Consider the following 70,881-nt stretch of genomic DNA (forward strand, 5'->3'; position numbering starts at 1 on the left):
CACTGAACACCTGTTTATGTACTGCGGCCCTTGGGAGGGCCAGAAACCATTGTGATTGCCAAAACGTTTCGTCTCCCAAGAACCAAGTTTTGTCTCCTTGGGGATGACCATGACCCGAATGAGAGTGTCTGCTGTAGAGCAGCGGTCGCCAACCTTTTGGACCTCATGGACCACCAGTGGTCCGCGAACCACCGGTTGGCAACCGCTGCTGTAGAGGACTCTCTGAAAGTTTGGACCCAATGTGGTCCTTCATTCAAACAGATCAAGTAGCTGAACGGCTAAGAATGAAACTGGGCACAAAAACGGAAATTCTTCTCTTGCCTTCCCCTCAAGCTCAAATGAGAAGTGGGGTGGTGTGCTGGATCTCTCCTCTTCTTCCCCTGCTCTCTGTCTTGGTGGCCTGACAATTACAGACCTCACATCCAGCTCCCTCGGGCTTCAAGATAGGTTTGCCCCAAACTCAGAAGGAGTCAAATGCCAAAGGACACAGCCAGGCAGGGTGACCTCACAAGGAGGGAGCCAGAAGACATGTACTCTCACTGCCCTCTCCCCCCACCCCCGACCCCCATCGCCTGTGGAGCTCTTCATAGTGGGCAGATGAAGTGCTTTTTCCACCTAAGGGGGCAGCCTGGAGTCGCAGAGAGGTGAACAGGGGAAATAAAAAAGTCCTGCACGACAGACCTCAAAGGGATCCTTTAATAAAGGTCAGGCTCGCTGGCCAGTGTTGCTCAGTGGTTGAGCATTGACCCATGCACCAAGAGGTCACTGGTTTAATTCTCGGTTAGGACATATGCCCAGCTTGCGGGCTCATTCCTTAGTATGGGACCTGCAGGAGGCAACTGATCAATGCTTCTGTCTCTCTCTCTCTTTCCCTTCCTCTCTAAAAAAACAAAAACAAAAGCAGGATGAAGAAAACATATTTGAAAAAAAAGGTCAGGCTCTCAGGACACCCTCACCCTTATAGGATGATGCTGGAGAGGGAGACCGATCTCCTTTAATTGCCCTTTGGGCTTCCTGTCAAAGGCAGGCTGTGAGTCCAAATCCTTCCCAAGGGAAGGGGCAGGCTTGAGTGGGTCATTGGTCTTTTGGGCCTAGGGGGACACTGTGCTACTGTGTGAGACAGTGGATAGAGTGGAAGGAACACAGGCTTTCAGAGGCAATCGCCTCAGCTTGAATCCTGGCTCCTCACCTCTCTGGGCTCTCACCCCTCTCCCCCTGCTGCCATGAGGATTAAACGAGAAAGTGTGGCATCCCCGCCCCTCTTCCTAGCAGCCTGAGTAGTCTCATGCTCTGAGTCTACCACGCCTCTTCCTGGTTCTGCCCCTGGGAGCAGGGAGAGACCCAGCCTTACATGCTCTGCTCCGGACTCAGAAGCCATAAAGTGAAAGCAAGAAGCCATTGTCATGGCTGGGGGGTGGGTGAGCACATTATCCTGAGGCCTCCTAATCCCATTTTCTGCTTTCATGTTAATCCTCTTCCCACTTCTGTCTGCCTTGCACTCCACTCCCAGGGCACTGACCCGGAGAGCTGGACTCCACCTCCTCCAGGCGGTGGCAGTGTTCCCTGCTGGGCCGGTGAGAGGTGGGGTCTGGGGTCGGTCTGGCTGTGCTTCGGTTCTCCTCAGCCAGCCTGGGTCCTCTTCCAGGCCAGGCAGTGGATGGGTGTTAAGGGCTCAGCTCACTCATAACAAGAACAAGGACAGTGCCAGCCAGTATTTCCTAAGCACTCACTGTTTGTGGACACTGGCTGAGACCTTTGCATCATGATTTCATTCAATTACTGGAACACTCCTGTGAAACAGATACTATTAATCTCAAGTTTGCAGACGAGGACATGGGGGCTCGGGGATTTGCTACAGCCCAGACCACACAGTGAGCAAAAAGCAGGACTGGCCAGAATTCCTCCAGAGTCTCGTGGGGGACCAGTAGCAACGTGGCCTCTCGTGTGCAGCCCAGGCAAGGACCCACCTGCGGCTTCCCTCCCCTGGCACCATCACCTGAGGCTTCAGCTGGGTGAATATATTACTTCCATGCACTACACCTGGGTATGGCTGTGCAGTGGCGTGGAAAGGACCTGGACTTTGGGGACAGGGGGATGGTTCTGGCTCCCACAGGAAGGGGACAAGGTACCCAGGAATTGGACAGGTGGTTTCATGTCTATGGCCATCTTGTGGGGTGGGTAATTTTTTAGCCTCAGGCTTTCACTCACTATCCCCTTCATTCCCAGCTGCAAATGCTCTTCTCTCCGTTCTGCAGGACTGACCCCGGCCAATTCTGCCCTTGGTTCTGAGGCAAGACTCTCCTGGAGGAAGGAGCTATGCACCATCCCTTCAGCCTCCTGTGGGTGCATCTTTCTAAAAAGGTGTTTTGTGCTTTGCACCTCCATTTTTACTTTTTTCAATACTCACCTGAGGATATTTTTTCCATTGATTTCCAGAGAGGAGGGTGGGTGGGAGGGAGGGTGGAGTGGGAGAGAGAGAAACATTCACGCACTGACTGCCTCCCGCAGGAACCCCTACCTCTACCGGGCTGAGGAACCTGAACGGGAACTGAACTGGTGACCCTTTGGTCTGCAGGCCGACGCTCTAACCACTGCTCGAGCAGGCCAGGGCCCTCCATTTTAGTTTGTCACACACTCAAAGTAATTAGTGGCTCCTAACTCTAACTTAGGTTCCTCGTGCCACAATCCCCCCTCAGGGACAGGCTTGGAAGTTAGGGCTGGATTTCAGTGCTCAGCTGTGACCTGGGCTTCAGTTTTCAGGAATGTAAAATTAGAAGGATAACCATTCCTCATGGAGGCCAGAGACTGCCAGTGAACCCACTGTCTGGAAACTTCTAGAATCTCAGAAGGCAGTGCTGGGTTCATCTTCAGCTTTCTCTTTTCTCACCGGGTCCCACAGTCCCTGAGCCCTGTGACCCTCTCTGCTGTGACCAGGTTCTCGTTCCCCTTAGCATGCTCAGACCCCATAGCCCTTCCTACCCCTTCCCCGTGGCATCGCCTTAGGCCCAGTGTGGCGCCATGTTTTCTCCTGCTCTTAGAGGCCCAATGACTGACTGGCAGTTGGAGTAAAACAGAGGGCCCGGGGCAGGCTACACGTGTTGTGCATGAACTCAGCTGAGGAAAGAGGTCTGGGGGCTGAGGAAAGCCGAGGCCTCCTTGGAGAGGTGGCGACTGAAGGTGGCGAGCATGGGCAGGATCTGACTTGGCTGAGTCATGGTGTGAGGGTCTGTGGAGGCTCTGACTTCCCCGCCCCCAACCACAATCACCAAGCCCAAGTAGCCAGAGGCAAGATGTGGGTGGTGTGGGTCAGGCATAGTGGTGGTGAGGTACAGCTTGAGGGTCCAAGTGACGTCCATGATGAGGACTCCAGAGCTAACAGCGGCTCCTCCATCACTTAGGACTACAAGGACATTTTTTAAAAAATTGATTTCAGAGAGGTGGGGAGAGAGAGAGAGAGAAACATCAATGATGAGAATCATTGATTGGCTGTCTCCTGCACGCCCCCTACTGAGGATTGAGCCCGAAGCCCGAGCATGTGCCCTTGACTGGAATTGAACCCAGGACCTTCCAGTCCGCAGTCCAATGCTCTATCCACTGAGCCAAACCAGCCAGGGCTACAAGGACATTTTGCATTTGAGAAATTACACCAACCACATCTGCTGAGAAGAAATTGAGTTGAATTAAAGTTTGGTTATTCTTTCTAAAACTCTCAAAGGTTTGTGCACTTTAAGAATGTTCTAGAGGCAGAAGAGGTAGGATTTCCGGTTAGAAGACTTGCATCCATGTTGGGGCTCTCTTTGGTCGCAGTGTGATCTTGAACCCTTAGTCATCTTTTTGCTCTGGGCTTCCATACACCTGGACTTCCCCCTGCTACACTGTCCCTCCTAAAACCCAGAAGATGGGGCTGGTCTTTTCCTAGGCCTTCCTTTCTCTTTACTTTCCATATATTTCTTGCTCAGAGAAAAACTCTCTCTGAAAAGTGTCCATTACCTTGTGGAAGGCAGTGGTGGTGATGGCCAGGCCCAACCCTGTACGCAGGCAAGGCTGACCTGACCGGAGGCTGCTTGGGGTTCCCCGAGGACATCCAGTGAGAAGACGGGGAGTTCCCCATTGGGATGGTTGACATCCCACCATTTGGACATCACTCCTTTGGGGCAGGCTCTGCATATGAGGAGCTGGTGTGTGTTAAAATGCGAACCTCCTTAGGGGAAGGAGTCTCTCATGTCCGGATATGGATGCGGATGGCCAGGTAGGGAGGTGGGCACCATAAGAGGAGGGCCTGAAAACACATTTTGCCCACTTCAGGGTTTTCCATGGGGATTTCACTCCCTCAAAGGTCATCCCTCATGACACGTGACTCCTCCCTGCAAACACACCTGTAAGTCAGCCCAAGAAACTGCAACTTGGGGAGAGGCCTTACCGTGTGAAATGTCATTTTATTAATTGATTGATTTTTTTTTTTTACAAAAATAAACATTTTAATGAACAAGAAGTACAAAAGCTTCTGGATATACAAACTCCAGGAGGAGGGAGAGGCTGTTTTTGGCTGTTTTTCGGCTTTCACTGAAAGCAAATGAGGCAGAAAGGCCCTGGCCCCACCCCCACTCCAGGTCCTGGCTCAAACCGCAACCTGCTCCTCGACCCCACGTCTTGGCTCATACCATGTGTGCTCCTCTGCCCCTGTCCCTGGGCTGGCCCAGGAGAAACCCCAGTCGGGTGGCCAGAGGTGGCCTCCCCAGTACAGGATCACTGACTTCCTGGAGCATCCCGTCAAGTCTCCTGTCTGGAGCTCAGCGGAGAGAACACTCTGTGACCGATTGTCCCCACGCAGCCCCCGCTAGGCCATGGCACCTGTAGCAACAGCAGCAGCAGCAGCAGCCGGGGCTTTGGCTACATTCTCACACTACGAACACAGTGATGGGGCTGCCCACGGAATTGTCCCAGTGAGGGGCAGAGCCCCCAAGGGGAGACCAGCCTGAGCCTTGTTGGCAGCCCAGAGGGTTGCAGAGGCCGCCAGCCCCCCAGGATTTCTAGCCCTGGAGCCAGCAGTCCCACACCTAGACTGGTAAACTCACATTTTAACATTTGGCATTATTGCACATTGTCCTGGTCACCTCCGTCTGTCTGGGATGTCAGCCTTGTCTGTAGCGGTTCCGGGTGACACGCAATGCTGCCAGTGCAAGTCACTCCCTTCGCAGGCAAGCCCAGCGGGCGGGGATGGTCAGCTGAGCCCTCAGACAGGTCAGCCAGACGCCTTCACATATGTGGTCTTGTTGCGATCAGGGACTACATGGCTCCATCCTGTCTTGAAAAAGACCAGCTGCCGACCTGGGGGCAGAGGTGAGAGGTAAACTGGTCTGGATGTTTCTCTCTCTGGAGGCAGGGCCACTCTCCCTAATGTGACTGGCCTTGAGGACACATATACTTGTCTCTTATCATCCCAGTCTTCTTATCATCTCTGGCTGCTGATGGGGGAAACATTACCTATCAACCTCTTCTGGGAAGTCCAGTCACATCCCTCATAATGTCCTTTCCCACTGGCTCACCTGTCCAGGTGGTCTGGTTGGTGACCACAAAGGCCCGGCACTGGGCATGGCTCTCACAGACGTCCACAGCCTCAGCCAGGTTGAACACGGAGAGGAGGCAGCTTCCGTGGTGGTAGGATGGCCAGCAGCGGTAGTCCTCCTGGGGGATGGTGCTGTCTGGCAGGCGCTGGTACTCTGTGGGTTGGGGATGGAGCGCAAATGAGAACTTTGTGTGCCCCCGGGTGAGAGCTTGGTCGCTTTCTGAAAAGGACAGGAAGATTCACTTCCTAGGAGAAGGCTGAAATCCAGCCCAGTCCCCGTAGCATGGAGATGAATGTAGCCAGCACGCTGAAACGGGGCTGACTCCTCTGTAAAGGCAAGGCTCAGATTTAGTTTTGGGGAGACACACGTCCCCCAAATCCAAGAACAGGCAGCTGGCTCAGGTAGCACACGGTGACGGGCACATGTGTAAGATAAATGCACACCCAGAGTCACTGGCTGTCCAGGCTGGTTGCTGAAGTCACAACCTTTTGGACATTGATTGAGAGCGGGCTTCTCAAACGTCCCTGTGCATATCAATTTCAGGGAATCTGGTTAAGGTGCAGATTCTGATGCACAAGGCCTAGGGTGGCCTTCCTCCTGGTCTTGGGGAGAGAGGTTAGGCAAGCCCCTCAGGTAAGGGGGCAGTCAGGGATTTTTGAAGCTAAGAGGCATGCAAATGAATGTAAAAGACAAAAATTACCATGTGGGAATCCACAACTGGAGTGTTTGGGGAGAAGGCTGGAGGAAGAATCTGAGATCTCCCCATTACACAGAAAGAGCTTCTGAAATCTGCTCAGTCGGGAAGCAGGCTTGCTTCGGCGGCAGACCTCCGGGTCACCGTCTCTCCCACTGCCTGGGGAGCCCAGCTCTGGACTGATAATGCAGAAGCCCTGGGCCTCTGGTCACCCCGCCCTCCTGCCTCCTTCTACCAGGGACCAGACCAAAGTCCAGGCGGCTGTGATTTACAGCCCCATAAACGGCGTCCTCAGGGACAGAGCCAGGCATTGTTCACCTCGTTAAACTTTATTTACAGGGCTAACGAGGGCTCCCCAACCCCTAAGACTGGCCGGAGCTCCTTGAATACGAAGGCTGCCCACCCCTCGCTCCCCTGCCAACCACACTAAACCCCAGGGCCTCAGCGGAGGGACCGCTGCCCTAAGCAGTGACTAAATCCTTCCCCTGCTCCAGGGCTTCTTGACTGGTTTCAGTGTGGGTCCCCCCCACCCCCGCCCCCGCCCCCCTCCAGCCGCCCTCCTAGCCCCAGAAGTGTAGAGGAAGGAAAGAGAAGCAAACATATGCCGTCTTCCAGCTGTGGAATAGGAACTGGGTTAATTGCTTTCACACACTTCACCTGGTATTTACGCCCGTAAGAATTTTGTGAGGCAGGTAATACTGAACCCAATTCATAGATGAGGAAAGTGAAGCTCAAGTGTAACTTGCCCACAGTCACACAGACAGTACACAGTGCAGTTTGGAGCCACCCAGAGAAGCGGTGTCAGTGCCAACCCCCCCTGGTTTAAGGTCAAGTTATAGTTCTAGTTCAGCCAGAGATGAGACCTCCAAGTGAAGGCTACATAGCCAGCAGCCTGTATATCACATCAAGTAAGCCTTAGAGGCGGCAGGAGCTACTTAGTCTAATTAGGGAGACGGGTCCCCCTCCCACCTGTTTCCCACCTCCCCTGCCCCTGGATCCCTGCCGGGGCTACTCACCAGCTCTGCTGTCTGCGGTGGAGTTCTGCAGATACTGCCCGCTCCGGTACAGGTGCAGCACCTTCTCCAGCTGGGCCAGCGTCTCGTCCACCCCCCACGTGAGTTCTCCTGCAGGGCGTAGGGTGGCTATGAGAGGGGGCGTGGGCTCCTGCTTCTCCCAAGGCAGGCAGGCAGCTGCCTTTCCCTCTCTCCCTCTGGAGCCTGGGCCCAGAGGACTGGTGGGCTGGGGAGGAGGTTCGCCACAGAATGCCACTTTGGGAGATGATGGTTTCTGGACCGGGGGCTGCCCTGGGTCATTCTTGTCCCCACACCTGCTGGGGGAGGGGCAGGGCGACGGGAAGCAGATGGGCCCTGGAGAGCTCACCTGTGGCATTGACAATACTGTCCAGCAGAGGCCGTAGTGAGGGTGGGGCACTGTGGGGAAGGAGGTATGTGAAGAAAAACCTGGAGCAGAGAGAAACCAGGGCCTCAGTGGTCCAGCCTTCGGCGACACAGCCTTCCTCTACGCCAGCTTGGGACAGAATCCCGATGATCTCTATGGAGCCTGCCTCCCCGGGCCACCAATGAGGCACCTCCCCAGACTGTCCATGGAGTCTACTCAGACTCAGGGTTGGGGTCTGGGCACAGGCTAAGGCCACAACAGACCTAGCAAACAAGTCTGGAGTCAGTCTTCCCCACCCCTCAGCCCCACATTACCCTGACTGACCAGTGTCAAAGCAGCTCCCTGGTTGCGGCCGAGGGAGGAGCTTCCAGAGGTGAAGGGTGGGGGTGGGAGGGGGGGCAGTGTCAGTGTCATGGCCCTAAGCTCTGAGTCGGACACTATTTTAAGAAGCCTCCAGCTGCCACCTCCAGCCCAGAATCTCCTTGGAGCTGGCTATTTTTAGCGTCACCCTCAGGAGCCTGAATGTTCCCTTCTTGACTGGGTGGAAGCCTTTCCCTTCCTGCTATTCCACTGGTCAAGGCTGAGCCTCCCACTCCCACTCTGGCTGGCCTCCTGTTGGCTCTCTCCGAGCCATGCCCTCCCGGCCCACGCTCCCTCGCTGGCCTCCCAAGTGAGTAGGGGGTGGAGGTCACCTGTAGGCATTGTAGAGGTTGCGCTTCTCGTTCATGCCCTCACACCAGCCCTGGGCTGAGCAGGGCAGGGTGAAGTTCCTGGCTGGAAACTCGAGTACACAGTTGGCGCTGCTGGCACACGGTGTCTCCTCTACGCGTGCATCATCCAGATCCGTCACCTTCAGCTCCCCATCCACCAGCACAAACTGTCGGGGGCGGAAGTCCAGCAGAGTGACAGAGCCCAGCGGGGAGTGGGCCAGGTGGTGAAGGAGGCGGCCCAGACTCAGGCAGATCTGAGGGGCAGACACAAGGCTGCTCACTGCTTTTCTCCTGGGGCTCCGGGGCTCCCTCCTTTGCAACTCCGGACTTAGCTCAGGGGGGCTGACCTTTACTTTAAAGGCCTCATGCTCACTAAGGGCTGAGGCCAGGGGCCTCATAGAGCAAGCCAGTGATTTTCTATTAACCCCTGGCTGACCTGACCCTGAAGGTAACACGGAGTAAGTGGGAAGTGGGCCGCAGGGATGTCTGGGGATAATGGATCTCCTCCCTGAAGTTGCATCTTGCGTGTGGTTTTAGCCCAGTGTGTGGCAAGAGAAGGAGGACACTGACCTTTCTGCAACCAGGCTGAGAGTGTATGTGGGGGAAGAGTGTGTGTAGCTGGAGCCCAAAAAAGGTCTGGGTCCTCTATGTCTGGCTTCTTTCTTTAACCCTTTGGCTGATGGCCGAGTCTGCTTTGCCCCCCCCCCCGCCCCCCCCCCCTCCCCCGGCCCCAGTGCTGAGGAGGGTGGAAGCTGCTCTGGTGGGCTGGCCTTCTAAGGGAGAACCATCCCAGCCAAGAGCCCAGGGCCGGCCCTCCTCCCTGCTCACTCGGAATCGATCCTCCCAGGACGTCTGTAGCAGCTGGATCATCTCCACAGGGGCGCCCAGCTCCGTGATGGTGGTCAGGGTGTCCGGGATGTCCTCGCTGTCCTGGTAGCAGTAGCCATAGAGCTGGGGGAGGCCCAGGGCGGGTCATTAGGTCCCAGGGTGGGAATGAGGACAGAGAAGGGATGGCTATTATACCCTCTTCCTCTGCTACCAGCCCCCCTCCTTGGCCTTCCCTAGGCCTTTGCTTCAGCTGGAGCCAGAAGAGAATAGCAGCGTTGCCTGGGAAGCCTGCCCTCTGTCCCTGTAGCCAGTTCCTCCTGACTACATCAGCCCCTTACCTCTCGCCGCTCAGGCACATGGGCTGGTCTGGCCACCATGTGTTAACTGTGAGCCAGGCATTGTGCTAAATGTTTTACAGGCACAACGCAAGTCTTATAATAACCTCAAATAGTATAGTAGGGACTATTATTATCTCTAGTTTACAGGTAAGGAAATCAACTCAGAGAGTTTAAGTTACTTACACGAAGTCACACAGGCTAATGAATTCAGGAGCTAGAATTCACATTTATGACACTGATTCTACAGCCTGATTCTTTCCAAGAATACTGTCTGCTAATCGACAAGCCAGCAAATGGTTACTATACCTCCTTCCCTGCTCCAATCCCTGTTTATTTCTCATTACTTCCACTTTTTGGCAGTTTCATTTTCCCCTTTCTGCTCAGGTCTTGTGGGAGGAGAAGCAAGCTCCCTCAGCATCGGTAACAAGCATTAAGAACAAAGACTCGAAGGGGCACGTCCTTGGGTGTTCTCTGCATATGTTGGTGGGCGGGGGCCACACACATCAGTGGGGGTGGTAGTCAGAGATGGCTCCTGGGAAAGGTCAGTCCTTTGGGGGCATGATCACAAAGGCCTGCCCACTCCAGATGATCTGGGGAGGAGCTTGGTATAGCTCAGCTGGTCAGGGGCTTCTGGGAAGCCCAGCCTGACTTTGTCACTAACACCTAAACCAGCATCCACAGAGAACTCTGCTTCTCCTGGCCTCTCCCACCACACTGCACATCAGCTGGGGTCAGACTGTGCTCAAAACAATCAGTACCCCGTGGAGTAGGAAGGCCGAGTTGTCCGGGCCAGAGTAGGGAGAAGAGAGAGAGCAGCACAATGGGGGGAGTGCGGGGAGGGGTGGCAGGGGGAGCCAAGTCCACAAGCTAGATGTCCCTGCATATTGTCACCCTTCATGCCATGATTCACACCCCTCCCAGTTCCACTCCAGGCCCTCGCAGACTCCCTTCCATCCCAAGGGTGCCCTTCAGCTCCCTGACCCCAGAGCCAGCTGTCCCAGTCCTGCTGGCATGAGGGAAGGCACCGCTCAGTATCAGATCACTAGGGCTGCGCGCAACTTGGGGGATCTGGGGCCAGTCCCAGGCACCCTCTTCTTCCCTCTCTCTCCACCCCACCCCCTCCCCAATCAGCTCAGGGAGGCCCCAGACCCTGGTGGGGCGGGGGAAGGTAAGGGGAGCAGCCCTGGGGCCTGGTTCTCATTTTCTTGCCCAGAGTCTGAGCCTTTGTGGGAAACTTCTGAAGGTTATTAAACACCCGGAGGTCATTAAATGCGCTGTTAACGAGGTATTAATCAACACCCCTCAGGAAAAAATAAAAAGACACCATTAACCCCCCCAGGAAGCGTGAGGCTGAGCATTTCAGCCGTATCTTTTGTTCGGTTGGGAGAAGAAGTATACTCTAGCAGGGCCAGAATCTGGGCTCAGGCAGGCCTGGGGCCTCCCGGGACAACGGAGGGGGGTTGGAGGGAAGACCCTTGTGCCCTTTGACCCTGGGCTACAGAGGCATCTATCACGTGAGGGAGTGTGTGTGTGTGTGTGTGTGTGTGTGTATCAGGGTTGGTTGGGGAGGGGGATCACAGAAGGTGGATAGAGAATTCTCGCTCAAGCAGTCCCTGGAGACCAGAGCGAGGCACTGGAAGGTGCCCTGTGGAACATGCTATCCTGGGCATTTTCTTTTCTTTCTTTTTAAAAAAAAAAGTATTTTATTGATTTTTTACAGAGAGGAAGGGAGAGGGATAGAGAGTTAGAAACATCGATGAGAGAGAAACATCGATCAACTGCTTCCTGCACACTCCCTAATGGGGATGTGCCCTCAACCAAGGTACATGCCCCTGACCAGAATCGAACCTGGGACCTTTCAGTCCGCAGGTCGCAGGTCGATGCTCAATCCACTGAGCCAAACTGGTTAGGGCTATCCTAGGCATTTTCTATTAGAATTTTTATTTTTTCCTGAGGGGTGTTGATTAATACCTCGTTAACAGCGCATTTAATGACCTGGCTGGGTGGTTCAGTTGGTTGGAGCTTTGTCTGGATGCACCAGTATTTTGGGTTCGATCCCTGGTCTGGGCACATACAAGAATCAATCAGTGAATGGGTGGAACAACAAGTCAATGGCTGGCTGTCTCTCCCTCTCTCTATATTAAAAAAAGCAACCAATCAAAGTTTTTTAAAAAAGAACACACTGCACCAACTTGGGGGCTGCCACAGAGGGGGAGGGGGCCTCTGGAGGTCTGGGGGAGGGGGCCTCTGGAGGTCTGGGGGAGGGGAAAATCTAAGAAACCTTCTCTGGCTCCTCCCCAGTTCAGCAAACAGTCAAATGGTTTTGAGATTTTAAATGATTAAGAGGTATTACAACAACATTATTTCTAGTTCCCTGCACACCCTCACTGAAGCCTCCTGAACAAGAAGACCCCACGCAGGCTCCCTGGAAGCAGAGATGGCATTGCTGAAGAAGCCAGAGGGACACTGGCCAGGGCTTGGGGGATAAAGCGGGAAATCCGCTCCCAAAGCAGCCCCTCGGCTCACACGACCGGCCCCTGGCCTCCTTCAGCAGTTTTTCATGCATTAACAGAAAGGACCTGGGACCTTACTCACCTGACAACACGTGCCCTAGGGCAACTAACCCCAGTTTTGACCCCAAGAGAGTCGAATAGCCAACCCCAGACAACCAATCTTGGTCTCCTGAGGGAATGGGTGAAAACTATTCAGTTGTAATTTTTTCCTTTGGTGTTTTTGGGCTGGGGACCTGACATTACAGTGGAGATCCATTCTGTGATATATGTGTGGTGGGGGGCGGGGGGGGGGGCAGGGGTTGTCAGTTGGATGCTTGTCTGGAAGTTTGCGGGGGTAAGTGAGAAGTTCCCTAAGACACAGGAAAGCACATAAAACTTATAACCTGTCCAAAGGTGTGTGGTATTGTTGTGTCTTGAGCAATTAACACTAATGTCCTACTAAGTCACTAAAGACCTCCACTGACTCATAATCTGGCTGACACCCCAGGGTTTCCAAAAAATAGGGGCTTTCCAAGAGCCCCTTAGAAGCAAAGACAACAAGATCCTCTCAGTTAGAATGGCCACGTAACCAGCCGCTCACTCTCTTAAGCTCCAGACACAGTGTCAGCCATGCAACCAGGCACAACCACCCACAATTGTTGGCTCTGCCCGACCTCCAGCAACCAGTTCAGAGCTCAGAACTCGGTCACAAGTGTCCGACAAGGGCCGGGGAAGCCTGGGAGACTGCGAGGCAGCAGGACTATACACAGCTGAGAGCCTGGCTACCCTATTCTGCAATGCCCATCTAGGCCGGGGGTCCATCTCACTCCTGAGAAAAGGAGGAAGGAATCCTGGGTTTCTGATCAGTTCTGCCGGGTGCAGAAAGGTTAGATTGAACGGGCTAGGCCGCTAGGAGGTGGAAGGTGTGGGCAAGGTTCCTCCACTGCCGAGTTTGTACACACCCTAGTTCAGTGGGCCAAGAGCAGTCAGGGATTCCCCTCTCAGGCTGCTCAGACATGTGCAAAGGGAACAGTTAGTCTAATCCTAGGGCCGACTCAAGGACAGAGACCTGGGGGAGAGGAGGAAGTGGCTGTGTTAGGGCAGTGCTGGGACTGCGAGAGGCCCACTCTCTTACTCTATCCTGGAGGGAACAAGAGGAGGGGGGTTCTCATCTCACCCCCCGCCCCAGTGAACAGGAGACAGAGTCCCATTTAATAGAAACCTGGGCATCTAGCCTTTTCCATCTTTCAGCCTCTTAGCCATGTTTGCTCAGATAATGTGACCCTCAGACCTTCTGGCCCTCAGCCTGTCCCCTGAGCACTGAGCTAAGACCTTGAGGCTTCTCCGATGGTTCAAGGGCCCACTTTAAGGGCTGGAGAATCCCAGGGCCACTTTGGGGAAGGGCTGTGCACTTTCTGGCCTACTATCCAATCCCCTCAAGTCCCTCCAGTGGTTTCTGGATGGGGAAAACGGTGGGGATCGTCTCTGAGAATCAAGCTGGACATAAGGGCTCTTTCTAGCCCTACCCAACCCCATTGCTGTCCCACCCCATCTTCAAAGCCACTGTTTGGAACGTGAGAGAAGTGGGGTTCAGATTCCATCAAGAAAGGGGACCCTATTACCGCCGTTGGGATCCTGAGTCAGGGATGACTGCTGTCCCGTGTCCTGGCTTGGGGTCATTTTCCTGGTGCTCAACACTCTAGCTCCAGTCAGAGCCGGGCCCTAAGAGCTCCCGGACCTCCACCTCAAGTTTGGGGCCCTCCCCCCAAGCTTGGGGGCCTCTGCACTGGCCTCTGTCTTCAAGAAGTAGAGCCTGGAAGTGGAGAAACGCAGGAGTCCCTCCGCCAGGGGACCCCCACCCAGGACTGGGACCTGGGGTGTGTCCTGGGAAGCGGCCGCGGTCCAGGTTCTGCCCCTGGCTTAACGTGGGCACAGCGATCGGGGCTCCGTGTCTTTCTTCTACAAAACCAAGGGTTCCCTTCCAGCCGAGCGCCCGCGCCTGACACGTCCAGCCAGCACCGTCCCCCCCCCACCCCCGCGCGCCCGCCCTCGTACCTGCAGCACGTTGGGGTGCCGCAGCCGCTCCAGCAGCACCATCTCCTTGAGCAGCTTGTGGGCCGCCAGCCGATAGCAGCCCCTCCGCGCCCCGAACTCCCGCACGCAACTGCCCAGGTCGTGGCCGCTGAAGTCCACCGCCTTGAGCGCCACCGCGGCGCCGCCGGGCAGGCGGACCCGGTACACGGCCTTGGTGTAGCCCGAGCCCACGTACTGGGCGCCGGACACGTTGCGGAGCGCGGCGCAGCCCAGGCGCGGGCCCGGGCCGGGGGAGCCAGGGGAGCCGGGGCCGGGAGCCGGGGGCCAGCTCGGGGAGCCGTCGGGCGGAGGCCGGGCCCCCGGGGGCCGGGGACGCTGCAGGCCCGGCCCGCCCCGCGCCAGGTCCATCAAGCGCCGCCGCTCCGGCCGGCCCGCCCCGGGCGCGGGGCCCCCGCGGGAATAGCGCTGCACCTCCTCGTAGCGCGCTCGGATCTGCCGGGCCAGTTCCCCGCGGCCCCCGCGACGGCCCGGGCCGGGGGCTGGCGAGGGCCCGGGGGACTGGCCGGGCCGCGGGGGCTCCGAGCCCGGGGCGAAGAGCACGTTGAGGACGGAGCCCAGCAGGAAGGAGGCGCAGAAACCCGCGGCCACCGCCGCCCGCCGGCGCCGCATCGCTCCCCTCCCCCCGGCCGGCCGCCCCGCGCGCTCCCCGGCCCGGCCCGGGAGGCTCAGGCTCCGAGGCGGCTCCGCTGCGCGCCCCGCCGGCCCCCGGCCCAGCTCGTGCGCATGGCCCCGGCGGCCCCGACCCCGGCCCCGGCCCCTCGCGGGCGGCACATCGGCCTGACACTTGCCTCCCGCCCGCCCTGCCCCCGCCGCTTATAAGGCCCGGAGCCGCCCCCGCCTCCGCCCCTCCGCCTGCGCCTCCGCCTCCCGCTCCGGGCCGAGCGTCCTCGGCGCCGCCTCCTCCGGCCTCCCGGCCCGGCCTTCCCCGCTGACTGACAGCAGGACCTCCTCCCGCGGCCGTCCGGGCCTGGGAAGCGGCGCGGAGGCGGCCCGGCCCTGCCCAGCGCGCGGCCCCCGGACTCCGGCGGGGGAGCGGGGGAGGGGCCCGCGGCGGCCCCGCGACGCGCGAGGGCTCCCGGCCCAGCGCCAGGGCGGATAACGGGGCCGTGGCTGCGGGATAACGGGACCGGGAGGCGGATAACGGAGCCGGCGGGGCGGGGTGGGAGAGCAGGAAAGGGGCGAGGCCGCGGGTAACGGACTTCGCGGAGAGGACGAGCAGCTGGGGTCGGTGTGGAGATCCGTGTGACCCCAGAGCGCCCTTCCCGGGACCCGGGGCCGGAGGTCGGACGGGGCGCAGGAAATTCCCGGGGGTCCCGCCTCCCTCGGGTGAGGCTGGGGGTGACGGCTCCTGGCCCAAATCCCGGATTCGAGGGAGGGGTGTTGGGGGGAGGACGCAGAGAGGCTTGCACCTGCGAGCGCGCGTGGGACGGGAACTCTGAGATCAGAGGAATAATCATGTTTTCGGAGACGCACTGCTCAACCTCCTCTCACAAGTCTTTCCGATTTCTCCTTGTCCCTAACCCCTTCTCCCCTCGGGGATCCCTGCATTCAGACGCGGTCCGCAGCGGATCACGAACCAAATGCATGCTAGTGGTTTCTGCAAAGAGTGCGTTTTTACCCACGGACGTGCGTGGTCCATACCGTCTGTGGAGTGGGTGCGTTGGTGTGTCTGCAGGGGCCACTGTGTCGAAGGCAGGGAGTGTGTACTGTGTAAGTTGGTGCTGGCTCCACCAGAACCTCTGGTCCCTCCTCCTCCCTCCCTGATTGCATCATTAGTGCTAATTGAGGGGCTTTCACACGCCAGTGCATTAGCTGTTTGGAGTGAACTCCCCCCTCCTGGGAGAGATAAGCCGCTGCCCCTCCCCCTCCCGGCCCTCCACCTCCCCATCGCCCTGGAACTGTCCACCCCAGCTCCTCTCACCTTCCTGGGCACCTTCCTGCCTCCCTCTGGTCCCGGACTGATCAATCACATTCCTCCCCCGCAGTGTCAGAGATTGCCTGGAGAGGTGTCAGGGAGGGGGAGGAGGGCCCAGGGCCTCCTCCTTAAGGGGGTGTCGGGGAGGGGATATTTTCCTACAGGGGGGCCAAAGAAATCTGGTGTTCCTACAGAGCACAGAGTTACTGTCATGAGAGAGAGGACAGAGATTCTTGGACATGGAAGGGCAGAGGAGAGAACTGAGTCCTTGGTCTCCAGCCTGTGATCCCACCGAGGTTGGGGCACTCAACCCCGATTCCTGGGGTCCCAAAGACTCAGAGGGCTGGGGTCCAATCTAACTTAGCAAGCCTGGGGGAGGCAGAATGCGAGAAGCCACGATTCCCCTGAGAACCTTGGGTTTGCTCGAGTCCTGTCTGGTTCAGTTTAGCTGTTCTGCCCTGCACTGGCCCATGGCTGCTGGGTGTGTGTGTGTGTGGGGGGGGGGGCGCGGGAGGCTCTGAGCAGATGCCCTCCCCAGCCCTCACACCAGATGTCTCTGGTCTAATTAACTGTGCTGGGAAAACCAACCTGGGTTTGTAAACAGAGCTACTGGCTAAAGTCAGCAGGGAGCAGCAGCAAACAGCAAACATTCCCCTCACACTCAGCTTCAATTCAATCCAGCCCCCTGGGGAAGAGGAGAGAGCCTGGCTGATCAGGAGGCCTCCTGGCCCACAGCTGAGTCAGGGAAAGCTTATCAGCCTCTGTGACCCCAATATGGCTTTTCCTTACCAGTTCCGGAGGGTCCCCTACTGGGGAGGAAGGGGGATTCTGGGAGGAACAGAGTTGCTATCCCAAGACAGGCTCTGCCCCCCTTTGGATCCATGAGGGGGCCGTTGTGGGGGACAATATTCCTTCCAGAGCTTTCGATAGGGCCTGCGTTGCTCTTGGGTCTTGGAGAGAGAAGCCTCTGCAGTGGGTAGGACTTGGCATCGTGGGCCTGTAGCTCAGAGTTGGTGAATATAACGCGAACATTGTTAAGTTCGTTACACATCATGTAGGTATTATAATAACATGTTCCAAAATTAGATAATTATTCTTTGCCAAGCTTCAGTGTTTCTGTTATGGTTTGAAAGTTCAATGCACACAGGGGCCTGAGAAACAGGCACAAATGTACGTACAGTGCGCACACGTAAGCCCCGCAGCAGCAGCCTCGCACGCAGGAACAAAGGCATTTCAACTCTTTCCTTCTCACACTCACTCTGTCGCCCTCACCAGCTCTCAGACACACAGACATATACAATCTTTGATGGAAATAGGTTTTTGGCCTCTGAAAAAAAGGACTTAACTTTCTGAACAGATTAGAGTTTCTGAATTGGCAGTTCTTGAGTTCTTAACCAAATTTTGCTCGTTTGCTTTTTTTTTTTTTTTTTTTTTTTTTTTTTTGCCACCCAGGGAGAGGAATCATCCTTTGAAAGAATTGAAAAAGACACAAAAACCGCTGCTTCAGGCTCCAGGTCTACAATCTGTCCACCTGCTCCACCCCAAAGAACTGGCAGGTCAGTATCCTGGGCCTCCCAGACCAAAGTCCTCAGGCCAGTGTCCAGCTCAGACTGCTGAGTGCTCTCACTCAGGGCCCAGCAGCCCTCCGACAGAGGGTCTGTCTGCAATGCGAAGGCTCAGAGCTGCAGACGCATGAGCTTTCCCTGCTCCTCCCTCTGCTTACCACACCCCACCCCGCGCAAAGGCTAACTTAGATAGCAATCCTTGGGAAGGAGCAGATGGCTCCAAAATGCTAAATTTCTTTGGAAATGTCTTTTAGATAAACAATTTCTACATGTTTTGTCAGATCATCCTACGCTGCCTGGATTGTAATACCAACCTTTCAGCAGCCCTCTTTTTAATTTTTTAAAATTTTATTTTAGAGAGAGAGGAAGGGAGAGGGATAGAGAAAAAGAAACTTCCAATGAGAGATGTGGATCCGATACCTCCTGTATGCCCCCTACTGGGGATTGAACCTGAAACCTGGGTAAGTGCCCTGACCAGGGAATGGAACTGGGTACCTCTTGGTTCATGGGTCGACGCTCAAACACTGATCCACACTGGCCGGGCTCATCAGCACTCTTAATTGTCTACCTTTTACCTCCAGCCTAGGTCTCAAACACTTCTTTTGGAGAACAGTCATCCCTTGGTATTCATGGGGGGATTGGTTCTAGGAATCCGTGAATAGCAAAGTCTGAGGATGCCCAAGTCCCTTATGTAAAATGGACAGTATTTGCGTGTAATCTATGCACATTCTCCCATATACATTAAATCATCTCTAGAGTACTTATCATATCTAATATAATGTAAATGTTATATAAGTAGTTGATACACTGTATTGTTTAGGGAAGAATGAAAAAAAAGTCTGCATGTTCAATACAGACACAACTATCGCAGGCCTAACTACACAGTACACGTCAGCAACAATGTAATGTTTTCACTCCAACTATTTTCTGTCCATGATTGTTTGAATCTGCGGGTGCTGAACCCGCAGGTGTGGAGGGCAGACGGTATTACTCTCCAGCTCAGTAACCTGGAGCATGAACTGAACTGAGCCTCAGGCCTCTGTGAGTGGGCCCTGCCCTCCACCCTCTCATTTCCCTGCACAGAGCCAGACTCTCGAAGACTGGTACTTGCACTGCCTCCTGACTCACAGCCATCGTTTGCATTCCTTTTTATGTTGCCCTCCCACTTCTTCCTTCCCGAAGTGCCCTCTTCTAGCCTTTCCACACACTCTTTGCTGGTTGCTTCTTCAAGGTCCCCCAGGAAGTAGTGAGCTCCAAACAATGCCTCTCCAACTGGGGTGCCTGGCTCCCTGGGACCTGGGAGGTTTATTCTGAGTTCTGTGGATTTATTTCCTTTAAAAAGAAATGTCCAAAACTTCTCAGGTCTTGCAAAACTTGGAGTAAACTTGGAGCCAGAGAAACCTGGGTTCAGATCTTATTAGCTGAGTTATGTTGGGCAAGTAGTGTTCGTTTTCTCATTAAGAAGATGGGAGATAATAATAGTACCTACCATATAAAGCTGTTGAGTGGATGATATGCAAAGTTATATAAAGTGCCCGGCACAGGACACACCCTCAGTATGTGTAATCTATTGCTAGTATTAACAATAACATTAAATAAACACCTGTGATGACATGTTAGGCAACCCAGTTGGCTGTAATGCTGCCTGGAGGCAGAAATGACATTACTTTCCATCTTGGTTTCCACCGGGCTCTCTCTGTGCCTGGAATTTTTACGTTTTCCCAAATCAGCAAAGCAACAGTGGATCAGAAGAGGCCTCACTGCCTTCCCCACCCTGCGGTGAGCTGTGGAGGGAAGATCATGAATCAGGACCTGATTCCTGATGCCACAGTGACCCAGAGCAGGGAAGGCCTCGGCTGAGAGCTCTGGGGGCAAGAAGCTGGGGGAAGGATCGGATTCAGAAAGGAGGGGGCAGGGAAAGGGGTGGAGCCAGGCAGCCTGCTCCTCAACCCCCACTCCCCTCAGGTAGGAAGTTAAGTGGACGTTTCCAAAATATAAAAAACAGATGATGAAGGTCAGGTTTCCTACACACGGGGGAGTGGGAGCCCTGAGGCAGAGTCCCCAAGAAATGATCTGAGACAGAGATGGGATCAGAGAGAGAGAGAGAGAGAGAAAAGACAAGATAGACAAAGATGCAGAAACAGGGAGACAGATAAAACTCCCCGAATCTTGAGAAGGGTAGTCAGACAAACGCAGAGCAGAACGCCCTGGCTCAGGAGAGCTCTTTCTACCCATCTCTGGAAAAGAGCTTAGTTCCTCTTCGTAGGTCTCAAGATGGGAACATGAGCCATTGTGGTTCCATGACCCTGGCAGAGGGTGAGGCCCTCCGGGACCCCAGAAACCAAAAGGCTCTGCAGGCTCCTAGAGCTCTCACTGCCCAGGCTGGTCTCTCCGTCTGTCTGGGCCTCCAGGTCTGTGATCCAGTGTGTCCCTCTCAGTCCCCCTCCACCCTAACCTCCCCCCAGCCTGGCTTTCCCATCCTCCCTCCTCCCTCCTGCTCAGCCTCACCCAGCAGCCCAGAGAGATGCTCTATGACAGCTGCTCTGTCTCTCCCTTTCCTGGCTGTCTGAGATGTGTTTCCTGTCTCCTTCACTGTTTCCTCTGATTGGAGGAGCTGGGGGTGGGGTGGGATGGGGCTAAGGAGAGAGAAGGCTGAGAGCCACCTATTTAGATCCATCACCTGGCATTGGACTTAGCCCAGAATAGAGACTGTCCTAAAGACCCTTTTGGGAAGGGAGAACAGTGAGGGCTGCACTCCTGGGCCTCTGGTCCCCGGGGCCGATGGAGAGCCAGGTAGTTGGCGATTGGATCAAGGGGCGATGGATGGACTCTGGTGGCAGGTGGTAGCGGAGGGGAGGCTTTTGCCTTTGTCCAGAGGCCTTTGCATGGGAGAGGGAAGGGACCTGGAGCATGGGGACCAGGTGATTGGGTCTGACACATCCCATCTGACCAAGCCAAATGCACCCTGAGTCAATGGGGCAACTTTTTCTTCTAGGCCACGGCCAAATAGGAAAAGCCCGTTCTTTTTGAGCAGCCTCAGGGCTGTGGTTTGGAAAGCAGAGAGAAGAGAGGATGAAAGAGAGGCTATTGAGTTTGTGCATCTGGTTCTGGACCTTTAGATGGTTGACAATTTTCTCCTCCTTCCCCAGCTGCCCCAGGAGGCTGGCCTGGAGCCAGGTCCAGGAGGAAGACTGCTCCTTACAATTCAGGAGGCCTTGGCTTGCCTCTGCCCTCAGGAGCTTACCCAAAACCATCAGGGATGAACACAAAGGAGATTATGCAGGGTCTGGGGGTTAGGATACAGGCAGGAAAGAGCGGGCCCCTCCCTGGAACCCCGATGGAGGACCATCATGTACTGAAAGCCGGCTGTGTGCCAGGAACTGTCTAACTTTTTGATACAGAGTGTGAGGTCAGTATGATTACACCCGTTTTATAGATGAGGGAATTGAGGTTCATGAGATTAAGAAATCTGTTAAGAAATCTGTCAAATGTCACAGAAACTGTAAGTGGCAGAATAGGCCGCCATGAATGAGAAAGCAGCGACTCAGGCCCTGATTCGGCTCTTCTCTTAGCTCTTTGTTGGTCTAGGAAAAAATTCCAGTTAAAGGGAAAGACAGAGATGCGAAGAAATGCCACCAGTCGGAACCAAGATAGAAGTGTATTAAAGGTTATTTTTGCCTCTAAGCAACAAAGTTTGGTCATAAAGATTTATTATTTTATTGTTCTTAATAACACTAATGATAGAGCACGCTTATTAAATGCCTTTCATCATCATTTAATCCACTTAATACTTCTAGCAGATAAATACTGTTATTATCTCCAATTTTCAAGATGAGAAAATTGACATGGAGAGGTTAGGTAACTGTGGCAGAGCTGGATTTGGACGCAGATGCCTCTGACATCAGAGCCTGTGTTCTGCCATGGTCTGTCCTGCCGCCTGTAGTTTATGGGCTGGGCTGATCTCAGCTATAAAAACCCCAAGGTCAGTCTTTCCAAGCCCAGCACTGCAATCTGGCTTCAAAGAGGGGGGTCTGATGATGGTTGAGTCTTTGAGGACAGGCCCTGCAGGGGGCGGGGGCAGTGGGAAGAGAAGGAGGGAAGGAGGGGCAGTGGGGAGACCGCCACCACCACCATGGGAAAACCACAGACTCAGGAGCTGAGACTAAACCTGTATGAAGTGTTTTTCAGACCCCAGCAGACCCTGCAAACCATTCCTTCTTTTCCTTTCACTGTGGGGGGAGGGGGAGTGAAGGAGGAGGGAACAGATGAGGAGGGATGGTTTACAAAGGGTTAACGAGACTGGGAGTCTGCATGGAATGAAAATAATTATTTGAAAAATTCCAAAAAGTACAAAAAAGGAAGTAAAAATTACACAAAATCCCTCCATTAAAAGAGATTATATATCATAAGATGTGAAAGCCACCTTGCCTGCCCCTCCAACCCCACCTGCAGAGGTAACCACTGCGAAGGATTTACTGTGTAAAGGCTCTCTAAGATGCCCATGAATTCATCATGTCCTCCCCCCGACAAGCTTCCCTCGGTGACTGTCTCATTTCTGCACCAGCAGGCTCCAAGGCACCTCAGAGTCTCTTTGATGCTTCCAGACTCAAATTCAAGTCCTGTGCTTTTAAAAAAACTGCCTCTGGGATTTGCTTCTTTATGTTCTCACTGCCATCCTCCCCAGTCCAGGCTCTTGCTCTCACATCTGGTCTGTTGATTGGGTCCCCTCCGTGTTCTTCTCCCACCTCAAAGCATGTATGGGCACCAGATTCATCTGCCAAGAACACTGCTTCCAACACATCGTTTTCCTGTTCTAAAACCTTTGATGATTCCTCGTCATTTGGAGAATAATTTAGCTTGGCATTTCACGTCGGTCACAACCTACCCGCTCCATTCTTGTACCCACAAGTGCTTCCTGGCTCTGTTGCAGCCTGGCTGCTTCCCCAATCTTGGAGCATGCTCTGCTACTCCTTCCTTTCCTCACCCATCCAAAGCTTGCCCATCCTTCAAGGACCTTCTCCAGACTTTTTTTTTTCCCTCCAGAAAACCTTCCCTGACTGCTTTCATTCACATCCTCTGTTCCTTCCCCAAATGCCTGAAAACAAGGCTGTACTTCATGGTTAGAGAGTCCTCTGGTTGGAAGAGATGTGGGGTCTTACCACAGAATGGTAGTTCCCAGCCTGGAGCCCAAAGATGTATTAGAAAGGGGGGAGCTACGTCAACATTCCAGAAAGCCTGTAGGAAAGGATACAAATTTCACGATAAGTTTGCCCAATCAAGAAGAACATTGATGTTCTTTGCTGTGGCCAGAATTATATCATGCACTGAATCTCTTCTGTTCATAAATGACATCAGTGATTTTTTAAAAATGAAAATGGTGGTGGTGGTGGTGGTGGTGGGGAATTATGTTATATAAGTGTACCCTGGTAGGCAAACTCTTTTAAAGAATCTAGGGTTTGTGGGGCAGCAGAATGAATAAAAGAAATCCTTGATGATGAAAAAGTTATTGATCCTGTCCATTCTCCTGGCCAAAGTAGAACTCTTCTCTGCCATTCAAATAACTCACTCATCCCATCCCCCATCCTTGTGATTGGCAAACTCACTTTCTCACAGGTTGCCAAGACCTTAGTTGATTGTAGCAAATCTACACTGTTTTCCTCAAGACAGCTCTTCAAGTATCCTATATAATAAAAGCCCAGCGACCATAACAGTGTGACGACCAGAACTACTGCTCGACCAGTGGCTATGAGGTGCATTGACCACCTCTCGGTCCCTCTCCCTGGGCCGCAGGCTCCTATTGCCAAATGGTGAATGGGGAGCTGGGGTGGGTGGCAGCAGGGTGGGACTGGGGACTGGTGAGCAGGCAGAACGCTGACCTCTTGGTCCCACCCCCAGCCCGCAGGCTCCGATCAATCACCAGATGGTGAATGGGGAACCCGGATGGGTGGCGGTGGTGGAGCGGGACTGGGGACTGGCAAGGGGAACCAGGGTGGGTGGCAGCAGGGCAGTACTGGGGACTGGTGAGTGGATGGAAGACAGACCTCTTGGTCCCTCCCCCTGGCCTGCAGGCTCTGATTGATCGTCAGATGGTGAATGGGGAACCGGGGTGGGTGGCGGTGTGGGAGTGGGGACTGGCAAGCGGGTAGAAGATGGCCCTGATCGCAGGCTAGGACTAGGGACCCTACCCGTGCATGATTTTGTGCGCTGGGCCTCTAGTTTGAAAATAAAATCTTTATTGGTTTCTGGCTTCCTAAAGGCCAAAGACAAAACCTTCCATGTTCTCTGAGGCCCCATATACTATAGCCTTGTCTACCCCTTCACTGTGCTGTCTCCTTTTCTTTGCTCTAGAGCAGTGGTCAGCAAACTGCGGCCCCTTGAGTGTGGCTCTTCCACAAAATACCACATGCAGGCGCGCACGTACAATGCGATTGAAACTTTGTGGCCACACTCAAGGGTCCAAGGAGCCACATGTGGCTTGCGAGCCGCAGTTTGCAGACCACTGCTCTAGACCACTGTTCCTCATTTGCACCTTGCTCTCTTCCCCTACTTACTTTTCCCTCTGCTTGAAACTCTCTTGTCTCCCCTCTTTGCCTAGTTATTCCACTCATCCTTAGAGTTCAGTTCCTAAGAAACCTCTTCAAGGTAGTCTTTTCTGATCACTCCCGGTCTGGGTTCTTGCAGCGATATGTACCTATCCATTGCAATACTCGTTGTGGCTGTAATTTCTCTCCTTGTATCATTTGATTGAAGTTTGTCTACTCTTGACTATATACTCCATAAAAGCAAGGCCTTGTTTGATTTTTGCTCCCAATATGTCCCCACCACCTAGCACAGTGACAAGGCCTATAATCAATTAGTTAATACGGACTAATATTGTTATTTTCTATTTCACAAGAATGTTAGAAAGAATAAATGTATGCACTGGCATTTTGTCAGCTCTGAATCAGCGCCTATATAATTTTAGTTGTGATTACTATTACTGTTTCTTCAATTACAGTTTGATCTCCTAGATGTATTCAGATGTATATCCCTCATGCCTTCCTTCCACTGGGTACCCCTTCTCTTGGTAATGAATGACCTGGTATACAGATTGAGCTTTTCCCCCTCACCCACCTCTCTTTTTCTGTTTTAATTGGTTGTTGAATTAAAAAATAATCTGACTAAATGAAGTTACTTCTAAATGTTCAATCTTTCCCCTCCTCTCATTCCTTCCTTCCCTTTTCATCCTACTTTTATTGGGCACCTACTCTGTGCTAGACATCAAGCACATAACCAGGGACACAAAGATGGATGATGGAGCCTCTGTCCTGAGGTAGTTCTTGAAGTATTCTTGATGTAAGAGGGTCCCCTGGGCCTCTGCCCAGGTCATGCTCCTCTGATTATTTAGTCATTTGATAATGCTCCTCCCAAAGTGGGGACCCAGGATCTTGGCTCGCTCTCTGTGTATTTAAGTCTTAGCTCAGATGTCATCTCATCAGACAGACCTACTCTCTCCACATCACTCTGTTTGTCCTCAGAGCACTTACCATTGTCTGACATGACACTTATACTTTTACTTGTTTGCGGTTAGTCTCCCCTCATTAGAATGCAAGCGCCACAAGGGCAAGGTCTTTGTTTTGTTCACTGCTGTATATTTAGAGCTCCAAGTGGTGGCAGCATACAGTAGGTACTCAGTAAATAATTGTGGAAGAACTAAATGTGACATTCCCGAGACTTTCTGCCAACTCAAGCTGAGCACTTCCCCTCCTATGGTTTGGACACCATACCTCTAGTAATGGGCTTGTCCTCTGATATTTTTCAGGAATATCAGCTTTGTGCCAGAGGCTAAGTAACAAATGTCTCCTCATCAGCAGAAAAAAAATTCTTTTCTTCCTCTTAACCAATCCCAGCCTCTGTATCATGAGTCTGACTTCTTGCTTCCTGCAACTGTGAGCCGAACTGCTCCCCAGAACTTACCTGTCTTGTGTCTCATTCCTTCAGGGCTTTATTTTGTGACTTTAAAGGTGACAGTCAGTTAATCCAATAACAGAATTCTGCTAATGTGCTAACGAGAGAGGGTAAAAAAAAAAAAGAAAGAAACGCTCCCCGCTCCCTCCCTTCTGACTCAGGTAACATCTGTGCTTTTAACAGGGCCCTTCTGGAGACAATTAAATAAATGCTTTATTGAAACAATAAAATTAATAGGGGTCTCATGGAACTCAATGAAAGGTTTTTAAAAATTAACTTCATTGTTTTTTAAGCTTCAAATTAAGCTTTGCTAGGCAAGGGGGTGGGCAGGCCAAATTTTTATTAAAGCAGGTCCCTGCTCACAAGGCCACCCTTGTGGGGATTGAGATCCCAAGCCCGGGCTTTTCCTGCAGAAAGGCCATTGCTGCCATTCTGAGGCCTGGTTGTAAGGGGCTCCCCCCCATTAGAGGCGAGGCTTTTCTAAACCATAGGTCTGGTTCTGTTCCTGGGACTCTGTAACCTCAGAAATTTACTAACTCCGGGCTTCATGAGATTAGGATGCCCTAGGTCAGGTGTCCCATCAAAGGAAATGTCATGATGACATTTGTCATGTTGAATGAAACAATGAACAGTGGGAACACTCATTCTGCCAGGAAGTGGGGGAGAGGGCATTTGTCTGGTTCTGTTTGTCTGGATCCAGGCCCATCCGCCCCACCATATTGCCTCACAACCTCTGGCCCGGCCTTGTGACCCGTGGTCACCCATTTCTCCCTAGGAACCATTTTCAGCCTCAAGAAAGGCCTAAGAAGTCAGAGTTTGTCAAATTAGGACCTGAGGCCAGAGTTTCTGGAAAACTTATGGGTGGTTCTGCTGGTGGGGGCTGGGAGCAGCTGTGATGTGGGACCAGGGGACTTATTCAGGAAGGGTTTGTCCAGTTTAGAGGGTGATGAGACCCTGGATGGGGAAATTCTTGTGGAAGATGTGGTTCCCTGTCCGGATGGATGGAGCTGGCATAAGACTGTCTTCAGGACTCCTCATTATTCCTATCAAGGTAGCACATTGATTCAAACCATCTGTGGGCTTGTGAGGTCTGATTAGACTTGGCGTTTCCAACCCTGAGCTCCCGACTTACGCCCTATGTGAGTGTGAGGAGCAGGCTGGAGGTGCGGTTGAGGTCCGGGGTGGACCCTTCTCTCTGAGGCCCAGATTCCTTGCCCCCAGTGACTCAGGGCACATGCAGCTCCAGGCCCCTTCCTCCCCTCACCTGGACTGCCAACAGGCATTGGGAAGGGTCCTGAGCTGAAAGTCAGAAGGTTTCTGCTCCCAGCTCTACCCTTAACTAGTGGTGTGACTTGGAGAAAGTTATTAGTCTTTCCAGGCCTCAGTTTTTTCATCTGCAAAATGGGGATAATGATACCTGCTGTGGTTGTTTTGAGGATCAAATGGGGCACAGGTGTGAATCACTTTGAAGTGCATGAAAAAAAAGTAGTATGAAAGTTGTTGTTTTCATGTTGGTGTTCCCCATCTGAGGGAACAGGGCTTTCTTGCCCTGGAGTTGCCATCCTCTGAGTACTGGGTTCAAGGCATCTTTGGGCTCTGGAAGGGGAAATGAAACTTTGGGGGCGGGGCTTTGTTTATTAACTCCTCTAGAGGGCTTCTACTTTCTCCCCTGGCCCCCAACACCCTCCTACTCTTCCAGAATGGAGATCGTGGAAGTGTCTTTGTTCCCACTCTTTTATCCCCGTATATCTCTTCTGTCAACACATCTTAGTCCTTTCTTTGAAATCTATCCCTCACCTTTTCTTTCCCTGTCCCACTGCCATCACCTTAGTCTAAGCCATCATTACCTGGGTTTCCTCAGAAGCGCCCCAACTGGTCTCCCTGCCTTTGTTCTTCCTCCCTTCCATGCCTTCCTGAACAGGGCTGCCAACGGCCACTCCCCTGCTCAGGAAAGCCCAATGGTTTTCTCATTGTCTCATCAAGTCTATTTCCCCTGTGTGCTTCAAAGTCTTCCACTCCTCTATTACATCTGCTCTAGGCAGCTTGGTTCCTTGTATTCCCCCTCCCCCGCAGCCCCACTGCCCCCGCACCCTCCTTTACAACCAGACCCACTTTCCACTGTCCTCCAAAAATGTTGTGTCCATTCCCATTTCTGTGCCTTTGCAAAGGCCACTCACCTGCTTGGAGTAGAAATACTCTCTTCTTCCTCTCTGTCAATTCTCTTCAATCTGCAGCATTCAACTCAAGTTCCTAGATACACCCCCAGAATGTTCTTAAGAGGTTGTCTATGGGACTATCTCCTCACTCTAAATTCTTCTTGCTTTTATTGGTAGTATTGATTTAATATCAATTATCTTTCATTTCTTGTCCTCCTGCTCTGCTTCCCTTACCTAGATGATAAACTCCTTGAGGGTTGGGACCCTTTCTTCTATCTTTCCTGTAAAGTCTTGGTTGATTAAGGTGGACAAAGAGGCCTGGTTTGGTGGGTGGAGACTGTATAGAGATGCTCTATTCTCCATAGAGATTTTGTGTCCCCTCCACTCCTCCCCCAACTCCTGTTCTTCAAAATCCCCTCTTCCCATGTCTTCATCCATCAGTAATAAAGCAGGAACAATAGGGGTTTCTTTCTAATTAAAGGAAGCAGTTAGTGTTTCCACTTCAAAGCCCTGAGAGAGAAGACTTTTGTTCCTCAGGCCTGGGAGCTCTGGGAGCCTGGTTGGGTGGGGAGGTAGCGCTTCAGGCCCAGCCAAGCATTAAGCTCATGAACCTGAGATTCCCCCTGTTTGCAGGCTGAGAAGCTCAAATTTAAAACAACAATGTAATTTGGTAACTTCGGCTCTGATAAAACAGTTGGGGGAATTTCTTCTCTCCTAGCGTCTGAAGCCAATGTTATTACAGGTGTGTGTTTGTCTCTCCCACACCCTACCCGGCCCCTGTTGCCTCACCACACACAGCACACACACACACACACACACGCCACACCACACTCACACTTACGTTGGACTCACAAAGAGGACATGGTGCTTGCTTAGTGGGTACATCCCCTCCCCCTGTTTCCAGGGCAATTTGGCCTGCACTGTCCCACATACCCGGTTACTCACACATATCCTCTCTCCACCTTTAAATGTTCAGGAACAAGGCACTCTGGCTTGAGAACTATTCTCTATAAGTCAGCTTGGCAGAGAGGTGGTCTCTTCATTTGACATACACCAGCCACAGACTGATCCTCTACACTAGACCCAGATTGATTCCCATCCTCATTATAAACTGGCCACTACCTCTGACCACAGACTGAGACCCCAAAGTAATCATAGACTGAATGTAGCTATAGTCAAAGGCTGAAGCTCCAAAGTGGCCATAGTGTGCCTTAACAGTAGATCCAATAAAGAGCACAGAGTAGGTCTTTGTTCTAACAAATCATCTCTCAAAATTGATCCATTGATATAAAAGGTGGAAAGAGAGCTTTTGGCTTACTTTCTCTGGTGAAACTCTGTAGAGCCCACAACACCCATCCATCCACCCATCCATCCATCCATCCATCCATCCATCCATCCATCCATCCTATACGGAGCACCTATTCTTTGCCATATAGTGGTCAGCAAGGCTAAATATAGACTCTGTCCTCAAACATCTCAGTGTTGGAGTAATAGCACAGGTTTTGGCATTTTATGATCCTGTGTTCAAATTCACCCTCCTTGATGTACTAAGTGGGTCATTTTGGACAAGTTACTTAACCTCTCCAAGTCTCAACTTTCTCATGGGTAAATTGGGGATAATAATTAATAATAATAATAATAACCTCTAGGGATGTTAAAAAGATTAAATGAGGTTATCTATCAAGTGCTAACACAGCGCCTGGCACAAAGAACATGCTCAATAAATAATAACGATCATTCATTTAGTTATTATTCATTCTGGTGGACATATAGACAGACATATCTAAAATGACAAAACAGCATAAGAACTGTCCTGGTTACATGTACCAGGGGAGCCACGAGGAGACTGGGTCTGCTGGGGTTGTCAGGGAAAGCTTATGTGAAGGTGGAGGTTGGGGGTGGGGCTGGAGGCAGCCCCTTGGATAGAGGCTTGAGGGGGTAGGAGTTTGCTTGGTTAACCAGGCCTGTTGTGTCCAAGAGGAGGAAATGACATGCATGTTCCACTGGGGTCAAGAATAGCATCCCCCTGCAACCATGGATGGTATATTTTGAAGACCACAGACAGGTACTATTCTCATGCCACCAATTAATCAACTCATGCTACTAACTGATAAAGGTGAGAGTGCTCTAAGCATCCAGGAGTGTCTCCAAGGGCATTTGATGATGCTGGTGGATGGTGATGGTGACACAGTGCTGTGGTCGTGGTAAAGCGATAGTTTAAGTAATGGATGACTGAGGTCTTCTGGCTATGCACCTTGCCCCTGCTCTAACCATGCCTTCCAGATGCCACCCCCTTCTCCCCCTTCCCTTCACCTCACTGCTTGCTTTCCTCATCCCCCAAGGCCCCTGGGTTCGAGGTCTAATCTGGCTGTTTCCGCACACGCACACGTGATGCCGCCAGCGTGGGGCATGGCTGCCCTGCTGCGGCCTTGCTTGCTCCCCTGATTATTTCTTCTTAATTGAGCGTAAAGAATGTGAGGAATGTGGAGTAGACCGCAGGAGGAGGGCTGCTGCAGCCCCCACCATGATCCTGGATTCTAGGCTCTGGATGGGAGAACTGCAGATGGCTGCTGAACCCCACATAGTGTGTCATTTCTGGCGCCCCCACCTCACCCCACAATGGTGGGCTCACTTCTCCAACTGTTGATCAGTCCCTTCTCTGCACTGGGGCTTTCTTTGCTCTCCTTTCTGCACAAGGAATTTCACTTTGTAAAACTGGCCAGGATTTCCCCTCTTCCTGGGAGTCTGCCTTGATTACAAGCCCTCTAACATTGATAATCCTTAGCTACCTATAATTCCAGGTGGAACTCAAAAAGCTATTCACTCTCCTCTGGTGGAGGAGGGGAAGCAATGCTTCTGGCTGCTCCTTGGTCTTGTTTGGCTGCTGGGAACCCTGTGCCTGAGCTATGGGAAGATGAGCTCAGGTGTGAAGCCAGGATGCTTGCCCGTCACCAAGGCAGCCAGGTGAGTCACAGCTGCAGTGTGACTGTGAGGCCCGAAGGGAAGTGCTTGCATCTCCTCTGTCACTTTCTTCTGCTCACTCAGGGCCCAGCCTCCCGCCTTCTCAGGTGGAGTGTGACTGGGAGGAGGAAGCTCAGGTGGAGGACTCAGACCTGGGTTCAGGTGCTGGCCCTGTCCTGCCATCTAGTAGCTGTGCGACCGCAGGTGAATTTGTTTATCTTGTCTGAGGCCGGTGCCTTATGAGTGAGAGGATGGTGGCATTTCCACACGTGTGGGTTGTGAAGATGAAATTAGATGTGCTAAATAAAGCATGTGAAGCATGTACTAGGCACTCAGGAAGCATTAGTTTGGCTCTTTGGAGGAGACTGGAAGAAGAGGGTGAATTTTGTAAAAGAGGTCTTATTTCCTGCAGTGAATGCAGTAGGCCATCCCTAGAGATCATCGAAGGACCAGCATGATGCTGAGAAACCCAGTCCGAGGACTTCCACCCAGATCCTGGAGCTGAGCTCTGCTAAAGAGAAGTACCGGCTCAGGGATGGGGGTGGGGGAAGATCTGGCAATCCCAGGGCTGTGGCTCTGGCTCCTGAAGAGAGGACAGAGATAGCTGTCTTCTTCCACCTCTCCTCCCCTGGGCCATGACCAAAGACAGTGACCGATTCGGCAGTGGGTGGAGTACGGGGTGTATTTAAAGAAAACATCCTGTCCAGGAGAGATGTTCTGTGTTGAGCTAGCTAATCCTCCTAGAATAGCTGCGTGTGGCCTGTCTTCTTATTTTCACAAACAGGACGGGGATGGGGGCTGGCTGGAGTGCAGGCCAAGCTCACCCGGAGGCGGGACTGGGCAAGGAAGGCCTCCTTGGACTGGTCCCACAGACTCCTGACCGCCTTCAGCCTCCTGCCTCCTCCACTCATTGGTAGGCAGTGGCCTGGGGTGCTGTGTCTGAGAGTGAACAGCAAGGCTGAGAATGCACTGATTATGTTCTGCAATTTCTGGAAAGTTCCTGCTGTTGGCGATTTGCAAACTTCTCTCGAGATGAAAATTTAAAACAAAGTGGGAAGTAAATGGGCCTCATGAGGGATGGCGCAGGGAGCTTTATCATTGGGGGTGTTTATGTGCGGGGGGCTCCTGAGCAGGGCCGTGGGCTCCTTCATCTTTATGGCATCCTGAATGCCGGCTATTAGTGGGACTTAGGAGAGAGGCTGACCTGCTGGGCTGACACTGACATTTCCCGGAGGGAGAGGCAGCATTGCTGCCCTCCCATCTGTGGCAGGAGGTGCCCAAGGAGAACCCCTGGTCCCAATGAAGCTGATTCAGTGGTTGGAGGCTGAGCTGGGGAAGGGCAGCAGGAGTTGCAGGAAAGTGCAGAATGAGGGGAATTAGGCCTGGAGCAGATGAGGATGAAATATTCATTTGCAGGAATCTATCTTCCTCAGAATCAGACTGAGCCTTTTCATGAAGTCAGATGTTAGACCTCTCTCTGCCTCAGAGCTGCACCCCTCCTAGAGCCCAGAAAGCAGTTCTGTGCATTGTTCCCCCAGCCCCAGCCCCATCTGGGTCTACATTCCTGTGTGCAGCCCCAGCAGCCTGGCGGCCATGGCCAAGCCACATCTGGGGCTCTCATGGTCACATCTGCATTTGCCCCTCTTAGTGCTGATTATTTCTATTCTGACTTTTATCTGCATCTGTGGAATCAGGAGGGGGTCTTTGGATGGTGGGTTCCCAGCCCCAGGAGCTGTCAGTTTGCAGGGGAGGGTTGGGGAGGACTCCATGTCACCCAGCCCAGAGGAGCTGCTGAGATAGGCTTTAGTTGCAGGCATGAGCTCCTATTCTCTGCAGGCATATAGATTCCTGGCTCTTTGGTTCCAGGAAGAGACAGCTGGGAGCGATCCTGGTAGAGCCTCACACCTCCCTCCCCAGGCCCTTTCCCTTCCCCAGTCCTACTCTGCCTATGCCACATGTCCCTTCTCCTCCAGAAGCTAATTATACTTATTACTGTTACTCACTCTAAATTATGTCTCCCAAATGACAAAGGGGAATGGTGGCAGAAGAAAAAGAACACTCATGTTGTATATGAGAGGGAGATAAATGTGGGGGATGGGAGAAGAGAGAGAAGAGGGAACTGAGCACAGGTCCCTTCAGTGAGCCACCATGAGCTACGTCAGGGGTCCCTGGTCTGGTTTGGAAAGGCACCAGCTAATGTCAACATGTAAGAGCAAGGGTTGTGTGGCCAAGACGCTTCTCATTTATAGGCTTAAAGTATCCATGAGAGGACTTTTCTGGCTTTTAAGCCAAAGTACCTTGGCCAGAGACTGGGTCTCTCAGCTGGCCTTCTGATCTGGCATCTTTGTGGCCAGAGTTCCCTGGTTGGGTCATCTTCTCAAGACTGATTGAGAATGGTGGTGGTAGAGGTGAGGTGCATTGAGCATTTCTTGATGTGGTCCTTCATAGTTGGACTGACACCTGGCCATAAAAACCCTGACACACCCAACTGGTGTGTCTCAGTGGTTGAGCGTTGACCTGTAAACCAGGAGGTCATAGTTCAATATCCAGTCAGGCATGTGTCCAAGTTGTGGGCTCAACCCCTAGTGTGGGGTGTGTAGGAGGCAGCCGATCAATGATTCTCTCTCATCATTGATGTTTCTATCTCTCTCTCCTTCCTTCCTCTCTCTGAAAGAAATAAAAATATATTTTTAAAAAATACATAACAACAGAAAGACCCTGACACAGCAACTAACCCAGGAACAAATAGAGGACTCCAGAGAGCCAGTACCTCCCCTTTGGTCTGGCCAGACCTGCTGATGTTCTGGGAACTTTGTAGGCCAGTGTCTCCCTGAGTGAGGTCCTTTAGAATGAAGTACATCCCTCATTTGCTTCCCCCATAGGACTAACACAAAATACAAGGTTTGGGGCAGAGAAAAGAAACTGGAAAGGTCCTAAATGGGACAGTGGGTGAGTGTATCCACAAGCCCATCTGTAAGTGTGTGTGTGTGATATAAACCACTAAGCTTAGAACAGTGGTTCTCAACCTTCCTAATGCCGCAACCCTTTAATACAGTTCCTCATGTTGTGGTGACCCCCAACCATAAAATTATTTTCGTTGCTACTTCATAACTGTAATTTTGCTACTGTTATGAATCGTAATGTAAATATCTGATATGCAGGATGTATTTTCATTGTTACAATTTTAACATAATTAAAGCATAGTGATTAATCACAAAAACAATATGTAATTATATATTCAATATATGTTTTCCGATGGTCTTAGGCGACCCCCGTGAAAGGGTCATTTGACCCCCAAAGGGGTCGCGCCCCACAGGTTGAGAACCGCTGGCTTAGACGGTCATCTTCCCTGTCCTGATTGAGGACTCCCCTCATTGAGTTCTGGAAGGCTCTGGGGGTATTCCCCAGGATGAGTCAGAATATTAGGTGAACTCAAATGAGAGTTGGCTGATCAGGAGGAGCACCCCCAAAGTAGTGGGGTGATGGTGGAGGGGGGTCTTCAGTGATTCTGCAGAGCTGGAAAGTAATGAGGTTTGGGGTTGTTTTCCTAAATCAGATCCTTTCCACCTATGCTATGATTCTCACATCACTCTGCAGTAGGTTTCTAGGCTTTGAGACCTCAGAGTCAACTCTCACTCATATCTGAGCAGAGACCCCATCTGGATCTCAAATGACGGAACTTGGTTTGGCCTCTAGAGCAGCCATACGTTCTCCATGTGGACAGAAGGGATCCCAGCGGAGGCTCCACTCACCCTGTGAGATATTGCTGATGGGAACAGTGATTCTACCCATCACATCCAGGGCTGGGGGCACTTTCTCAGAGTAACTAGCCTAATCTTCCTGAGCCTCGGTTTTCTCCTCTATAAGATGGTAGTAATAGTAATGCCTAACTCATAGGGTTGGTATTAATACAGCAATAAATGGGAAAAGTCCATTACAGTGCCTAACACCTCCTAATGGCTCAATGCACATGAACTCTTCCTGTTTGTTAATTCCCACCCCACAACAGACAACCTAGTGCAGTCAGGCTTGTGATGTACGTAACTCAGGGTGAGTCTGGAGCTGGGCTGTGGTAAAGTTTGGGATGAGGATAAAGGTATGGGGTTAAATTCAACAATTTTAAATCGTGTTTGGGTTGTGACTGGTTTGGGGTTCTTGTGAGGGATGGATTTTGGGATTAGGATGACAGTTGGGAGAATTAGGATTAGGGATGGAGTTGTTTTTAAGGAAGTCTTTCTCTTAGGAGTAGAATGACTACATCTGACTACATCCCAGCATAAACTCGAGAGACAATGGGGCTCTGCAAGACCAGCTTCCTGATGGGGTGCCTGGCCTGCCTCGGCCTGGAGCTGTTCCCAGGATGACCTCCACCTGTTTGCTGAAGTGAGCAGTGCAGGAGGTTAAGGCCTTTTGGGGGGTGGCTTGGAGACTAAGGCTAAAGAGAATGTGGCACCTCCCAGAGTCTTGGGTTTTGCTTTTGGGCTAGTCCCATCCCTCCAACACTGTTATGCTCTGTCCTCCTACCTCCAGCCCTCTCCCACTCCTCACTACACCCCACATTCTCACCTGTGGCCCCAGCCCCCTGGCACATCTAACAGGGAGCAGGCCGAGAGAAACTGTGGCCTGGCCTCCGCGCCCTCCCCCGCGCCCCCCCCATCCCCAACCTTCTTCCAGCCTCCACCTCCTGGGGGAGGGTAGGACACAAAGGCCGGATCTTTCCACCAGCCCCATCCTCCTCCCTCTGGCCCCTCTCCCTCTCCCTCCCTGGGCTGGCAGAGGCCAAAGAAAACAGAGCGCTTCCCCAGCCCACTCTCACTCTCTCCCTCACTTCCTGCTCCGGGAAGATGGTTTACTCCCTCCCCTCCCCTGGCTCAGGACCTGGCCTTGGTGTCAAGTTTCTCCAGAGCTTCCAGAATTAGAGGCCCTGCCTGAGCTCACTCTGGACCCCTCACCTCTCCACCTTTCCCGCGTCTTTTATCCCTTGACCCAGGCCCTGTAGTAAAATTCTGTTATTCAGGTGGGGGAAAAATCCCATGGAAGGAAGGCTCTCTAGGGGGTGGGGAGCATGTAGGATAGGAGGCGGGTGGAGGACAGTTAGCTGCTGTGCAGAAGGAAACTGTGGGTGGGTAAGAGCCATGTGAACACAGGAACCAAATACACTTCCTTCAGTTCTGCTCACCCAGCGGAAAAAGTGCCTCTTGCAGCCTAGTGTGAATGGTGACCCTGGGACTGTGCAATGAGGTGGCCCTGGCCAGTGGTCAGCCCCAGAGGGTTAAGCAGCCCTCGGTCCATTTGTGCCCAACTCAGGAGACACGTCTCCCTCAGCACCTCTTGATTCCTGGATCCCTGCTCAGTACAGTTTCAAGTGTGGCTACCCTCCTCACATTGCTTCAGAGGGTCCTCTGCCTTATTTCCTCTGCTCTGGGGCAGAGCTTTGCCAAGGAGCCCCTCAGTTCCCGAGGGAATTGGGGGGGGGGGGGTGAGAGGAGGTGTTCTGAAGTCCTGGACCTCTGACCTGCCATCTCTCTTCATAAGCAGGTCTTGCTTCTGGCCCAGGCCATCCGTCCTCCTCTCTTTTTCACTTGCTCTCCCCACTTTCCCCACCCAGGAGTTGGGTCCCATTGAAATTACTGCTCAGTTGACTCAGAAACAGAAGTTCAACATCTGGGGTCTGGTGTCACAGTCCCTGGATTTGAATCCTTACAAGCTGGGAAACCTTGGGCAAGACACTGGACACCTTATTATTATTTTTTTTAATAGGCTTTTATTGATTTTTAGAGAGAGATTAGAAGGAAGAGGGATAGAGAGATAGAAATGTTGGTGAGAGGGGAACATCATTGATCAGCTGCCTCCTGCATGCCCCCTACTGGGAATCGAGCTCGGAAACCCCAGCATATGCTCTGACTGGGTATGGAACCATTCTATAACACAGAGCCGATGTGAGGATTAAATGAGACAATGGAGTATTGCACGTAAAGGAGTTGGTGTCATTCCTGGCATATAGTGTACATCTGACAGGTGACAGGTGTTATTATTATTACTGTATCTTGTGATCACTCCCCTGTACCTGAAGGCAGTTCCAGAGAGACTAGTGAAGGATGGTAGAAGAATGAGGTTCTGACTTCCCACAGGAACTGTGTTTCATCCTTCTAGAGTTCATCTTCGAAAGCCTTTTCTATTGTTATCTGAGTGGCTCTCTCTCCCCTTTCTCAAGTCTTTACTCAATAGCCACTTTCTCAGCGAGGTTTTCCCTGACCATCCTATCTGTATGGCAACCTGCCCCTCCCCCCTCAGCTCTATTTCCCATCCTTTAACTTGTTTTATTTTTTCTCCATAGCACTTTTTGTCATCTAACATTTCTAATATTTTACTTTACTTTTTTTGTTTTATTTGTCTCCTACTACCAGAATATAAGCTCCACGAAAAGAGGGACTTTTGTCCATTTTATTGACTACTGTATCCCTCCTGCCTAAACAGTCTCCACACACTGGGAACCAGTAAATATTTGTCGGATGGTGCTCATTCATGATTCATTTAGGAAACATATTTGGCCATCTCTAAAATGGGCCCGGTATGTTCCTGGTGAGCTGTAGCCGATGATTCCTGAAGGCTAATTCACAGACCAGCTACATCAGAATAATTCTGGGGCATGTATTAAATACACAGATCCTACTCCAAACCAAATGGATTAGAATCCCCCCAGGTGGATGTGCATTTTAACAAGGATGCAGGGTGATTTGATGTGCACCAAGATTAGAAACCACAGCTGGACAACCTGGAGGACAATAATGGTCAGTAAGAGAATGGAGCATCACAAAGGAACACAGGGTGACCAGTCAGGAGGCCATTGTTACAATTTAACTCAGAAACAAAAATGGCTTTGACTAGGGTTGAGGCCTTTGAGATAGAGAGAAGTGGATGGATTCAGGGGATTTTCAGAAACTAAAATCTAGAAGATGGATATCATGTGGCTGGCAAGGCATCAAGAATGACCTCTTGCCCTGACCAGTTTGGCTCAGTGGCTAGAGCGTCGGCCTGTGGACTGAAGAGTCCCGGGTTCGATTCCGGTCAAGGGCATGTACCTTGGTTGCAGGCATATCCCCAGTGGGGGGTGTGCAGGAGGCGGCTGATCGATGTTTCTCTCTCGTGGATGTTTCTAACTCTCTATCCCTCTCCCTTCCTCTCTGTAAAAAATCAATAAAATATATTTTTTAAAAAAAGGAATGACCTCTAGGTTCCAGGCTTGTCTCACTCTCCCCTTCTTCAAGACTACTCAGTTGCCACTTTTGATGGAGGTGCCATCATTCAGATGGGGCATCTTGGAAGAAGACCTAGTTTTGGGGGGGTAAGATTATGAGTTAGCCTTAGATATATTGAACATAAGGTACTTTTGGCATTCAGAGGGAAAATGGCAAATCAACAGTTATGTTCCAGGGCCAGCAGATTGCCAAAGCCAGTCATCTGAAAACATGATGCTCAGAATGGAAGTAGTCGACTTTCAGTGAAGCAAGAAAGCTGAGATCAAAGGAGTTGACCCGGACTACCTCAGCATGTTTACTTGTCATGTTAAAAAATACACAAACATATATAGAATCCACTGTGAGAAGCAAATAAAACAGAGGAAACTAAAATAAAATTACATGTGCCCTAAACTTAATTACGCTTAAAAAAAAATAGAGCAGGAACTATGCAACTGTAAAATGCATGTGTAGCTCTTATTGAAAGATTTAAATCTTGCTGACACCAATAAGAAATGATGGGTTGTGATTCATCGGGAAGGTAATGTGATTTCTGCACATGGGCTCTGACCTTGGGCGGCCCAGGCAGAGCTTGGAGAGTGGTTCTAATTGAATCAACACCCGGCAGGGAGGGAGTGGGGGGAGGATATCTGCTAGGATTGTGGAAAGAACAATCATACTGCACTTTAAACAGAGGGGAAATGGGGCAGTAGGCAAGAGGCGGTTCACATAGAAAAAGGGGTTTAGGAAGCAAGATGTGTCACGCTTCCCCAGCTTGGCCCAGGGCAGGGAAATAGAGGATGCGAAAGGCATGAGCAGCCTGATGACTAGAGGGTGCCTATTGTTTCAGGGCTGAAGTGGGGCAGGGATATGTCACTGATGTCTCCTGAACTAAAGGGGAACCATCACCTCCGCTGCCCTTTGCTCTGATTCTGGGCTCGCCAAGCAGCCTTCTGATGAACAATTCAATTAATAGTAATAGAGAACACTTTCTCAGCATTTAGAGAACAATAATAGAGAACATTCTTCTAAACCCTTTACATACATTATCTCATTTAATCTTCTTGATAACCCATGATGTATGTTGCTGTTATTTTCCAGATATTACAGATGATAGAAGTGAAGCCCAGAGAAGTTAATTAAGTTGCCCAAGGTCACATAGTGAGAGAGCTGAAATTCAAACCTAGACTCTCAGGTCCTCAACTCTTAACCGTTTTAGTTGGGGATTTAGTATTCTCTTCCCTGGTGAGGGGGTGGGCGGTCAATCCCATATTAATGTGATAAATTGAAACTCTTGTTTCCATAGAAGCTCCTGCTAACCTGAGTCTGCTGCCGAGAGATCAGTAGAAGAACATCCCATTGTCCTGGAAGGCAGGGGCCAGAACTTGAACATGGTCTCTCAAGGTAAGTACTGTCTTGACCGTGCCTAGCACACAAGTGGCACAGGAGACTCGTACCGAGGGGCTAAAGTGGAGGCATTGCCTCTGGGACTCTGAGGGATCTCTAGGGACCTGCTAGTGGTCCCCGAACAAAAAAGATAATACTGTTTTCGACAATTTGTAGCAAATTTTCAATATTTAGAGATTTTTTTTCTTGTCAGTTACAAACTGGGACTGCCTAAATGAACAATTGTTAACCCAACTCCAAACTTGTCTTTAAAATGTAGTTATGGAAGAAAAAAAATATATACTCCCAGATGTAAATTGAACCAAAGTGCACATAGAATGCAGAACAAGGCCAAGCTGTTCAGTGTAATCATTTTGGGGGAGAAAAGTTTCCAAAAGGCTTTTTATCTCCCCACCAAAAGTTCCAAATGGGAGGAAAGTAGACGTTTATAAACTCTAAGTCTTGAGTGGCTGCAAATGTCTGCAATTTGGAGTCATTTTTGGAGGCGATATTTCTCTATTGCCCTCTGGAATGATAACAAACTTATCTCAATGTCTCCCAAATGCCATCTGAGCACGCAGATGACGCCTGAAGCCGTTAAACGCATCATCTTCCACCTAACAGGCTATTTGCTATTTTTATGTTATTATTTTTAAGCTTTTGGAATAATTATCGATTCACAGGAAGTTGCAGAAAAACGTGCAAGAACTCATGTATCTTGCCTCCAGTTTCCCCCAGTGGTAACATCTTGGATATCATTTTTAATTAAATAGAGAAAATTAAAAAGTGGCTTGGGCCCTTCTGTGACAAGCTTTCAGAAGACTGAATCTACACCTGAAAGATTACCTTGATTTAAACAAAGAGGGGAAACATATTTTTGCCTAATAAACTAATTTGAAGACGTTTAAAATGTATTTGAAAAATTTACTTTTGTTTTTAACATGTAGCAATTGGCCCATAATCACAGGTAAGTGAGCCCAAATTTTCACTTTCAGCCTCCTTGATGTCATCTACAATGTGTAATTTGAGCCCTTACCACAGCCCAGCCTCATCTCCAGCTTCTCTTCCATTGCTTTCAGCATCTCATTAGCAATTAAAAATGTCAGCCCCTGTGGTGGAAAGGTAGTTTTTTATAAAAAATGTCTGGAGCAACCATTAACATTTTAGTGATACTTTGGGGTCCTGTGAGTTCTCAGGCGTTTTCACTAATATAAGTACTTTAATTTATGGCAACTGAGAAGTAGAGAAATTCATGGCAAGGGAAATTACTAAGTCATGTTTGTGTCTCCCATTCTTTTGGGGAAAAAGTGCCAAGCACTTGCCAGCTGAAAGGGTCTCCCCCAGCCCTTCTCCACAGGGGACATTTTAGGCAAAGCTTTTTGTTATCATGCTCCCTCATCAAAATTTTGCTGCTGTGATAGCTCAACGCCTTTTTGGAATTGTAATGGTTCTAAGGGATTCAGTGGGATGCTTGTAGAATTCACCCATGTATTGGCTTCGAGTGACTTTGTTAGATATTATTTCTCTAGGACTTTAGGTAGAGCTGAAAATATCACACAAATTGATTGTGATGCTTTAACTTCAGAGAAGAGACATCTTCACCATCCTTGTTTTAAAAAATCCATCAGTAATGAAACATGACCTTACTACTTTTTACAGTCTCTTGGAGAGCCTGACCTCTAGCCATCCAAAATCATGACACTAAAAACCTTTAAGTGATTGGAAACTAATCAAATGCCCAGAACAGGTAAATCGTGGCACAGTTTCCACAAAGGAATACTATACAGCAATGTGAGTGAATGAACTGCAATTGGGTACATGGAGAAATATGGAAGACTCACAAGCATAATATTGAACAAAGAGGCCAGACAGAAGAACACATACCATTTGATTCCATTTATATGAAGTTTTAAAATGGGTAAAACTAATCAGAGGTGTTGGAAGTCAGCCCTTGGGGGGTGGGGTGGGGGAGTTACTCCAAGGGGACAGCAGAGGGGTTTCTGGGATGCTGGGAATGTTGGTTATGTGGGTGTGTTTGATTTGTGAAAATTCATCAAGCTATCTACTTAACAATTTTTGCACTTTCACTATGTAAATTAGACTGCCATAAAGCATTAGAAAAAAAGCCACTAAATGCAATGGGAATGGGATTATGAGAGAGCCTGGGTGGCTGGCAGGCATCCCAGCATCCTTCACTTCACAGACGTGATGGCGTCCCTTCAGTTCTGTCTCAGACGGTGGTGGATGGTGGGGAGGCGTGGCAGGCTCCACGGAGACAGCATGGATGGCCTCTAATTATACTTTCCCTTTTAGAAAATTTTTTTTTTTTCCAAAAGAGGGACTTTAAATGATAGTTCATGGGAGGACCTCCTTGATGTCATCTACAATTGGAACACTTTTCTCACTGACAAATCTGTGTGACTAAACGCACACACACATCCCTAGCTCAGCATCACACTGCCTGGCAGGGGGGCGGCGGGCGGCGGGTGGCACCGCCGGGAAGGCTTGGAGCTCCGCAGCTCTGCTTCTCACTTGCTCTGCGTCCTTGGACAGGGCCTGCTCTCTAAGCCTCAATCTTCACCTCGTAGGTTGATATTAAGAATTAAATGAAATGAGGCCTCCCAGGGGATATGTGTCTAGTACAATGTGTGACATGTGGCAGGTGCTTGAGGAATTGTTCCTTACTTACATAGTTTCTAATTTTTACTCTGAGCCCTAGTGACCTAAGGCTCTGAGTGATCACAGTAACCTGTGGCCTGGCTGATGGGGCCAGTGTGTGGTAGAGGGTAGTTACGGATGGGATGGTGGTGATGGGCAGATAGATACCTGGGAGAAGGCCAAAGGCAGGGCTGAGGGGCTGCTTGGGATCTGGGCCTTGGAGGGAAGAGGAAGAGAGCATTTAGGGCTAAAATGCCTCAGGCCGGGAGTTCAGGAAACAGGCTAGTGCCTGATGGACTCAAACCCTGGAGCACTGGTTCTCAACCTTCTGGCCCTTTAAATACAGTTCCTCATGTTGTGACCCAACCATAAAATTATTTTCGTTGCTACTTCATCACTGTAATGTTGCTACTGCTATGAATCGTAATGTAAATATCTGATACGCAGGATGGTCTTAGGCGACCCCTGTGAAAGGGTCGTTCGACCCCCAAAGGGGTCGCGACCCACAGGTTGAGAACCGCTGGGCTAGTGGCTTCTAGGACTCTGGAGGGCATGTTCTAGTCCAGTGATGGCGAACCTTTTGAGCTCGGCGGGTCAGCATTTTGAAAAACCCTAACTTAACTCTCGTGCTGTGTCACATATAGAAATTTTTTGATATTTGCAACCTTAGTAAAACAAAGATTTATATTTTTGATATTTATTTTATATATTTAAATGCCATTTAACAAAGAAAAATCAACCAAAAAAAATGAGTTCACGTGTCACCTCTGACACGCGTGTCATAGGTTCGCCATCACTGGGAATCTAGTCTCTGAGGAAGAAGTTTACGGCCAAGTCATCCCAGGAGCACCCCACTCCTTTCGGCCATGAATGAGCCATGGCTGTTCTCTCTTCAGTGGGGTCCTTCTGTGTGTGCACCACATCTTCCACTTCCCTCCCCCCAATTATGCTGCCTCTCCCTCCAGGCCCTCTTCTCAGCACAGACACAGGCAGGAAGAACCCAGGCTCTGGCACTAGAGAGGGCTGAGCTCTGATTCTGACTCGGCCACTTAGAGTTGTGTGACCCCAGCCAAGCGGCTCAGCCTCTCAGACTCTTGCGTTCCTCTTTTGTAAAAGAGAATGATCAAAGGACCTGCCTTGTACACCGATGTGAGGATGAAATGAAAAAACTCTGGCCAGAGTACCTGCCCCATAATTAGTGTTCAATAAAATAACTGTGGGTAGAGTAGTGTAGGAGGAATCAGATAACGCGAACCGGCAGTGTGGTGTGTGGGGATAATAATCATTTCTATTCCAAAGTGTAGGTGTGAGACTCAAAATAGTGTCTGTGGTATAGAAGCTCCTAGCCCAGTGCCCAGTGCCCAGTGAGGACAAAAATGTAAACGGTTTATCTTGTCTCCTGCTATTTCCCGCATTCTATCCAGTGCTGGGGCCTCCTTCGATCCTATCTTTCAAGTTCCCCTAGACGGCTGATATCACACAGCTCTCTGCCCCAGGAAGCAGCCCTGAGGAGAGGGCCGGCTTGTGGATGAGGGGAGGGAGAAGTGTGCCCTGAGGGTAGGCCATCCACCTGAGACGTGGGGCAGACCCAGGGAGAGGGCAGCCTAGCGGGTGTCTCTATCTGCACTCATCCCAGGCTGGTCTGAACCTCCATGCTCCCATCTACCTCAAAAGGAGCTCCAGTCCCTCCACTCGTTGGTGAACAACTCAGGCCAGCGGTCAGCCCCACTGCCACACTCTTCGTCTCCTCAACCCAATCCTAACTAACCTTCTCCTCTCTTTACTCCTTCCAGGCTTCATCTTTCCCCCCATCCCTGTGGAGCGCTCAGCCTGCCCTATCTCACCAGATTCGAATCCAGACCCACCCCACTCCTGCCTAGCATTTTCCTCTCCCTCTTCCTGCCCACCCCCAGGGCTGCGGTGAGGGCCTGAGTACCCTTCTGAGATCTCTAGAGGACACGCCCTACCTCCGACTGGAGGAACATTTGCCAGTCATTCCATTCTGGTGAAAGCAAAGCCCCCGGACTGTTCCCCTCAGCCTTGGGCTCCAGGATGCCCCTGAAGGGCTCTCCTCCATCCCCACTGAGGGCCACTCAGCTCCTGGGGGCTCATGGGTACAGTGAGTCAGGCCTGTCTCTGCTGTTGTTTATGTAATCCTTCCCTGCAGTAACAAGGTGTTTACTGTTGCACAAACACATTTTGGTTTAATGGCTGACAGTAAAACTGTCTGATAAAGTTTGATTTAGCGAAAGAAAGCAAAATAAATCTGGGGGTATGGAGAGCTATTGGGAGGACAGACTCCTAGGGCTTTAAAAAGGGGCATGAAAGCGAGGGATGGGGGTGCCGGCTGAACTTCCCTGCCTGTCCTTTCTGCCTATCTCCCAAGAGCACCTCTGACAGCTCCTCTGCGGGAAGCCGAACTCCCCACAACCTGGCATTTTCTTGCTTTCATGAATCATCTCCATCCTTCAACATCCCATGTAATTTGTTCCTCCTCCAGAGAGCCTCCCAGGATTGCTCCAGCTCAGATAGAGCTGGCAATGTTGCCTGAGAGAAGATCCTTGAGCCAGGAAACTAGATGTAGCTCTGGGATTTAGTGTGGCCTTAGGCAAGTCACATTGGCTTTAGGGATCTCAGTTCCGTCAGCTGCAAAGGGCACTGAGCAGGATACAATACAAAAAAAGTGCTTGGTTCTTTAAAAAAGTTTTTTTTTTCAACTATAGTAGACGTACAATATTGTATTAGTTTCAGGCGTACAACATAGTGATTAGACATTTATATAACTTAGGAAGTGATCACCCCGCTAAGTCTAGTGCCCCTCTGACACCATGCTCAGCGATTTCAGTATTGTTCACTATATTCCCTATGCTGTACTCTATGTCCCCATGACTGTTTTTATAACTGGCAATTTGTACATCTCAATCCCTTCCCCTTTTCACCCCCACCAACCCACTCCCATCTGGCAACCATCAACATGTTCTCTGTATCTATGAGCTAGTTTGTTCTGTTTGTTCCTTTATTTGGTTTTTGTAGAGTCCACATAGAAGTGCTTGGTTCTTGAAAAAGCCCTGCCCACATCCGAGACACTCCTATCTTGTTCTCCCTGGACTCTCATGAGGCATGTATTTCATGGCTGTGTATGCACTTGTTCTCTGCCATCTCCTACTCCTTATTTGTCTGTATGGGGCTGGGGCGAGGCAATAGGTACCCGAGAAATATTTTTTGAACTTTTTATTGAGGCGTGACATTTATATATACACACATACCAAGCATAAGCAGATAGCGTGGTGAAATTTCTGAGTGAACACGTCCGTGTAACCAGCTCCGTGACCAAGAAACAGCACATTCCCCCACTCCAGAAGTCCCGTTCCCCATGCCCTTCCCAGTTGATATCAGCTCAAGGTCTTGACTTCACCACAGTCTTCACCTCACCACAGATTAGTTCCACCTGTTTTTGTACTTTATACAGATGTATATAAATAGGTATAGGTACTCTTTTTGTATTTGGCGACTTTCCGCTAGCATCATGTTTGTGAAATTCACTATATTGTTGCGTGCAGTACTAGTTCTTTCATTTTCATTGCAGTGTAGTATTTCAGTATGTGAATATACCACACTTACCTATTCTATTGTTGATGGGTGTTTGGATAGTTTCTATGTACATGTGTTTTGGTGAATGCTGTTCTGTTGGATATATGCCTAGGATGGAATTGTTGGGTCAAAGGATATGCTTACCCAGAGGGTAGCTGTAGATTTCCCTGAATAGTTTTCCAAAGAGGATGTGTCAATTTATATTCCACCCAACATTTGGTATTGTCTTTTTCATTTTAGCCTTTCTGGTGGGAGCGTGGTGCTATTTCTCTGATGTTTCCATTTGTATTTATGATTCCTAAAGAAGTTGAGCATGTTTTCGTATGGTGACTGGCCTCTTTTGTGAAGTGTTTGTTCAAGTCTTTTGCCTATATTGCTATTGAGTAGCTTGTCTTTTTTTTTTTTTTATAAATTTGAAGTTCTTTATATACTCTGGATCCGAGTCCTTTGCCATATATATATATATATATATATATATATATATATATATATATTCTGTAAATATCTTTTCCCACATTGTGGATTGCCTCTCCAGTTTCTTGTGTCTTTTGAAGAACAGAAATTCTTTCTTTTAATAGTATCCAATTTATTTCAGTTTTCAGGAAATAGCTTTTGACAGGTTGAACCTCAATTCTATCTTGTTGGCTAACTCCATTTTCCCCTTCGGAGTCATCTGTTTTCCATGTTCTGTCCTGTGTTTTTTTGGGGAAAAAATCGTTTTCAAGGAAAACCTCATAGTTCAGGCCCCAACTGTTCACCTTGAAGCCTTTTCCACTTGGAAGTATTGCTGGAGCATCCCTGGCTTCTATGCCTGGTGAACTGCCAAATCCTTCCCCCTTTTTCAGGAACATGGGCGAGTTGAGACTAATCTTCTCTCTTCCACTTCAAATCCGATTAGCTCACTCAAGAGAAACTAAACACCAACAAGCATATGTAGAGTTACTGCATATGCTGAATAATATTAATGATCAGAGAGATGTAAATTACTAAACAGAGAGATATAAATTAAGAAACTCTGAGATATCACTTTACAACTATTGGATTGACAAACATTAGAAGGCTGGATAACACCAAGTGTTGGCTAGGATATAAGGGTATAATAATGTGCATGCTCTGCCAATGGGAGTGTATCAGGATAGTAATCAGGCACTGAATTAAAGCTATTTGTACCCTTAGTACCAGCAGTCTCACTCACACAGGACCAGAAGGATGTGGCGATGTGCATCGCAGCATTGTGGTGGTGGTGGTGGTGAGCATCTGGAGGAGTGGATGGGTTACATGGGGTAGTATTATGCAACATCTGGAAACAACTGATGATATGTACACTCAATAACATGCATGGCACTTTAAAACATAATGCTGAGTGGACTAGTAAAAAGCAAAAGGAGATATACAGCATAACACTATTTGCATATACTTTTATACGAAAGAAAGATAAGCACTTTGCAAAAGCACAAACAACCCAAAAGGTTTATACACATCGAGCACATTAAGATGGTTGCCTGTGGGCGGGTGGGAGTGAGGCATGGGGATAAAAAGGGATTTAAAAAAGTTCCCATACCTTCACTTTCTCTTGCTTAAAGGGTTTTTTTTAAAAAACCCTTCTCTGTAATAGCTTCTGAGTCTCTTCCCAAAGACCTCAGCCCTCACTTGTCATCTCCCTTCAGGCCTCTCTCAAGCCATGTCTGACCTGTAGAAGGTAACATCTACCAGATCCACATTTAACCTGAATGAGCACTCAGCACACCACGGTTGCCAGCATGAAACCCCATAGGACTGGGGAGAGAGGGGAACCTGAGGACTTGAGTGGGGACCTATGTTCTATTATTCATGGTGCCTGGCACCTGGGAGCTGCTCAGACAATGTCTTTTGAATGAGCCAAGGAAATTCTGGCTCTGCTGTTTACCAGCTGTGCCAACCAGGGCAAACGCCTTCACCTCTCTGAGCTTTGATTCCCATCTCTGTCAAAATGGACATAATAATTACAATTGCTCTTTCACAGGGTTATTGTGAAGGGTAGATGAGGTCATTGCTTTGGACAGGACTTTCACTGTAAAGAGTACCCAAGGCAATAGAAAAAGTGTAGAGATAAGAATGTAGGTGTGCAGATGTCAAACTGTAATCTTGTACACCTAAAAATTAAATAATGTAATTAACCAATGCCACACCGATAAATTTAATTTAAGTAAAAAAATGGAGGAGTCTCAGATCCCATCACTTCTATGAATTAGCCGTGGGACCTTAAATAACAGAGCATTCCCTGGTCTCAGCTTTTAAATTCTGTAAAATGAGAAATAATGTCAACCTTGTAGAGTTATCAGGATTAATGACCATGTTATGAGAATTATTGACAATATGTACTTGGTATGTAATAGTAGGTGTTTAGAAAATGGGAGCTCTATAAATCCATTTGTTAATTTATTCAGTGAATACTTGTTGGATGCCTACAATGTGCCAGGCTAGACACTAGGAATGGAGCAGTGAACAAAATAGACAAAAATCCTCAAATTTCTGTCCTTTGGTTTGGGAGTGGGGTCAAATAAGAAACGAAATTAATAAGATATATTGTAAGCTAGATGTTGATAAGGGCTCTGCCAAAAACCAAGCAGGGAAGGGAGATAGGGAGCATCATGGATGGAGCAGAAGGGATTTCCTTTTCAGGTAGAGTGGTCGCGAAGAGCATTGCTGAATGGGTGATGTTCAAGCAAAGTCTTGAAGGAGGAGGGAAGCCTTGGGGAGGTACGAAGGTCCTGAGGTGGTTGCATTCCTGGTGTTCTCAAGACATAGCTAGGAGGCTGGGGTGGCTGGGAGGAGCTCAGAGTGGTAAAGGCAGCGGTGGGGCTGATGGTAGATGCTCCACTTAAAGATCGCTGTAAATCATGCCTGGGTGCACAGGGCTATCTCAGGAGAAGAAAAGAGGCTGAAGGAGCCGTGATTCTCAGGTGTGTAGGTGCATGAGTTATCTACGGCTGCCTCACAAACTATCCCAGAACTTAGCAACTTAAAACAATAAGTACTTATTATCCCACAGGTTTTGTGGGTCGGGAATCTGGGCCCAGCTTAGGTACCTCAGATGGCTATAATCAAGGTGTTGACTGCGGCTGCAGGTATCTCAACGCTCGACTGGGGGAGGGTCTGCTTCTAAACTCGCTTGTGGCTGTTGGCAGGGCTCAGTTCCTCAAGGCTGCTGGTGAGAGTTGTCTTTCAGTTCTCTGCCTTGTGGGTCTCTCATAGTTCAGCTCACAACATGGAAGATGACCTCCTTCACAACAAGATATATCTGAGAAGAAAGTCACTGTCTTTTTTTTTTTTTTTTTTTTTTTTTTAACATCTTTGAGAAAGAGAGGAAGGGAGAGGGAGAGGGAGAGAGAGAAACATCAATCTGGGAGGAAACATTGATTGGCTACATTCTGCATACTGCTCACCAGGCATCAAGCTGCAACCTGGGCTTGTGCTCTGACGGGAAATCGAACTGGCAACATTTCAGTGCATGGGATGATGCCCAATCAGTTGGATCATACCTGGCCAGGGCAAGCACGATCATTTAATGATATAATCTTGGAAGTGATATCTCATGAGCTCTGCTTCATTCCTTTCTCTAGAAACAAGTCACCAAATTCAATTCTCACTGGGGGAGAAGAAGATGACACAAGAATACCATGGGAGGGGAATCACCTGGGAGAACAGAGGTGCGGTCGCTTACCACCAGCAAGCTGTGATTTGCAGGTATGGCAGAGTTGCCAGAGAGTACGGAGGTATGAGAAATTATTTGTCCAGATGCAGCAGGGACATTTGAGACGTAGTTTGTCATACAATGCAGTTGTACTTTTCTACAAGGACTAGAACTAATCAAATAACTTGCTATCTAGCTATCATCTTTCTATCTATCACAGTGATGGCGAACTTTTTGAGCTCGGCGTGTCAGCATTTTGAAAAACCCTAACTTAACTCTGGTGCCGTGTCACATATAGAACTTGTTTGATATTTGCAACCATAGCAAAACAAAGACTTATATTTTTGATATTTATTTTATAAATTTAAATGCCATTTAACAAAGAAAAATCAACCAAAAAAATGAGTTCGCGTGTCACCTCTGACACACGTGTCATAGGTTCACCATCACTGATCTATCATCTGTCTATATACCTATCTACCTATCTCTCTGTGGTCCTAGCTAACCTGGCTAATTAGACTCTCCAAGTGCTCATTCTCGAGCTGGGTTTCAACTTTCAGGGAAGAGGCACTATGAGTGTGCGCGCATGTGCACGCGCTTGTCTGTGCTTATTTTCTATAGTGTCTGCATCTGGGGTCCTACTCTTCCCTGAGCCTGGAGACCCCTGGGTTCACCTTTCCTCTGCCCCCCCCTCTGCACTTTGTCAGGAGGTCACGTGTGAGGAAACAAGCCCCACGTGGTTTTAATCATTTTGCTATAAAAGCTGAGCTGCTCTCCTCTTTGATCCCGGCTGAGCTGCTGGAGGAAGGGCTGGGGGCCAGGCTGGCCAGTCCGCCCAGCGCTCCGCACAGGGCTCCCACATCAGACGGCAGCCGTAAAATGGAGCACAGCTCATTAATTCTCCCTCTTAACCAGGGCACCTGACAAGAAGTGACTTTGAAAACCCGGAGGACGGATGGGCGGGCGGGTGGGCGGCTCTGGGGCTCTGCGAGGAACATCTGTTTCCAGGTCCCTGTGAAATTGACATCTTTTTATTTGAAACATTTCTTTTATTTCCCAACTTCCTGCAATTGGCAAGGTCTCTGTGCCAGGGAGCAGAGTGTCCTGGCTTTTCGGGCCATATGAGCTGAGTGGCCTCACTGTCCTGCTTGACAGGGCTAGGAGTGCCAAAGTGGGCAGCCTGGCACTCTGTTAATTATTAAACCTATATTTGTGCAGAGAACATCAAACCCCATAAAAAACCAAAATGGCCTTGAAATGGAAAACCCTGTGAAAATCTGTGAACCTCCATATGAGAAATATTAGCGTTTTAGAACTAGAAAAGTCACTGGGAACCTGGCATTTTCCATCAAGAGTCTTCTCTCCCTGGGACCCAGCCCTACTCAGTTTGGTTGCAGGCTTGATCCCCAGCCCTAAGCGGGGCGTGTACCAGAGGCAATCAATTGATGTGTCTCTCTCACATCAATGTTTCTCTCTGTCTCTTCCCCTCCCTTCCACCCTCTCTAAAAATCAATGGAAAAATAATATCCTTGGGTGAGGATTAACAAAAAGAAAAAAGAAAAGAAAAAGAATGACCTCCTGTGCTTGCAGCCTTCCTTCTGGGAGCTGCGATAGCTATTGGTGACCAAAGACCCAGGTTTGACCTTGCAAAGGTCACTAGCAAAACTGGTTGACTTTTCCTCAAGGTGAGAGCTCAGGGCTCTTAGGATGGGGGATTGGGAGTGGTGGTTAGATGATGCTATTTATCACCACTTTGTCCTGGGGGCCTTTGGATCATCTTATATTTCTGGCACTCTGATCCCTGATCCATATGTGTTATCCATCACCCTTCAGGATCCAATCTTGGCCAGGTGCATGATTGTCAGCTGGACAGCCAGCAGTCAAAATATGAAAAACAATGGCATGGCTGAGTTCCAAGAACTTATCAAGAGATAACTGCATCTGATATACCCCTTGGTGTGCACAAGAGTGTGTGTGTGTTTGTGTGTGTGCGCGCGCACACGCATGAACTTGTGCACTTGTGTGGTGCCAGAAGATGTGAGTCAGAATGTTAGTGCATCTGTGTGAAAGCATTGGTGCCATGATGGGTGTGTTTCTGAAGCATGTGCCTATGAAGTGAGTAGATGAGTGAATAACATATCTTTTTTCAAATTTGTTTCTCTGTGTTAAGGTGCATGAGAAGCTGCTGGGATGAAGTGGTGGTGTGCATTTGTGGGATGCGCATGAGATGGAGAATTTCCTCATTTTCATGTTTCCTGAGAGTGATGGAGATGTCCTTGCAGTTTTCCTTCACCAGTGACTGTAACACTCATCCATTAATTTCCAAGACATTGAGTACTCCCATTCCCAATTCTTTGAAGGCCCCGTTAAGACTGATGGCTCTGCTTGGCTGGTGTGGCTCAGTGGTTGAGCGTCGACCTATGAACCAGGAGGTTATGGTTTGATTCTTGGTCAGGGCATATGCCCAGGTTTCAGGCTCAATCCCCAGTGTGGGGTGTGCAGGAGGCAGCCAATCAATGATTCTCTTTATCATTGATATTTCTATCTCTTTCTCACTCTCCCTTCCTCTCTGAAACCAGTAAAAATGTATTTTTTTTTTTTAAAAAAAGACTGTAGGCTCTTGAGTCAGATTACGTGGTTTTGAATCTTGGCTTCATCTCTTTTTAACCTCATGGGCTTGGGCAAGTTGCTTACCTTTATATATCTTAGTTTGCAGTGGTTCTTAACCTTCTGGCCCTTTAAATACAGCTCCTCATGTTGTGACCCAACCATAAAATTATTTTTGTTGCTACTTCATAACTGTAATGTTGCTACTGTTAAGAATTGTAATGTAAATATCTGATATGCAGGATGGTCTTAGGCGACCCCTTTGAAAGGGTCGTTCGACCGCCAAAGGGGTCGCGACCCACAGGTTGAGAACCGCTGGTTTAAAGGGAGAGTAAAATACCAAATTGGAGAATCCATGAAATAATTCACATAAAGCTATTTGAAATTACTTGGAACAGAGTAAGCATTTGGTTAGATGGCATGAGCACTACCCCTTGTCACCTCAAATTCTGTACTTCCGTTATGCCTTAATAGTCTTTCATTCTCCCCCATCTCCCTTCATCACATTATCAACTCCTGTCAACTCAGTCACCCCCAGCCCCTTTACCACTGTTTGACACCACCTTTCCAATCCAGGTCACCCAACTAGGGAGTTTCCAGAAGTGTGGAGCTGGCAAGGCATGACCCGATCAAGGTGCATCACTTGGGTGGCAGAACCTGACTATAGATGTTCCTTGATTTCTCTACGACTTGAGTGGAGAATAAGAGCAGGTGAGTGAAAGTAGGAAAGGAACCACCCAAATTTCCCCCTGAATCATGCTTCCTTCTCCCTTTCTCCTCTTCCCTTTGGAACTTGGCTTGGCATGAGGAGGGAGGACCTGGGGCAAGGCTGTGTCTGCTCCCTAGCAGCTTGGAAGTATCCAAGAAAGAAAGTCCTGATCACTTTGGTTTTCCCATTCCAATTTGAATATATTAAAATACAACCTTCCAGCTGTGCAAATCCCCAGGCCATTGAAATAAAAGGTTTTTAACTTTAACCATTAAAGATTTAACTAGCCAATAAATCTAAGTATGTGGGGGGTTGTTACCAAACATTTATTACATTGCTCTTGCTTTTAACTTAGGAGCAAATGCCAAGTCTGGGCTTCCATGAAAAAGACATTCCCTTCTGGTCAAAACTGATGTCAGTCTTCGACTAAAAAAAAAAAAAAAAAAAAAAGAAAGAAAGAAAAAAGAAAGAGATCACTGTCTCCAGAAGGGTCTACTCACTTTCTTCCCAAATCCCTTTAGGAGTTAATATGGCTATATCAATTTTACAAACCAATTTGCTTGCTGCAAAATAAGGCCTATAATAGTCTCTTGTTGCCACGGTCAGAACATGATTGACTAAATTAATCCAAAAGTCTACTTTCAGTATGAGCATCTTGGCGCTGACTTTTCCAGAACCGGGTTTTATAAAGGCACAAAGGGGATATGGCTTTAGTGAAGAAAATCACAAGACCCCTGTCTTTTAGTATCTTCTGGGTGAGTTGGGTAACCCATGTCTTGGATTGCAGTGCTTAGTTTTCCCACGTTTTATTTTTAAGGCAAGCAGGAGATCTGCCCAGTAGTGAAATATGGCTTTTAATTTACACAAATGTAAACCTATAGAACTTAACAATCATATTCACCCTGGACTTAAAAAAAATTAATAGAAGCCAGATAAATCTTGGCCATTAAAAAAAAGAAAGATCTAACGTACATGTTGAGTTATACCAGCCAACAAGGGGACAGAGCCATATCCCAGATGTGTTATTTTCCTGCTCATTGACAGCTCTCCAACCCACCCCAGCAGTAAAAAAGTCCTGAAGTGGATTTTCAACTCTGGCTTAGACTCCTTTTTGCCCAAGAGGCTTGCTGGGTGGGTCTTATGGGTTTCATTTCTCGCAGAACAGACCAGGGAGCCCTGTTTGTGAGAAATACACAGTAAATTCTGGCTTTTACTCAGGAAACTTCCCCCTGGAGCATTTTTCACTTCTAAATAGGAGGTGAATAAAGTTGATAAGCAGTTGTATTTTTTTTAAAGTGATTTTACTTTTAGCTTGAAGATTTTAACTCAAGATTCTTAGCTGTCTGAAGCCTTATCCTCTGATCCCTAAATTACAAGCCAGAGTAGAATGGCAACGCTGAAACACATGCTGGTTTTTTTTTTTTTTTTAAGCCAGTTCAAATGGGAAGGAACACTGACATTTGTCTTTTTTTTTTTTTAATATATATTTTTTATTGATTAAGATATTACATATGTGTCCTTGTCCCCACGTTACCCTCTACCCCCCACCCCCCCCACCCCCGCTCATGCCCTCACCTCCCCGTTGTCCATGTCCATTGATTAGGCCTATATGCTTGCATCTGAGTCCTTTGGTTGATCTTTCCCCCTTACCCCCACCCTCCCCTACCTTCCCTCCAAGTCCCGACAGTCCAATCAATACCTCTCCGTCTCTGGATCAGTCCTTGTTCATCAGCTTATGTTGTTCATTATATTCCACAAATGAGTGAGATCCTGTGGTATTTATCCGCTCTCAAGTTCCATCCATGCTGTGGCAAATGGTAAGAGTTCCTTTTTCTTCTTCCTCTTCTTAAAGAATACCTTTCAGCATTTCATATAATGCTGGTTTGGTGGTGATGAACTCCTTTAGCTTTTTCTTATCCGTGAAGCTCTTTATCTGACCTTCTATTCTGAATGATAGCTTTGCTGGATAAAGTAATCTTGGTTGCAGGTTCTTGCTATTCATCACTTTGAATATTTCTTGCCAGTCTCTTCTGGCCTGCATGGTTTCTGTTGAGAAATCAGCTGACAGTCGTATGGGTACTCCCTTGTAGGTAACTGACTGTCTTTCTCTTGCTGCTTTTAGGATTCTCTCTTTATCTTTTGCTCTTGGCATTTTAATTATGATGTGTCTTGGTGTGGTCCTCCTTGGATTCCTTTTGTTTGGGGTTCTCTGCGCTTCCTGGACTTGTAAGTCCATTTCTTTCACCAGGTAGGGGAAGTTTTCTGTCATTATTTCTTCAAAAAGGTTTTCAATATCTTGCCCTCTCTCTCCTTCTGGTACCCCTATAATTCTGATGTTGGTACGCTTGAAGTTGTCCCAGAGGTTCCTTACACTATCTTCATATTTTTGGAATCTCTTTTCTTTTTTCTTTTTCGGTTGGGTATTTTTTGTTTCTTTGTATTTCAAATCTTTGACTTGATTCTTGGGATCCTCTTGTCTGCTGCTGGATCTCTGTAAATTATTCTTTATTTCAGTCAGTGTATGCTTAATTTCTAGTTGGTCCTTTTTCATGTCCTCCATGGTCTCCCTATACTTATTGAGGGATTCATTAAATTTATCGGCGGTTTCCATAAAATTCTTGAAAAACCTTATAACCGTGGCCTTAAACTCTATATCCAATCGTTTGCTTTCCTCCATTTCTGCCATTTGTGACCTGTTTCTTTGTCTCCGCATTTTGGCAGCTTCCCTGTGTTGATAGAGTGGCCCTGTGCGCCAGGTGTCCTGTAGGGCCCAGTAGCTCAGCCTCCCCAGTTACCTGGGGTGGACACTCTTGGTGCACTCTTGGTGCCTTGGTTGTTGTAGAATCACTGGGAGGAATTGACCTCCAGGCCAATTGGCTGTGAGAATCAGCTGTGTCTAAAGTGGGAGAACTTCTGTGCTGAAGACACCCTTCTGGGGCAAGACTGGCAACCCATCCACATCTCTCTAGCTTCAGCCCAGGAAGGGACACTGGTGGACTTGAGGATTCTCTTTCTGTTCACATGATCTCCATCTTCATCCACCCCTTCTATTCCATAGCAACTGCCTAGAAGGAGGAGTTCCCTAGCAGTGTCCTTTGATGTGGGTGTGGTAGGGAAGGGCTACATCTGAGACATTTTAAAGCTTCCTCAATGGATTGGGAGGTGGAAGCACTGGAGAAATTATTTTCAAACCAGAAATTAATTTCAAACCTCATAGAGGGAAAGCGCTGGCTGATTTGCTGGGAATCTCTCTTGACCCTGGGAGGCAAGTTGAGAAACTCCAAAGACCTGTTTCAACCCCAGAAATTGGGAGAGCTGGCACCATCCCTCAGGTGGCTGGGTGGGCTGCCTGCCTTCTGAGGCTTCTAAATAGCATGAATCGACAACCCACGTGGAAAACACAGGGTGTCTCACACTAGCCTCTTGCTGAACACTTCCAAATCGACTCTGCTGTCCCTTCTGCCTTCTCTGATTTTCAAATCCCAACCTGTTTAACCCAGAAGAGGGAGATAGAGCAAGAAAGAAAATTCTCAACGATGGCTAGAATATTTTGCTCTCTGAATGACTAGCCACTTTGGAAGAAAAAAAATTGTATTTGTGCAACTGTCCATGCAGCCTTGTTTTTTGGGGGTGTAATTTTGGTGTTGATGGAGAAGATGTACCCATACTTCCTCCCAGAAGGAATATAGCCGCTTAGAGGATATTAATTCCATTCATTCATGGATCCATTTACATATTAGTTCATTTATTAATTCCATAAATATTCCTAGGTGCCGTCTATGAGTCTCTGCCGGGCATTTAGTTCAGGGCTGTAGGCAGAACAGGACCCAATGCTCGAGTAGACAGTCAGCCAGAGCCCTCTGGGAAGAGAAGAGTAACCCTAGGGATCCTGCTCTGTGGGTATTGAAAAATGAGAGAGTCTTGCACTCATTAGAGGTCAGGTCAGTCTTTACATGTGGCTTTCCTTATCTCCCAGGAGCTCCTCACAGTGAAATTTCAGCTCTCCCCACTGCCCCTAATCCCCAACTCCCCGATCTCCCCCCCATTCAATTCCTGTTTCTAGAGAAGGCAGACAGTGTTCAGTATGCTTCTTGGCTAATATCCAGACCCTCTGCTCCTACCAGTGCCACCCCCCCACACACTGTCCCAGCCTGGTTGTCAAAACTGATCCCTCCTATGTCCCTCTTGGTCCCTTTGCTCCCACCTTCTCCAGACCCCCCTATGCCAGGAAATTCCCATCTCCTGTGTCTGTCCAGTCTCTCCTCCCTACCAGGTCTTCTGAGACACATCCCCACGTTGTGACCTTCCCCTCCCAGGCTCTCCATGGTCTGAGACCTTAGACCTGAGAAAGGAGACAGACTCCATCAGTACAGGCTGGGACCTTTCCCCCTCCTGCCAAGACATTGCCCCAAACACGTTTTTCTTTTCCCTTTTCCATTCTGAAAATGGCCATTTTAAAAGGTTGAAATAGGCTTCGTGAGGTTTAGGGGTTTATTAGTTTTAAAAACTATGTCCCCTGTTTGGAGGGAGGGAAAACAGCTGCCTTCTTTTCACATTACGTCAATCCACAGGCGTCTGTAATTTACATTTTTTTTTCAAACTCAAATGTTCAGAAATAATGGAAAGGCTGCTTGAAAAAAGCAGATGAAATAAAAACTGGGGGAAATGTGTATTATACAAAAACCAGACCTGTGAGCCTGAGGCGAGACACCCCGATGACCTGGGGAGCTGATTAATGAGGCAAACCAAAGGAAGGCCAGGTGAGTGTAGATGCCATGATTTCTTCACAGTCACTGACGCCCATGTGCTGGCATTTCATTTCCCACGCACGACTTCACGAATGGTTTTCATTCGGAAATTTTAGAACCACTGATGTTCCTGCCCTAGGAGAGCTGTGGAAGCTGGGCAGGTGGGGGAGTGTGGAGGAAAGGAGTTGGGGGCGTGGAGACTGGGACCCTCCTGGGTCCTAGCCCCCGTTTCTCTTGGTCTTCAAAGCCCTTTTTTCTTATCCAGCCTCACCCCATTCAGTCCCTTCCTCCTTCCTTCTCCCCTCCTCATTCTCTGAGAAAAAGGAGATGAAAGTCTGATGATGAGACCATGGTAAGATGTATTAATAGTTTTATTTTCTGACAATCTTCTAATATACTCGATTCATTCAAATAAAGGAAACCAACTCCTAGTTACAAATTATATATCTATTTGCAAGATAACATTCTATTTCTGCATGTAATTATTCTAGTATTATGCCTCTGAATTATCTAATTATTCTAGGTATATTGTCTATGTTTAACATCCCTTTGACAAATATCTGATGCACATACACCCGGGCTGGTTTTAGGCTCTGGAGATCTCAGGAAATCAAAACAGACACAGTCATTGCTTCCTACTTTGGTGGGGGCAGCGTGTTGGACAAAGCCATCAGTGTAGGCTGATGAGGTCTCTGACAGCGGAAGCACCAGGTATTACAGAAACCCCAGTAGAAGGGGAGGGGTAGGGATGAGGGACTAGAGAGCTTGCTGGAGAAAGTGACTTTAGGTGCCTGCAAAGAGTAGGACTTAACCAGTTAAAGCGGCTCAGGAGGGCACTCAAGGTAGAAGGGAGACTGTGTGCCTGGGCTCAGAGGCAGAGGCTACTGGGAATGTCAGTTCTGCTGAATGGTGGGATGGCACCTGGCAGGAGATGAACCTGAGGGGACGCTCAGGGACTCAACCATGCAGGCTCTTTCCCAGTTGCTTAGATTTAAATCTGTGGGCAAGGGGAAGCCTTTGAGGGGTTTAAGCAGAGAGCTACAATTCTCTGAATTACTTCTATACAGTGGCTTTAAAAATCATTTAGTCCCTGGCTTTTTTTTTAGAAGATGAAGTTGAGAGTCAGAGAGGGAAATACCAGCACCCCTCTTACTACCATTGTGACTAGCTGATATTGATTGAGAGCTTATAGATACCAGCACTGTGCTAACTGATTTATCTGCCTCTGCTCCCTCATCCTTACAACCCTCTGGGGGAAGTACTAGTAACACCCCCATTTTACAGATGAGGAAATCAAGGCCCAGGAAGATGAAATACCTTGCCTCAGGTCACTTGGCTAGCAACTGTCGAAGCCAGTATTTGAACAAGGTCAGCCTGGCTTCACAGTCTTCACTGTACACTCTACTTTCCCAAGTTTCTGATGGGGAACTCAAGAAATTAAAACATTTCTAGCTTCAGATATATAGTTAATAGGTTTGGTAATTAAAGTGTGTAGAAAGCTATTGTTCAGGAGCTAGAATGTGTGACCGGACCTGCCCTGATTCGGGAAACCCGCAAGCAATTCGACCTAGGAGGACTGAAAGCACCCAAGATGGTATCTGAACCATTGTGCTCCGGGGAGAGAACGGCCTGGGCCCAGGATGCAGATAAGGAATCACGGGTCAGCAGAAGAAGGGATGCTCAGAAAATTGCGGAGTGCTGGTTTTATTTGATTAACCTTTTTCTCTGAATTCCAAACCCTTTGCTTACACTTTTCTCCTCCTTATGAAGAGGGTCAGCTTGAGATGAGATGGAAGACGGTCTTTTTAGGGTACATAATCCACTGTCTTCTCAGATCACGGGCCATCTGAATAAAGCACCCATAGAGATTCAATCCTTGTCTCTACTTACTGGTTCTGGTAGTGACAGGTAGGTAGCACGAATGCTGGCTTTTCCAGTTTCAGTTCCATAATTAATAGCAGGGCTGGAATTTAAACCCAGGCCACCTGCTTTCTTAAGAAGTGGGTAACAGACCTTGTGTCATCTCTGCTTCTGTTGGCCATGTCTCGTCTGACTGTGTACTCCTTTGCCATAGTGATGCCTCTGAATATGTCACTTTCATATCCTATTTTTCATATACTTCATTGTATGTATTTCAGGAAGTTTAAACCCTGATATAGTCAGTGGTGGTGGTGCAAGAAAGACAAGAACTCGGAGAAAGCTGGGGTGGGGAGAAGTTCCCATCAGTGGCTTAAACAGCTTTGTGGGATCCCCAGTCTGATGGTCCAAGGAACCTGTCTGCTGTGGCAGGGCTAGCCCCTTCTAGTCCCAGTTGCTGAGCTGGCCTGCCCCTCTTGAGGTCAGCAGACCTCAGGCCAAGGACCTCCCAGGGCTGGCCACTGTAGGCGCCTGGAATTGTCACCTTCAGGTTCTATGGGGCTCATGGCTGCCAGGCCTGGTGAAGTCCTAGCCACTTGTCACCGCTTTCCAGCTAATGACCTCCTGGCCTGGCCACATCTCAGCTAATTTCTGCAATTAGGAAAGCTTGTTTTCAGAGGCTGAAACAGGAACTTCTCTGAATTAGTTTTTATGGTTCAGAGCCTTTAATTTGAGATTTAAAAAACATCATAGCTCGCCAAAACCAAATAAACTGCAGCTAATGAAATTCGCAGAAGTTCTCGGAGAATGCTTCTCACTGGTGCTCCTGCATGATTTATTGACAGCTGGTTGTAAAAACAATCTTATTAAAGGTCATAATGTTGGGTAAAAAAAAAAGCCCTTTAATTTATAGCATAATTAGGCCTCCTCCAATAGCTCCGCTGCCAGGGCTGTCACTTAGGGCTCTGAGGAAGCACTTGGTGTTTTTCATTATATCACAGCGAAGGAGATCCATGCTCCTAGAGGGCCCCCTGACTTTCTCTTTATGGCCCTTTTATTGCTGCTAAAATAGTCAAAACAGGGGGTTGATTAGAGCCGACTGATGCCTACTGATTATGGGAACACCTCTTGTGGGGGGAGGGAGAAAAGGTAGGAGGGGGTAGGACTTCAGGACATGCCACGGACAGAAAGGAACGAAAGGAACGGGACTGTGAAACTCGCCTGGGAAGTGTGACCAAGCTTCCGGCCTCTTCCCCAGACACTTGTGGATTGAAGGTTGACCCCAGGCAGGCGGGGCTGGGGTGATAAAAGGCGTGTGGAAGGTGCTAATGCCTCAAGGAAGAGGACAATCCCAGGGCAGGATGTGTAAGGGAATAAGAACCTAAACAATGATGCGAATGGGTCCCTGGGTAGAGAGCAGGCTGCAGGCGGGCTGGTAGTGAGGGAACAGCCCAAGAGTAGACGGTTGTAGTAGATTTCACTGGCCTTGCAGAAGGATGAGGAGACTTGGAGTTTGTGTATTGTGGGGGTGTGTGGGGAGGTGGCAGGCCCTGGTCTCCCACTTCCATGAGCCCCAGGTATTGTACTGTGGGGCCAGCTCTCCAGGCCTGTGCCTATGCAGTGGGGGCACTTGGGAGGGATGATGAAGGCCAAACCTGACCCAAAATGCCCTCACACCACCCCCAATCCTCCATTCTTTCCCAAATCTGAGGCTCTTATTAGGGGAGGAGCTCAGAGGTTCAGCTCTAACCACAGAGGTCACACAGCCCCAGCTGACCCATGGCAGCCTTCTTTCCAGCTCCCAGCCCTGATCTCCCATTGTCAGGTCAAGGGAACCATGGGTCCTGGAGCTGCCTTAGCTCTGCAGGCCGTGTGTGTGTGTGTGTGTGTGTGTGTGTGTGTGTGTGTGTGTGTGTAGGATGGACTATCCTTCTGCCAGTTGTTTTGATCTCTGGTTGTGGCTTGGAGCTGACCTACAAGAGAAGGGCGACTGTGTGGGGCTTTAGCAGCCTGGGAAGTTGGTCTGCTTCTCTGGGACTCCTTTGTTGTCTGCTCTGCTGAATGTTGGGGTGAGTGCTCCCGGATTCATCCTGGGCTGCCTCGTCTAGTCCAGTCCTATCACATACAGTCCCGTCCCGTCAAGTTCCATCCCCTCAAGTCTCATCAATTCTCATCAAGTCAAGTCTCATGAAGTCTCTCTCTTCTCTTCTGAGGCTTATCAACCACTCGAGTTTGTCGGCCATCCTGCATGAAACAGGGAGTACATCTCAGCCTCCTGGCACCTGCTCAACCTTTGGAGGGCCGAGGAATCCTATTTCTGGCCTCTGAAAGCTGAGGGTGGGACCTAGGCTTGTGGTGATCTCACCAATGGGCTCACACTTTGGAGATGCAGCCATTCTCCTCGCCGTCCTCCCCTCCCTCTCCCTCTCTCTCCCCTGTCCTCCTTTCGGAATTAAGTCCGAAAAAGGTTTATTCAGAAGTAATATTGTGAAAGGAACGGGGAGTCAGTAGGATTGGGCAAGGAGAATCTTGAGACAATGATGCAAAACTGACAGTCTCTTTTGCCCCTTTTCACAAGTTCACAGGTTCCACACACACGCACGGAGCAGCAGGGAAGGCTCTCTGGGTGCTGTCTGTCTGTGTCTGCCTCAGGGTGGGAGCCAGGGTGAGTCTAGAGCTGAGAGGAGGGAGCCTTGTCATAGAATCTGGCATTTTTCTGAGGAGCTTTTGATGGGGAACTCAAGAACATAAAACCTTTTTAGCTTCAGATATATAGTTAATAGGCTTGGTAATAAATGTGTGTACAGAGCTATTGTTCAGGGACTAGAATGTATGACTAGACCTGCCTGGACTTCAGGAGATCTGCAAGCAATTCGATTTGTGCCCTAGGAGGATGGCAAGTGCCCAAGATGGTATCGGAGACACTGTGCTCCGGGGAGAGAAAGGCCTGGGCCCAGGATGCAGATAAGGAATCACGGGTCAGCAGATGAAGGGATGCTCAGAAAATCACGGACTGCAGTTTTTATCTGATTAACCCTTTTCCCTGAATTCCAAACACCTTACGTATACTTTTTTTCTTCTTATAAACAGCGTTGGCTTGAGATGAAATGGAAGACGATCTTTTTAGGGTACATAATCCACTGTCTTCTCAGATCACGGGCCATCTGAATAAAGCACCCATAGAGATTCAATCCTCGTCTCTACTTACTGGTTCTGGTAGTGACAGGTAGGTAGCATGAATGCTGGCTTTCCCAGTTTCAGTTCCATAATTAATAGCAGGGCTGGAATTTTTAGGGTACATAACCTGCTGTCTTCCCAAATCGCTGGCTATCTGAATAAATTGCCCAGCAAGATTCAATCCTTGTCTCTAATTAAAGGTTCTGGTAGTGACAGGTAACACAAGGGCCAGCTTTTCCAGTTTCACTCCCTTAGATTTTTTTTTTACCCAATTCCAACTTCAGCCAGAGATAGATATAGATAGATAGATACAGATAGAGAGATAGATTGATTGGGGAGAGATTGCCTTGCTCCTTGGGCCACAGTCCTTAACCATGGCATTCAAAGTTCATACAGTGAACATTATTGAATACCTACTATGTGCCAGGTACTGTGAAGAAAGATGGGCTTATAGAAATGAACTTAGGGAATTTCCAGGCTGAGGCAGAGATGGAGAGACATTATAGAGTTTACAACATTATATGTGGTAAATGCCACCAGGGTTTAGGAGAGTATTAAGGAAGGAGCAGGTAACTGCCTAGTATATGTGTGTAAGAGTGTGCATGTGAATGTGAGTGTGTAAGTATATGTTGGTGTGATGTGAGCATATGGGTGTGTCAGTGGTTGTGTGACTGAATGTATTTGTGAGTGTGAAAGTAGGTGTATGATGTTGTGATGTTGGAGTATGTGGCTGGGTGCACACGAGTGTGTGTCAGTGATACGCTGTGGGGTTGGCCTGGTGCACCCTTGATAGCCTTTGCAAAAGGTGGATGTGCCCAGAGGAGGGATGGTCTCTGCTGTGCTGTAGCCCAGTGCCTAGCACAGTGCAGGCTCACAGGAAATGGTCAACACACATGTTCTGAATGGACAGGTGCCTCCCCAGCAGAGCAGGAAATAGGATCTGGTCTGTCGGCATTAGCTGTGGCCTTGGTTTCTTTTCAGGTTTTGTCCTCTTGGACAAAGAAAGGGAACAGGAGAGTTTTGTTTTGTTTTTCTTCTAGATGTTAGTAACTGAACCTAGAGGGTCAAAGGTTAAATTCTTGAAACAATTAAGTGCTACAAATGTCCTAGCCCTTTAAATGACCATGACTCAAGTCAAGGGGTTGTAATTTTAATTTGTTTCTTCAAACTTTTTATACTTTCTAAGTAGTCTTCAATTTTTTTGAATCAGAAAAAAGAGTTATTAAAAAAGGAATCTGTCTTTTCCATGCAAACTTGGGACATAAAGGTGTAAAAGCTGCTTGGGGTGATGGCTGTTGGACCCTGGGGTGAGTTCAGACCGCTGGCCCTCCGATTGCGTGCCCCAACCTGCAGTTTCTTGTTCTGGCCTTCACTGCTCCTGCCAACCAGCCCTGGGGGCTTTGTGTCTCAGCCTCGGTTATTTGTCTTGCTTTCCCTTGATTGACAGGTCATTTGGAGTCACATTTCCAGACTGACCTCTGCCTTCTCCAACAGAACACAACTCTGGGATTTACCTCGGGCCTTGTGCTCTGAATCCCCACTTTCTCTGTCTCACAGTGAACCCTGTACCTTGTAGGCCCCAGGCCTGGCACCCCTAACCAGCTTCCCAGGGTCAGGAGGAGGCTGGATAGAACTCAGAATGAAACATGCTGGTGTCTCTTTAAAAATCTAGCTTCTCCCTGTGGATTCTTCTATCTTCTAAGAAGCTGGCAATTATTCATCATTTATAAATTGAAGATAATCCCATTTCCTGATGACTGCTGGCAGACCAGGGTGGGGGGAGATGAGTTTCTTAAGAACTTTCATCCCAGTCTGCTGTTTGTAGAGGAAGTAACTAAAATGCCTCTATTTCTCAGCTATGAACTTCTAAGGTCGGGTTCTTTCCAAATAGATTTCTGAGTATTAAATCCTTTAATAATGGCAATAGCCTCCTATCATATTTTAAACCCAAAGGACAATAGTTCAAGGCAGGTTTCAAGCTACAAATTGCAGACAGCTGTCGGTCAAGGCTATCAGATGGTGGGGCAGAGGTGGTTCTCTCCCCCGAGATCATTCCTTTCCGTCTTTCCTTTGACCTAGGGTGAGGTTGGAATTGGAGCTGAAGTTAGGGCTGAGATGGTATAGGATTGATTGGAGTTGAAGTTGGTGTTTGAGTTATTTGAATTATTTTATTTAGTGCTCGTGTTGGGTTCAATGAGGCCCAGGCGGGGGTTCATGCTGAATTTCCATGCTCATTTGGACCAAACCCTTGCTCCTGCTGTGCAGTTTTGGGCTGAAAAAGATAAAGAAAAGATACTATTTTCTCTCTGGGTGTGTGTAGGGGTGAAATGCCGCATTTGAACTCCATGGCCTAGGAAGCCTGGTGTGACCCAGTGTTGGGGTGTATCTCTCTTGGCTCCTGCGGAGGCAGGAAGGCAAGAAACGTTAGTGGGCAGTGATGCTGTTATTTCCTGTGGCTGCTGAAATAAAGCACCACAAACTGGGTGGCTTAAAACAACAGAAATGTATCCTCTCACTGTTCTGGAGGCCAGAAGTCTGAAATCAAGGTGTGCACCGCTTGGCACTGCCTCCAAAGTATCTAGGGGACAATCCTTCTTTGCCTTTGTCACCTCCTGGCGGTCCTTGGCTTATAGCAGCATCACTCCAATCTCTGCCTCTTGTCTTAACATGGCCTTCGCCTCTGTGTCCAGGTCTCCTCCTGGTCTGTTTCTTATAAGGACACTTGTCTTTGAATTTAAGGCCCACCCAGCTAATCTGGGATGGTCTCAAGAGCCTTAATTTAATCACATCTGCAAAGACCCTTTTTCTAAATAAGGTCAAATTCACAGCTTCAGGAGGTTAGGACATGGGCATGTCTATTTAGATGCCAACAGGCAACTTGCTACAGAACCATAAACGAGTCCAGGAAAATTTTTTTTCATTCATCAGAAATGCAAGCAAGATTTGGTTCTCATTAACACCAAGTCAAGTTGGATATTCTCTCCTTCCGGGAATATACTCAATTGAAAATGCACCATATATTTTTCATTTTTTTCACCAAAAAATTACAATTTAATCAGAATTCCTGTTTGTAGGACACACATTTGCATTAATGCTACAAATAGCTGGAATGTTTGTCTGTAAAGTCATGTGTTTGTGATTCTGAACTTATCACTGAATCATATAAAAATATATAAATTTATTGCTCATTTGACATGAAATTCTGACATCAGTGAGATAATACAAAACTTATAGACAAACCACTAAAATGAGAAATCAACAAACTGGTTAACGAATATTGTCAATTGAAAGGATATTTAGGATGAGTCACTGTGTAAAAAAGCTTGACACACCCTGAAATACTATAGCTCATATATGAAAGGACCTTGATAGTGGTTTTTCCAAATATCACAACAATCCTAAACATTTATATGACCTTACCAATATCGAGTTGTGAAGCTAAAAAAATATGTTCTAAACCATCAACAATAAAAAAACTAATTTTGATCAACCATGCTAGAGGAAAGACTTGAGTTATTTTACTATCCTCTCTATAAAAAAATACCACAAAACTTTTGATAGAAAAGAATCAATAAAGGTACAAAGCAAAAGAAATTTTTTCCCCCAAAAAAGTATTATAGGGGTTTGTCAGACAGTTAATTAATTAATAATGTTATTTTTCTGGGTTTTGTGGTTGTGATATTTATCAGTATAACACTTTATATTCTTGTAGCTAATTTTCTCATTCTGAACAAACATACACTTTCATATCCAAGTTTGTATTCATAAATTTGCCTTCTTTCTCTTACAGTCCCCCATTCTTAAGTTATACCCGTGTCATTTAACCTGGATCACCTCTGAGTTGGAGCCCTTCACTTGGAGTGTCTTGCTCCATCCACCAGACTTTTTCTTGCTTGTATCCTTTGCCTTTTCCCTGTCTTCCCTCATACATGTTTGGGTTGTGTCCAACCCGAGGACACTTCAAGCTTTGCAGTTACTCCTTCAGTGGTAGTTCTGTCTCTTTCCGCTTGCTGCTGAAGAATGAAAGTTGATGCATCTGCTCTTGAACCCCACCCTGCAACTATCCTATTAAAACAGCCCTTTGCAGGGTCCTTACCCATCTTCTCTGCATTCTCTCTTTTGCCCATGTCATCTGGTCATACAGCTTTTGCAGTCACTTCTCAGAGGACGACCGCACATGGGAAATTGCTACTTGGGCTTTCTGGTCCAAGTCCTAGTCTTGTCTTCACAACTGTCTACTCTGTTGCTCCAGCTGGGTGTTCTGCTAGGCTTTCAGTCTCTATGTAACCCACCATCTTCTCTCCTCTCCAAACCATCTTCTCTTGAATCCCCATCTTCCTAGTTCCTTATATTTTAATCCAGGGGGAGAAGTGTCATCTTTGTCTCTTTTCTGTTCGTCACTCCTTTTAGTTCATCCAACAAACATTACTATATATTTGCTATGTGCCTGATGTCATGATAGGCTCTGGAAATTCACTGGTGAACAAGACAGACAAAGTCCCTATCCTCGGGAGCATATGTCCTAGTAATAGTCTGTTGATACCAACTCACTGTGTCCCCTTCTTTGCCTTGTCACTGCCATTTTTTCTTGTTGACTTGTAGCAGTTATTTATATATTCTGGTTCTGAGTTCATTGTAGAATTGGAAATATCTTCTCCAATCTGATTGAATTTTCATTCTCTTTTAATAAACAGATGTTTACAATGTTAATTGAAGTACAATTTATCAATCTATTCTTACATGAATAGTGCTTTTCTTATGATGTTCTCTTAAAATTTTTTTTTATTTACCCCAATCACTTTAGTATTTTTTTAATACTGATCTTCGGGTTTACTGAACTAGATTTTGAAATGTGGGACCTGAGGAATCGATGCATTTTAAAGCTCCTATAAGTGCAGGTGGCTTTTAAACACATCAAAAGTTTCTCAACCTTATTTATAATGAGTAAAATGCAAAATATAACCACAGTGAAATGTTATTTTTCTCATCTAAAATTAATATAGGTCAAAATGTTTTATAACACACTGTGTTAGCTTAAGATGTGAAGCGCTCTCCTGCATCGTCGGTGTCTGTATAAATAAGTAAAACCTGGATAAAGAGCAATTTAGCAAAATCCATCGTAACAAAAGTACACGCACATGCCCTTTCATTAGCCTAGCGGTTCTAAGAACATACCCTACTTGTACTCACAGTTATGTCCAAGGAAGCTGGTTACATGAATACTTACCGAAGCAGTATTTGTAATAGGAAAATATGGTCGATTACATAAATATTCATCAATAGTCACACAATGAAACATTAAGTCAGTAAAAAGGAGACAGTTCTATGGACAAATATGAGTGACAGCCACATAAGTGTAAAGGAGATATTGTAGAACAATGCATTTAATTTCCTACCAAATGCATAAAAACAGATTTTATATGTATATGAACCCTATATAATAACAGGCTAATATGCAAATTGTCCCCTCGACCAGGAGTTCGACTAGGAATTCGACCAGGGGGTGGGGCCAGCTGGCCAACCGCCCACAGCCCCTCCCCCTGGCTGGCCCCACCCCCGATTGCTCCTCCCACCCTGATCGGGGGCAGAGCCAGCCAGACAACCTCCCACATCCCCTCCCCCTGGCTGGCCCAGACCAGATTGGGGTGGGTGGACCCCCCCCAATGCACGAATTTGTGTACTGGGCCTCCGGTGTATATCCATGTATATCAATAACAGTATGTTTATATCTAATATATGCTAGTGTATTTAAATATACTTATTGAAGGAAACAGTAAATTCAGCTACAATGATGGCCACTAGGTGTGTTGAATCCACTATACCTTTTCTATATGGTTGCCCTTTATATGCCACTAGAAGCCCAGTGCACGAAATTTGTGCACTGGAGGGTTCCCTCTGCCCGGCCTCTGCCCTCTCACAGTCCAGGAGCCCCCGGGGGATGTCTGACTGATGTCCATGGGGAGCGGGCCTAAGCCAGCAGTCAGATATCCTTAGTGCTGCCGCTGAGGCGCGAGAGGCTCCTGCCACTGTGGTTGCACTCACCAGCCATGAACCTGGCTTCTGGCTGCGCAGCGCTCCCCCTGTGGGAGTGCACTGACCACTAGGGGGCAGCTCCTGCATTGAGTATCTGCCCCCTGGTGGTCAGTGCGTGTCACAGCGACTGGTCGTTCAGCCGTTCGGTCGATTTGCATATTAGCCTCTTATTATATAGGATGGGAATCTGTTCCCTTTCTTCTTTAAGAGCACCTCAGGTGATTTGGTTGATCATCATACATCTCAGGTGAGGAGACTGAGCCCAGAGAGTTTGGGTGCAGGGTTTGCTCAGGGCTCCTTCCTGAGAGTTAATAATCTCCTCTCTTTTCCATCTTCCTGTCCTGGCTTGGCCACTGACCCTCAGAACCAGTTTGTCCTGCACAATTCTTGCCTTCTGCCTGGAACCAACCACAAGCCATAAACCAGGCGCCCCCTCTGTGGCTCTGGGTGGGAGGGAGAAGCCTCACGTGCTAGCCACCATCCCCTCCCGTCCTCCCGAGGGTGATCTATGGCTTGTCAGAGGTGTGGGTTCTCGCCACTTGCTGAATAAAAAGCTTCTTTGTTCTTGGGAGTGAAAATAACCCTAAGATAAATGCTGGGGCTGGAAGAGCTCAGGGATGTTGGGCTCCAGCTGCCCCAATGCTCTTCCCTGCAGCAGAAGGTCTGAGGTTGGGGGAGACAGGAGCAGGTTTCAGAGAGAAGATTATGGCCACAAGTCCTCAGGGGATTGTGAGCTGTGGCCCTTGGAAGATAGCCATGAGCATTTCTCAAATGCCAGCCAGCTCCCGATACCTGCCTGAAACCTACTTCCATGGCCAGTAACTCACGGAAACTTCCTGTCGCTCGTCACTTATTGGTTATGACACAACCAACTCCCCATAACCTCTTCTTATTCCTCCTCACCTGAAGGCCGTCCTCAGCACCTCTACAAAAACTCCCTGTTGTCTTCCCATCCCCCTCCCTTTCTACTTGCACCACGGAGCCTGCATTTCATTTCTCTGGCTGTTTTGGAGAAAGGGCGTGACCCAGCTCTGCACCTGGCTGTTGCAAACCCCATAAAATTCAGGGTATGACTCTTCCATGGACCATAACCTCCTCCCTTCTCTAATCCAGCTCAGGCAGGACTGAGTTGGAGGATTCGAGAGCTGCCAGGAGAGGAGAGAGGGAGGGGGAGGGTTGCTTCAGGTTGTTAGTAGTTTCAAAAGAAAGCCACAGGCAAGGTTTGAGGCTATTTTTCACCCTCATTCCTAAGATTTAACCCGGTAACTTTGGGAGGTGGTCTAAGACCTTCCAAAAACCACAGAGGGACAGAAACCCACAAGGGACAAGCAAGGGTGAGAATAGCATCAGAGTCCTCTAGGGAAGTCAGGGGCTGTGTTCCTCCTACCCAAACCCCAGTCCTGGCTTAGAATGGAGGAACTTGGAGGCCTAAAGTCAGAGCCGCAGAAAGGGCTTAATAGAAATCTTCATAGGCCACGACCCAGTCTCTCCCTCTTGATAGCATGGCTTGTGTGGGTGAGGCCTGATGGGAGGGGGTAGGAGAGGGTTGAAAATGGAGGCACAGAGAGATCCAGGACCACATAGCCAGCACGGGGATGAAGCAGCCTCTCTCCTGGTGCCTGAGCTTCTGTTTGTTCTGTGGAGCCTGATGGAGGGGGATGTTTGAGGAACAGGCTTTGAACTGCCTGGCCTTAAGGACAAGCAGTCCAAGGTGACAAGGAGCGCTCTCCCAGCCCTCTCCTACCTCCCCACAGTGGGGCTTTCCCAGTGCCTCAGGCAGAAAGTGCCCATTTGACCCTCTGTCCACAACCCCCACCCCAACACTTGATCAGCTTTGCTTCTCTTTGGCTCTATGAGTCTGGACTGGACAAGGTTTAGGATGAATCCTGGTTCTGGGTGTGTGTGGAAGAAGAAAAAGGGGTGGAGATGGGAAGGCTCACTTACTGAGTCCTATGTGCCAGACCCTCGGGTAGACACCTCGCCTATGCAATCTTATGTAAGGCTCACACCAGCAGTTCCAGTAGATAGCATGGCTGCCATTTCACGGAGTCTTCACGAGGTCCAGTGGCGACTTGCCCAAGGTCACGTGGATGGAAGACTGTGGATGGGGGCCTGCGGTTGCAGCTGTGTCTGGCTGCACACATCTGATGCTTTGCCTTCATAAGCAGGCTGACCCAGTGTGTGCTGGGTGCTGCTGGCTCAGTGCACAAAGACTGGGACGTCAGTGAGAGCTTCAGTCCCGAGGTAACCTCTGGGCAGGGTGTTGGGAGAGCACCGAGTTTTGCCGATGGACCTTAACAAGCCAATCAAAGTATTCCTAGAGGCACCAGTCTAATACCCCAGAGATTCTGGGGGGTCGGGCGGCCCAACCATGACCTCTGCCACCTGCTCCCAGGCAGGGATTTCTCCTGGCACCTTGCTGATTCTTGATGCCCCCTCCCCCCCTCCTCCCCCCCCCCCCCCCCCGCCCCTGGCCTGGCTGGTGAAGAGCTGGCTTTGTGCTCAGTTGCTCAATAATCTGTGAAGAAATCAATCCAAC

At 48.9% G+C, this 70,881-nt stretch overlaps 1 protein-coding gene and 1 long non-coding RNA gene across 2 annotated transcripts; one reads left to right on the plus strand and one right to left on the minus strand.

Moving 5' to 3' along the window:
• Positions 1 to 4,416: 4,416 nt before the first annotated feature.
• PKDCC (protein kinase domain containing, cytoplasmic) lies at positions 4,417 to 14,874 on the minus strand. The gene is made up of 7 exons (XM_036334754.1): positions 14,083 to 14,874; positions 9,198 to 9,320; positions 8,352 to 8,623; positions 7,642 to 7,721; positions 7,278 to 7,385; positions 5,547 to 5,720; positions 4,417 to 5,328 (listed from the first exon to the last, which is right to left on the minus strand). Exons 1-7 carry the CDS (start codon positions 14,728 to 14,730, stop codon positions 5,243 to 5,245), a joined length of 1,491 nt encoding a protein of 496 aa, XP_036190647.1. The 5' UTR covers positions 14,731 to 14,874; the 3' UTR covers positions 4,417 to 5,242.
• An 826-nt stretch (positions 14,875 to 15,700) lies between these two features.
• LOC118668754 lies at positions 15,701 to 52,523 on the plus strand. Its single transcript, XR_004971751.1, has 5 exons — positions 15,701 to 15,831; positions 17,489 to 17,592; positions 39,210 to 39,307; positions 49,141 to 49,264; positions 52,395 to 52,523. It is a non-coding gene; the product is annotated as an uncharacterized LOC118668754 (long non-coding RNA).
• The last annotated feature ends 18,358 nt before the right edge of the window (positions 52,524 to 70,881 follow it).

This window comes from Myotis myotis, unplaced genomic scaffold (genome assembly GCF_014108235.1).
Source record: "Myotis myotis isolate mMyoMyo1 unplaced genomic scaffold, mMyoMyo1.p scaffold_m19_p_14, whole genome shotgun sequence".
NCBI classification, from domain to species: domain Eukaryota; kingdom Metazoa; phylum Chordata; class Mammalia; order Chiroptera; family Vespertilionidae; genus Myotis; species Myotis myotis.

Coding starts and splice junctions, on each gene's coding strand:
- PKDCC (XM_036334754.1), bottom strand. CDS start 14,730: ATGCGGCGCCGGCGGGCGGCGGTGGCCGCGGGTTTCTGCGCCTCCTTC. Junction 8,624..9,197: donor CCTGGGAGGATCGATTCCGA/GTGAGCAGGGAG, acceptor TCTGCCCCTCAG/ATCTGCCTGAGTCTGGGCCG. Junction 5,329..5,546: donor CAACCAGACCACCTGGACAG/GTGAGCCAGTGG, acceptor CTCTGCCCCCAG/GTCGGCAGCTGGTCTTTTTC.